Source organism: Oryza sativa, chromosome 2, assembly GCF_034140825.1.
Source record: "Oryza sativa Japonica Group chromosome 2, ASM3414082v1".
NCBI classification, from domain to species: domain Eukaryota; kingdom Viridiplantae; phylum Streptophyta; class Magnoliopsida; order Poales; family Poaceae; genus Oryza; species Oryza sativa.
Window position 1 is genome coordinate 28,122,807 of NC_089036.1, and position 70,438 is coordinate 28,193,244.

Sequence of the window (70,438 nt, forward strand, 5' to 3'; positions counted from 1 at the left end):
GCTCTGTTGCAGTACCACTCCATGTCTCCATCCGTACGTCTTGGACAATCTGAAGCTACGGTCCAAAATCAACTCCTTTTACTGTGTCCTCTCTAACCATTTTCCACAGTTTAATCTAGCATGCCACTCCTGTTGTAGTATTATTTCGAATTGAACATTTTTACACATGTTTCCCTTTTAAATACTAGGTACTCCTTATGAGAGAATCACGCTAGTATGAAAGTACAAATGAAACATTTTGGTTGCACTACCACATTTTTACAGTGACCTGTATGCAGTCAAATTAATTATTAGTTGAAAGTTAAGAGTGAATGAATCTAAAACACCAGGGTGTGAAAGGATATGTAGCCGGTCGTAGTGAGTATCTCAAAGTTCTAAGTTTAAATCTCCATTTGAGAAAATTTCAGATTAGGTTGCTTGATGAGTTGAATCCCAAATTTAAAAGGTTCCATATATCCGGTTGGATGTAAAGACCGAGTAAAAAATACCTTCCAAAAAAATTCTAAAATACCAGGGTACTACCAGAGACAACCTTTTTGTTGTCAATTCCGGATGTCTAATTGAGTTGTAGTAACAAATCATTTCTTCCTATATAGTTGATATCCACTCAAGTCATTAACTCCTATAAAGCAGCTCTCACGTTAAGCCACATCATCACAAATTCCTGAGCCGTTAGATTTGATCTCAATGTTCCAATCCAAACGTTTCAGCATGCACGCGTCAGAGAAACACATACTTGATCAGTACCTGACGGTTCCAATGCATATAGCCTGCTTAATCTTCCAATTGATTATGGAAAGAGGGGATTAATGCATCATGAACGATTCATTTACAAACCATCAAGGAGGCAAGAGGGGATTAATCATTTACTCTATACCATAAGTCCATAACTCCGTCTATACTATATGTATTGCCATCAGATGTTATATTGTCATTCATTTATAGCATGCATCTGTTATAAGTCCTCTACACAGATTGCTTATCCATCTAGGGGTACTCCATCCCTGAAGCTTCATCAAGAATATATTCAGCATCCATGTAGGCGATTAGCAATATCAATGATCGACGAAGCCGATTGGCAATATGTGAGCACCCGGTCTCCATCCCAACCTCATGATTCTTATTGATTGATGTTGTGCTTAACTGTTCATTTTCTTATCTCAGGTTAAATTCCACGGTGAAATTGCTAGGCAATACATGTTGTTAGTACATACTCCCTCCGTTTCACAATGTAAGTCACATTAACATCAATATGAATATGAGAAATGCTAGAATGACTTACATTGTGAAACGGAGGAAGTACTACTTTTTGCCTTTCAGGTCTCATATGATTTTCATGACTAATCATTAGCGTTCAGGGAACTTAATTAAAGTGGGTATATGCTCTCTATTTGTAGAATTTTATATTTCCCCTATGTTAAACATTTATCCTTTCGGATAGTCATGTTAGCTACTAATCTAAGTGTAATCTTTTTGTTAAAATCCTTAATATTAAGAATTGTAATGTGTTTTGAAAAACCAAAGACAAAAAGAGTTACAGTGTTTCTTTATATATTCCTCTACGTTTTGTGCTGATAGATATTTTTCAAATAAGTCCGCAGCAACGCGCGAGGTATCAACTAGTTAATCATATGAAGGTGGTCTGATGGGCACGCATGCTAACTTCGCATTGGTGAGATGAGATCTTTCAACGGAGTGATTATTGCAGGTTGTTGGCAATTGTCTGGAGAAGTCATAATAACGCTGCATTTGGGCCTACTTCTCTAGTCTGATCCAACATGCAGGAAGATTGTAGAGGAAACTCTCTTTTGAAGGTCTCAAAGCCTTGCTTCTGGCTAATATGTCGGCCCCCTCCCGCACTCCCACTTTGTCCTCGTGTACTCAATCTTCTTAATATATTGGTTTTATCTTTTTCGTTTACGTTTATATTTATCAGTTAAATTTTAAATTTTCAATTTGAAACTGATTTTAAAGTTTTTTATTAAATTTTATTTTTCAGCATTTGCTTTTAGATCGCTAAAAACACGTATATAAAAGTTTTATTCATAATTACTTTTCATTTACAAATATGTTATTTGTTTATTCAACGAATAAGCGAAACGATGGGACAAGTGCTAATTTCTCCTTTCTCTCATCCCCGCCCGGGCAGCATGCGTGCATTACGAACTTGTATTAAGGGTATAGAACTATACTTAGTACTCCACGTGCTTTGATTGGGCTGCTTAATTTGATTGCAAACCCAAAACACAAGTATTATCGTAGTTGGAAAAAAGAACAACTACTATCAATATCTGCTCCATGCGTCTAATTAAGCTGACAATTAGTACTACAAACCACTTAAGATTTCTGAAAGCTACGCCGTAACAACTATAGTAAGCAATAACAGCGTGCCATCCCCTGTGCCTGCAAAACTGACAAGAGGGGTGCTTTTCACAGAAGAGAGGTTTGGACCATGGAACCGCCTGGATTGCCTGAAGTATAGGAGTAAGGAGTAGCAGGCTGATCAGATGTCGAATCCTCCTGCTGAAGCCAAGACGGCTGGCGCACGAGCACGACTGCGCGCATACGCGGTACGCCGATCTGGTCATAGTCGGCGGCCGCAACGGCAAAACGAACGGCGCGCGCGGCGCAATGCCGTATACATGACGGAGAATCTGCGGACTAGTAGTAGCAGGCGCGCGTGCGTGGATCGACCACCCCACCCGCCACCCCCGCCTACGGCGTCGCGTTCGGCGTTTGTTTTATCGTGACGACATGTACCCTTCGTACGCGCGCGCAATCGGCATGCGGCCGATCGAATCGGCCGAAAGGGTCATATACGCAGTGAGCCGCTCGCGCGCCGCCGCCATCGCCGAAGAAAAGAAAAGGATACGTAAAAGTGCCGCACGCCGGGAGAAGGGCACTGTTTCAATGTGCGCGATGGGACGTGTGAGCCTGTGTCTATGTGCACCAGCGCCCAACAGGGGAAAAGTAGCCTCCGTACGACCAAACGCAATGCCCAACTGCCCAACTGCTTAATTATCGCCTCTAGAACGGCTTCCTCAAGATGTCGAGAGACCGTCCCAAAACGAACCAAATCCTGAAATTTAAGGACCCATTTTAAGTCATATAATTGATAAAAAAAACCTTATAAGATTTAAATTTCTATATTTTTTTACATGTTCATTTGAACCAAGAGGTATGAGTGTATGACTTCTTTGCGAACTTTTCTCTTTTCTTTTTCTATCAAAGGACCCATATTATATTTTTTGTGTTTTTTATTTCAATAGGATTTGAGAAGCATATTATTTCAATTCTTGTATTTTTCTTATTTATTTGTTTTTCCTATCCTGCAAATTAAAGGGACCCTAAATTTTGTTTCAAAATAAATCAATTTCTATATTTTGAATTTTAAAGTTGATTTTGAGATATTCTCAACGTGGTTTTTTTCAACATTATCTTTTAAGACGCTAAGAATATATGTATTTTATACAAATTATTTTTCGATCATTATACTAATAAGCCATTATAACTTATAATTAGTTTGTGGCAACCGATGACTCTTAACTATCTTAACTATTTTTGAGCGGTTCCATTTCTTTTACCTTGAAAATTAAGGTGCGCCGTGGACCGTGGTGTACTGCTGTGTAATGTATGTATGCAAATGCAACAAAACTTTTTTTATACAACTCCAGTTTGAGTATAGTACTAACTGTGTCGGAAACTACGATCAAATTAATAATATGACAATGTGACAAATTAATTTCTGAGTTTAGAATGAGGCGTCCATTCGGGCGCGATCGGCAGTTGAACATTTGTTGTCCGGAAAGATAGAAAGGGATTTGTGATATGTGCGCGCTATTTTGTCGACTAATGGTCCACATGACACGATCAGCTGAACAAATGGGTGATCTTGGGGTTATATACACATTGCGGTCGCGATGCATGAACAGTACTGCTGCTTTGACCAATCATTGGAGAGACAGAAAACAGTGGAAAATTTTAGCAAGTGCGTGGGCTCCTTGTCGCAGATTACTCGGTTTATATTAGTTTGTGAAGGGAAAGAGCGACGAAATAGCACAAATGTTGGACTCTAGCAAATTCATACTCCATGCACACCATGTCAGAATGCCTGGCCCAATTCTTTTTCTTAGTTCTAAAAAAAATCCTTTTCTCAAATCTAAACTTTAATTTCCTCGTTTTCCGTCAACACATTTTTCAAATTATTAAATAGTGTATTTTTACAAAAAGTTACTATGTAGAAGTTGTTTAAAAATTAAATAAATTTATTTTTAATTTTATAATAATAAATACTTAATTAATTTTGTGTTAATGAGTTTTCTCGTCTTGAGTACGCTGAAATTATCTCTCATATCTCTCTCAAATGAGAGAGATATTTTTCTTCATCTTGCGTATGCTGAAATTCACTTTTCTTCATCAATAAAGCTTTTTTTTTTCTAGAGAACAAACGGGGCCTTATACGAGTAGCAAGTCCCTGGATTTAGTGATAGAATAATCATATGAGAGTCGTTGTTCACATAAGGATTCCAACCCTAACGAGCGAAGTCAATTTACTCATGACTACGCTGCCTTAAAAGTGTTTCTCAAACAATTCACTTTTCTTCATCAATAAAGCATTTTTTTTGCTAGAAAGACAAATCTAGGATGATTTGAGTATATCTCTCTGGTTTTTAATGTTTGATGTTACTATTTTTTAAAACACGGTAGACGCCCACAATACGGACACACTCACCCATATTTAAGAAAATATGTAAATATGCAAAATATAAGTTATGCTAAAGTATATTTACTGATAAAATAAATTATAACAAAATGAATGATAGTTATATATATATTTCAAAACAAGATTAGTATTGATGAAACATATGAAAAAAAAGTTAATGACGAATAACTTTAAAAAATCGGAGAGAATGTTTGGACACAGCTCTCGTTTTTCTTTCACAGGTGGGACCCATTTTCGATTTTCCAGCACTGGCAAATTTTGCAAATTATTTTGTGTTATGCAAAGAACGCGGCTATTAGTCCGACTAACGCATTCGACTGGCGTATGACTCAACAAAGAATTACACGGTGTGACTTGGCTATATGGGCTACCGCTCTCACTGCCCCATACGTAATATAACCCACATCAAAGCCCATATATAATTTCAAGCCCAAACTTATAAGGACACACATGTCCTTTTAGCTGCACGGCGACATTTTATCTCATGTCTATAATTTTTCAGATGAAAACTTTTAGAGTTTTTCAACTACTGCAACGGCAACAATGGTAACAGTTAACGCGAGTCATGCACAGTTAGTCAACAAATGTAAATCCACCTGTACTTTCACAGCCAAAATTTGTTTGATTAGACATATCAAATAAAGCAAGGCACCACGATTTTATGTTCCATTTTCAGAGTCACAACTAGCTAGTTTCATTGAACAAAATAGAAAACCAAAACATAACACACTGGGCACAAATAAATCAGCAGCTTTCACACACCTTATGTGATGTGATCAGTGAATACTATCGGCTAGATGAAACAACACGGACGTGCGGCCAAATTACATCTGATTGAACTCAAGCAATTGGTTAGAGATAGAAGACAAAGGAATTAGAGAGTTTAGGATAGAAGGAGATGGAACGTCCGGTTGTGGCAATATTATCGGCTGGACGTGACTACACAGCTAGTGGTAACTGGTTTGTCTAAATCAGCTACCACTCCATCTATGAGAGACACTATTCACCTATACTTAAAATACAATTTTCTCTTAAAACCACTCATCCGATATACGATCCGATTACATCGTTGTATTCATAACAATTAAATCTTTATAACAAGATCTCACATGATTATATTTTGATGAAAAATAATAAATTACTTTTATAATATATCTAAATTACTTTTAGATTTCACTAAATTACTTCTTAGACATATAAAAGTAAATTCAATAAAGCCTAAAACTAATTTACATACTCCCTCCGTCCCAAAATAAGTATAGTTTTAGCACTGTTCATGTCCAACGTTTGACCGTTCGTCTTATTTGAAAAAAAGATTATGATTAGTATTTTTATTATTACTAGATGATAAAATATGAATAGTACTTTACGTGTGACTAATTTTTTAAATATTTTTCATAAATTTTTCAAATAAGGCGGATGGTCGAAACGCTAAATACGGATATTTATGGTTGCACTTATTTTGGGACGGAGGTAGTATATTATAGAAGTAACTTATAAAAAAAGAAAGTAACTTTAATTAATGTCTTTTTTCATTTAACAAATTATCATATATATATATATATATATATATATATATATATATATAAGTTACTTTTAGATTTGATTAAAATACTTCCTATATATTCATAATGCTCTAAGGTGATTACTTTTATTATTGTTTTTAGTTAATTCCATAATTTGTACTGATTAATTTAATTTCTAGATAGAGTGATGTTTTTATCTCTACAACGGATTTACTTCAAATGACATGCCAAAGTTATCTTCGTTTTGTTATAAATTACTTCTATAATATATGTAAATTACTTTTAGACTTTACCGAATTTACTTTTATATTTAAGAAGTCACTTAGTGAAATCTAAAAGTAATTTAGACATATCATAAAAGTAATTTGTGATTTTTTATCAAAATATAATCATGTGAGATCTTGTTGTAAAGATTTAATTGTTACGAACACAACAGTATAATCAGATTGTAAATCAGATAAGTAATTTAAGAGAAAATTGTGTTTGAAGCATAGATGATAGGAATATTTTCCCTACTTACTTAATGGATTAGTAATATAGTAAAATCTTCAAGTTAGCATAAATCTAGATAATGCTGATGACGTCACTCGTTATGACTAAATTGAGAGAGTGCTCTCGATTTAGATTTTGCGTTGGACAGATGAAATGGCGCGCATGCTTTTGTAAGGCCCAACTGAATTAGCGATCGTGCGGAGATTCGGACGGCGGACGTCACAGTCGTACAAGAGTCGGACATTGTGTGTATAGCATTTTCGTTATGCAAATACTAGGCGGTAAGTGAAAATGATGCTGCAGTTGTCGCTAAAAAGAAAACTACTGACTGTAACGTCCTCTCCATAATAAAAGTTGACTGCGACAGCGAAGTTTCGTTAGATTAATTACATAACCATACCAAGGAAATTCCGCGTACTTAGCTATCATAGCTGAGAGGCAACAATCAAAAGTTGGCTGTCCTTAGCTGTCCCCACTCTGTAAATCAAGCAATCTAATAAGTGGTACAGATCAAATCCCAGGTCGACAATAGATTTAAATTTTATAGGTTAAATTGTAATGGTTTAAAATTTTTAATTTTATTTGAAGTGAAAATAAAATAACTTATCCAAATATTATCAATATAATAATAAATTTGAATCATGGATTTGTGGAGGTGGGAGTGGGATTACCCACCTGACCAGCTTAAAAAAATATTGTTGTGCGAAAGAGGACGAGGTTTTTCTTTTTCAACGTTTCAGGCCGTTTATGGGGTGCAATTCTGTGCGCTTATGCATAAGCCTCATGATATTGAGTTCGCGAAGAGATTAAAGATGCATAATGCACGTATGGCATATTGCCGTATTCGGGCCTTTCTCTGGAGAAATAAGTTTAATTTAGGTCCCTCATGACATTGAGTTCGGACGATATCTTCCAATCATAATAACAAATATAATGCATCTCCTTCAATTTATAAAACTGGATTACCCGAGATCCTAAAGCAGTATTATGTCTAGTTTTAACTGACGTGGCAAACTGAATTAGCATGGGACGACGAGGGTCCTACATGTCATCGGCCAATTCTTTCTTTCTCCTTTCTCCCCCTCTTTTCCTTATCTTCTTCAGGACACGGTTGAAGGGAGAAGGGTGGAACGCGAAGGGAGAGGAGCCGCCCACAGCCGCGACGGCGAGGGAGCCTCGGGGGCACGGTACTCCGCCGAGCGCGCCGCAGCGGCCGCCGAGGATGAGCCCAGCCGTTCTAGGCCGCACTCTGCGAGCCACGCCACGCCAGCTTTGTTGAGCAGTATGTTCGTGATATTGATGTTGTCGTGCACTAGCCTCGGCGTCCCGCTTCCCTGGCGGCTCGTGTGGTGGATGTTATGTATGCATGCTAGCTAGGCCACGCACGGTGGCTGAGCTACCACCCAGTCCAGTCGCATGCTCCCGAGGCCACGGTTGCCTGTAACATGTGTGTGTTGCTGAACTATAGGTTGAGGCGATATAGCTCGTACAATTCCCCCATTGACGGTGGTACTGCGCCGTACATCGAGTTGTCAATGAGAAACAACAGCTTGAGGTTGGCGAGTGGCGAGAAGGTTGAGAATGGCGCTGGAGAGGACCTCCCCCTTGAGACTAAGCACGCGGAGGCCGTCAAGAACTCAAGCCTCGCGAGCGGCGAGAGGTCGAGAATGGCGCTGGAGAGGCCTTCCCCCTTGAGACTAACCACGCGGAGGCCATCAAGAACTCAAGCCTCGCGAGCACTGAGAGTGCAACATCACCGGATAGGCTGAAACCCTTGAGCACCAGCCGTGTTACCAACTATTCTTGCTAACTTTATAGATTTGTTCATGAAGAGATTAATGCACGTATGGCATATTGCCGTATTCGGGCCTTTCTCTGGAGAAATAAGTTTAATTTAGATCCCTCTTGACATTGAGTTCGGACGATATCCTCCAATCACAATACCAAATATAATGCATCCCTCAATTTATCTTTACATCAAAGTTATAGCCGATAAATTATCTTTACATCGGACTAAAAAGCCGATGTACGCTTTAACCATCAAGTCTACATTTAATATTACGTATCAATATCAAACAATGCCAATTTCAAGACTCTAAAGCTAATACTAGCTCTAAACCAAAGACGATTTCGGATCTTACCAAATTTTAGCATTAACACCTGCCATCTTGTGCAGATGACCCGTCTCAGTTAGATAACGTGTAGTACCGGTCGGCGCCCAACCGCAAGTCTGACAGCATCGCATTGTCGGTATAACATACAAAGCGTCACGACATCAGTGTCGACAAGAAGAGCAACAACAGAGTGGCGTCGCCACCGTCGCTATTGCGAGGCATATGCTCCGTAGTACTCTTTTTATTTTGTTCAAGCTTGACCTCACATTTGGCTTGTGTGCGCGCCACTAGTGACAGCGACGTGACGAGGTTCTTGTCTGATGCTCCCCACCTCCCAACAACTTCCCTGGTTCGACGCCGCTACCCAACTCCTTCTTGCCAGCCACACGCTGCCCTTTTCCCCATCAGTCGTCACCCTAAAGAAAATAGCAAATAGAGGTGGAGAGAGGAGGAAGAAATAATTGGTCGCTGACATGTGGGATCCACGTAGTCCCACGCTGATTCAGCTTGCCACGTCAACTAAAACCGGGCATAATACTATCTTGGATATAGGGTATCTGGTTTTGTAAGTTAAGAGATTGTTATATATGACAAGAGACCTAACGCGGCCTTATTCCTTTCCTAGTATGTCCTTCTTAGCCTTCCGGCCCAGCAATAATTGCGCATGCAATGCACCACCACTTTTAGGCCTACTAGTTGTTCGTCATGGTCTCGCACTCTCTGATGTGGTGGCGGCAGAGATGGCAACGGGTGCGTACCTATCGGGTTCGCTTACCCCATACCCACACCCATGGAAATCAAATGTCCCCACTCCAATACCCACACCCGCTCACGGGTGAAAAATTCCCCCATACCCACACCCGCACGGGTGACGGGTACCCATTGGGTACCCATACTCATTGGAGCTGATCAAATTATGCACAATTGCACACTAATCCATCCAGTTAGACAACCCAACCAGACAGCAGTACAAATGTACAACACATCATAGCAGTGATTTTTACAAATTAGGATCAAAAGGTCAACAAATTAACAAATCAAATGGTAATTCATAAGTCTGATGCCAGGCATGCAGTCCACTCCAACATACATCCAGCCATCCTACAATGCATCCAAAGACCATCGCCATGCTGCTGTGGAGTTGGGAAGAGGGAGGTGTCTGGAATTTTTGGGTATGAAGGCTGAAGAAGGCGAGATGGCGACGCGGCTGCAGCCTCAGTGGCTCTGCCACGAGCCCACCACAGAATCCCCAAGTCCTAACTCTAGCTAGCCACCTGCGCCCTGTGGTCCTGCCTCGGCGAGTCGGAGAGCGGCCCCTAGCCTCCTACTGCATGCGGCGGCATGGGTGACGTGCGGCGGCGCGACAGCGCAGGTGGAGTGCGCGCAGCGAGCACGGGGCTGGCGTGCGGCGGCGCAGGTGGCACGAGTGAGCTCGGTGGTGGCGCGTGGCGACGCTGGCGTAGGTGGGAGTCGCGGGGGCGGCGGCTAGCCACCCAAACAGGGGAGAGAGGAGTAAGGGAGAGGAAATATGTGAGATCCTTTTATACCTAGGGTTAGATACTTAGAGTTGTTCGTGGGGTTTGGGCTGCACACCTATTGTGGGCTGCGGCCTATGGGTATTTTTAACCCACGGGTTAAGTTCGGGTGAGTAGAGAACGTTTTAGGACCCGCCTCACCCGATGGGTGAGGTTTTTGGCCGATAAGAGACCCATGGGTTTAATATTTGAAACACATTTGACTTCTAATAGAGTAAAGACCCATCGGGTATCGGGTTATGGGGCCCCGTTGCCATCTCTAGGTGGCGCCTTTGCAGGCGGTATGTACTTCCTGGGACGAGAATATATCTTGCCAACCGCAAGCCTGAAGCCTCTCCTTAGCGATGGCAGTGATGCCCACGGAGTCGGGTATCCGTGGATACCCAACCCGATGGGCACGGGCGTGGGCACATTCTTTTGTCCGTGAGCATGCTCAACCTGTCATCCGCGAACTTAGTGGGCACAACCGGGCTTCATATTTCACCCGTGGGTAACCCATGCCCGGCCCGAAAACTTATAGCCCATGTATGTCCAATTATCCATTAAACCTTCAATAGTTTAATATCCATCCTCATTTATACAAGTGGTATATATATTTTACCCTAACCCTAATCTCTCCTCACTCCTCACTCCCTCCCGTCTCTCTCTCGGCGCAGTGCACGGTAGGGGGCTGCGCGTCGTCGGCGCGGCTCACTGGAGGGGGCTGCGCATCGCCGGCGCGACAAATGGGAGGGAGCGCAGGCGGCGGCGCACATGCGCACGGGAGGGAGCAAGCGGCGGTGCACGCAGGCAAGCCCGTCCACTCTGTGTCTCCGTCCTTGTAGCATGTTCATCTTATGCCAGATCTGAAATTGATGTTAGTATTTGTGTATGCATGTTTCTTATGCCAGATCCAGATCTGAAATTGATGTTTTTAGTATTTGTGTGTGCATGTTATTTATGCATTTATAGAAGTGTTGAACATAAATTATACTTTTGTTTTCAGATTATGTGGTATCTAGTGGATACCCATCAGGCATGCCCGTACCCATCGGGCATGGGGTTTTGCTCGAAAGACTTGGCGGCGTGGGTCGGGCGTGGGCGTGTGGGTCTCGGGTCGGGCATGGAATCGCTCTACCCGTGCCCGACCCGACCCACTGCCATCCCTACCTCTCCTGTTTGGTGGTGATCGTGTGCGAATATGTACCAGTACTTCAGATAAAGAGACATTGAAAACCTTATTGCAAAAATACATGATGCATTTACAGATCTACTCACTTTGTCCCAAATTTTAAGGCTTATAATTTTTTTACACGGTCTTCAATAATGTACTTTGAATAGTATTTTATTTTATTCTATGATCCCAACAAATATGAAATTAGCATCATATGAAAGTATTTTAAAATATGAATATAGTGATATAACATGCATAATACTATTTAGGCAGCGTTCGAGAGGGTGAGAGAGTGAGTTTGTTTGTTTCGTTTTCCGCGCGCACATTTTCCAAACTACTAAACGGTGCGTTTTTTGCAAAAATTTTCTATAGGAAAGTTGCTTTAAAAAATCATATTAATCCATTTTTGAAATTTAAAATAGTTAATACTCAATTAATCATGAGCTAATAGCTCACCTCGTTTTGCGTATCTTCCCAATCTTCTCAATCCCCTTCTCCTCAAACACACCCTTAGTATAGATATAGTTAGTATGATTATTAGTCAAAACTATCGAGTTTGACTTTCTTTAAAAAGTGGGCGCCCTATAATTTAGGATGGAGGGAGTATTCACAAACTGAATCACGAATCGAACATGACGACGGTACAGCAGGCTGTGTTCTTTTCCTCTCTTTTCCAACTCATTTCCATCGTTTTCTACCCGCATGCTTTTCAAACTGCTGAACGGTAAATTTTTTATAAAAGTTTTTTATATAAAATGCTTTAAAAAATCGTATTAATCCATTTTTAAAGTTTTTTAGGCTAATACTTAATTAATCTCACTATAATTGTGTGCTTTGTTTTCCATGTCGGGAGGCAAGGTTAACACAGAAGTAATGTACTTGGTAATCTTTGACTCGCGTCTGGTATCACTACAGCGCCTAAGCCTAATGTATGGCCACACTTTCGAAGGCCTAGATCACCGTGGAAGAAATGAAGAATTCGGTGGGAGTATCTAAAGTTTAGAAGAAAGGAATAACACACCAGGAGTATATTTTTGGGCTCGGTCGATTTGTGACAAAGAAACTAGGCAAAAGGAACTCCTTTGAAAAGAAAGAGAAAAAAATTGTAATCCGGTGTTCTTTTGGGGAAGCTGAGAAAGTGTAGTATCGAAAGTCTAGAGCTCTAGACCTATCGAAAAAATAAGGAAAAAGTGCACCGGAGGTCCCTGAACTTGCCACCGAGATACGAAAACGTCCCCAAGCCACAAAACCATATATATATATGGGATCCCTTAACTATACAAAACCGGTCACCCAAAGTTCTTCGGTGGTTTTGAACCCAGTTTTAGTCTACATGGCGGCTGAGTCAGCGTAGAACCCATCTGGCAGCATGCCACGTCATCTCTCTCTCTCTTCCTCTCCCTTTCTCCTCTCTCTCTCTCTTCACTTTTCTCCAGCGGGCGTGGGCGGCGGGGGCGGCCGCAGCGGCAGCGCTCTGAGAGGACCGGGGACGGTGGAAGGGGAGGAGGGGTTGACCCGAAGGTGCTGCGGTCGCTGCCGGTCACGGTGTATAGCCGCAACACAGTGGCGGCGGCTGCGAAGGAGGAGGAGGACGACGGCGTCGAGTGCGCGGTGTGCCTCGCGGAGCTCGAGGAGGGTGACGAGGTCAGGTTCCTCTCCCGGTGCGGCCATGGTGCCGCCTCTTCTTCCTCCCGTCCCGCCGGCGCCGCCGTGATGCACGACGACGACGAGAGTCGAACACGAGCGCGCTCGTGGGCACCTAGGCCACGGGCCCACGCAGCGCGAGCACGACATAGTTGCAGTGCGCCGCGCACTCGAACCCGCGCTCGCCCTCCGCCGCGGCGAACTGCGTGTGCACCTCCAGCGGCATCCGCGCCACTTCCGTCCACGCGCCGCAGCTGCTTGCTCCACCTCCGTGGCCGCCGCCGCCGCCGCGTAGTGTCCACAGGCGTCCACAGCGGAGATGTTCTTGACGGCGAAAGGGGACACGAGGTCATCCCCGGCCACGACAGCGATGATGGAGGTCGGGCCGGTGGTGAGGCCGACGGTGGTGGAGAGGCGCGGGGTCGGGGTGATGGGGAGTGCGGCGAGGAGGCGCGTGATTGGGTGTGCGAGCAGTAGCGTCTTGTGCCCCGATGCATCGGACAGGAACGCGAGCAGGCCGGCGGACGCGGCCACGGGCGGGAGCGGGAGCGGGAGTGGGAAGCGGAACCAGCTAGAGGGTTGAACCTGGCCAGCGTCGGCTACCTCCACGGCCTGCTGCTGGGGCGGTCAGCGAGGCCGGCACGGAGCTCGCGGCAGGTCAGGAGGTGGCCGTGGAGGTTGCGGCAGGCGCTGCGGGTCGTCCCGGCGGCTAGCAAGGGAGGGAGAAGCGGAGCACACCGTCGATGTGGCGGGGGAGGAGGTGGAGGACGCTAGCCACCATGCCGCGGCAGGATCTGGCGGCGGAGGAGGAGCCGAGGAGGACGCCGATGACCACCATGGTGACGCCGACGACCATCGGGAGAAGCGAGGAAGGCCGACGCCGACGACCACCATGCTTGCCGCTAGTGGGCGCCACCTCCACCGCCTCTGCCTCCGTCACCACCGCCTACCGGTTGCCGCTCCCCATCCGCCGGCCGCCGCTCGCTCGCCCGCCTGTCGCCACCGTCGCCCCGCGCCTCCGCTCCACGTAGGCGGCGGCCGCACGCTCGCACGCTTTTCCGGCCGCCGCTTAGCCCCGCTCACCGCCGCCCGTTCCTTCCCCGCGGCAAAGAGAAGTGAAAAAAAAAAAAGAAGAGCAAAAAGAATGGGAAAGAGAGAGTTGACGTGGCACGCTGACAGGTGGGGCCCACGTGAGTCCCACGCTGACTTAGCCGCCACGTAGACCAAAACTGGGGTTGGGGTCAAAACCACCAAAAGACCTCGGGTGACCGGTTTTGTATAGTTAAGGGACCCCATATATCTGGTTTTGCGGTTTGAGGATGTTTTCGTATCTCGTGACAAGTTCAGGGACCTCCGGTGCGCACTTTTTCCAAAGAATAAGATCGGACCCAAAAATCATGGCCCAATATCTTATGTAGTTGAGCTGGGCCTGGAGTTACCAGAGTAGGCTAAGGACCGACGCTTTTACAAAGCCTAGCCCAAGAAATACTCCTTCAGTCCAATAGTCCCTCACTCCATCGGCTCGGTTGTATAGTACTACCTACGTCCGATGATTTATGTCGCTTTAACTTTTTCTTTCAACGTTTAACTATTTATTTTATTTTAAAAATAGTGCAAATATAAAAAGGATAAGTCTTAAGCAAATCACAAATAAAATAAATAATAATTCCTAATTTTTTGAATAAGACGAATGATCAAACATTACAAACAACAACTCAAAGCAACAAGTAATAAGCAACTACTTATATCATATAGTTCTGCTCTGCACTCCATGATGGAATTATCACAATCATCACCCAATCAACCATACACGACAGGAGTACTCCCTCCGTAAAAAAAAAAAAAAAAAGACAACCTAGGTGATGATGATTTTACACCACCTAGGACAAAGAATTTGTGTGAGGTCAAATCCCCACCTAGGTTGCCTTTTTTATTGGGACGGAGGGAGTACTCTTACAGTACTCCCTCCGTCCTAAAATAAGTGTAGCCACGAGTTTCCGCGTCCAACTTTAATCGTCCGTCTTATTTAATTTTTTTTGGAAAACTAAAAAAATACAAGTCACACATAAAATACTACTCATGTTTTATATTTCAGTAACAATAAAAATACTAATCATAAAAAAATCAAATAAGACGGATGATCAAAGTTGGACACGGAAACTCATGGCTGCATTTATTTTAAGACGGAGGTAGTAAAAAAGAGATATTGCGTACTTCCTCAATCACATAAAAAACTAATGTATTAGATGTGACGCATTCTAATACTACTATGTAAAAAAAAAGAAAAGACAAACTCTAGTTATGTGTCCAGATTCATAGTTATGATTGGATATTTTTGGGTTGAAGGAGGTAGTATTACGATGTGTTATATCCGGTTATAAATTAGTCTTTTGTGGAATTGAGAGAGTATTTTAAGCTGGGCTGCTCTAGAAACTTTCGTGCTCTGGGACCAAAAATACACATGTAGAGGTGTCTCCATCAAGATTAAAATAAAGAGCTCGAGTTTAGCTGTAGCAAATCCATAGTACCGTATAGTATCATTCAATACGCTGGCCACCTAACTGCCAAACCAACGGTCGCCATTTATCCAGTTGCAAAGAACCTAAAACCAGATCCAGCTATGGAGAAGTGGAGCCAGACAGCAGAAAATATATATATATGCAAGTCCCTGTCCATCACAATTGGCACCCCAAGACCAAGTCCAACATAACTGCCCTATAACCGTGGAGTGCGATCCTTTGTGGCAGCGCCTATTATGTTCATTGTTGCTACCCTACCAAGCCAAAAAGATCATGATATCCTAATTAGATCGGATGCCGATCCTATATAAGCATATTTTTAAAATTAAGGTGGATTTAAAATAATATGAATAAGTCTACTCAAATTTACAATATGTCAATTGAATTTGTTGAATCAATATTATAGGCTTAATTGTTTCTACAATTTATTACATGAAATAAAATTTCAAGCGTTGCTATGGCCTATATATAGGAAAATTATATGTTAATAAGTAAAAAGGAGATACAAAATAAATATGTATTTGCTTTGTAAACATTCTTCTTACATAGATCCTTCAATGATGCAAGATTTATTTCAGACGTGTAACTTTATAAGAGAAGGGAGATTTATTTAACGATGAAATATGAACGATTTGCACCATTGGTAGATAATACAAAGGCTAGACAAAATTAAGGTGATATAGCTTTGTGATAGGTTATCCCAAATATTGTACTTGTGTGATTTAGATGAATAAGAGCAACACCGGTTTCGACCAACAGGATGTAGGGCTATTAACTGTCAGATAAGAGGATAAGGGGTCTGAACCTGTATAAAAATCCATGTCTCCATCTCTTTTACCTCAATCTCACATATACCATGTTACCAATGATACCCATATCATCCAAATACCGTAGTCGCGATCTTAAACATCGATAGAATTGTCAAAGCACCATCCACATTTGTAAAAAAAAAGGATATTGTGCTGTCATGTGGTGGTTTTTTTTTTATCTATGAATGCTAAGTATATAAGTAGTTAATGGGAAATAACTAAGATATCGATAATGGATGGGGTAAACAAGCATGGAAATAATCTAATATTTCCTTGTTTTAGAAGTGATATGGCTCAATGCATGTTGAGCTTTTGAGCTTTTGGTTTAAACTATATAGAAATATTAAGTGATGTTCAGCGCGTTGTTGCAAAATCTCCACTATTATAAAAATTGAAGATGTTTTTGTCGGTATTTTGGTACGTCATCCGTGTATGAGTCGGTTTTTAAGTTCGTTTGCTTTTGAAAATACATATCCGTATTTGAGTCGGTTTTCAAGATCGTTCACTTTTAATAATACATAACGAATCATATAAGAAATCTGTTTAAAAAAAACTTTCATGCTAACTTGAGACGATCGGACTCCTAACTGCAGCTCATGATTTTCTAATAATATATATATCCAAGCGAACTCCCAAAGTAAATTCCATCTTAACTAAACCATATAACAATAATAAGATTAAAATAAACTTCATCCGTTACAACGCACGGACATTTTTCTAGTACATAAATAAATAAATGTTAAATATTATAAAAATAAAGGTAGCTATATAAAAAATATTATGAAAATTGATATGTGGATGATGATTTGACGTGCTTGCATATTGAGTTTTAGAATGTAATAAAAAAATATAGATAATGTGATATGTTTGCATGGGTTTTAAGATATAACAATTTAGCGGGTATGGATGTGGCATTCGTTCATGTTGAACTTTAGCATGTACTCATATATAGAAAGTATATATATGATTGCAGATTTTATATAAAACTATGCATTTTGTAAAATATGATAGGGTCCAATTCTATAATTTGATTCTACGGGTTGACACTGTTAAGAAAAACAATCATCAAGTATTCCCATCCTGTTAACATTGATCAAGTTTGAGTTGCAGATGGTAGGATTCAAAGATGGTACGCATTGCTCTGCCTTAAAAAAAAAAAAGGAAAACAAATGGTATGGCTTATATATGGACGGTCTTATTTATTGGCTTATGCTTATAAGTTAATATTTGAATTTTAAAGCTTAAATTTGATTGTTTTTTATCGCTGTTTATTTTACAACATTTACTTATATATTATATATATAAGTTTTACTCATAAATAATCTTTTATTTGCTAACAAGCTATTGGGACTGCGTTTCACAGACAATCCAACCCGTCTCGCAAGATGCAAGCCGGGCGAGTGCGCATCAAACTGCCCACTTGGAGAGATACTACGCGACATCGCCTTCTCCGGCCGTCACAGTCACACTCAACACAGACACATCCGAGTCCCCTTTTCAACATAGCGTCGCCGTCCCACGAGACAACGAGAGGAGCGCGAGATGGGAGCCCCACCGGCCACAAGAGAGGAGATGAGAGAGGCCCAGAGCGGCCCACTTCCGTCCCATGCCTGCGCGTCCCGCGGGTCCCTATCGCCACCCCGCGAGCTCCAGCTGGTTCCGACCCAATTAACGTAGCGCCCGCCGGCCCCGTCTCGAGCCCAGGCCAGAGGCTCCCGACCCGGCAGGTCGCGCGCGCTGCTGCTACCTGGCTGGCGCCTCTCGTGCCACACCGCGTAGATACAGTTAACGCGGCCCACGTCCCTCTCCACGCGCTAAACTATATAGCCCCCGCCCGCCACCACCTTTCCCTCCAGAATTCAAACCGGATCAACCTCGCTCGCTTACTCGTGTTTAGGCATGGACGTTTCTGCTGCGCTCAGCAGCGACTACTCGTCGGGGACGCCGTCGCCGGTGGCGGCCGACGCCGACGACGGCTCCTCCGCCTACATGACGGTGTCGTCGGCGCCGCCCAAGCGGCGAGCGGGGCGGACCAAGTTCAAGGAGACGCGGCACCCCGTGTTCAAGGGCGTGCGCCGGAGGAACCCCGGGAGGTGGGTGTGCGAGGTGCGCGAGCCGCACGGCAAGCAGCGGATATGGCTCGGGACGTTCGAGACAGCAGAGATGGCGGCGCGCGCGCACGACGTCGCCGCGCTCGCGCTCCGCGGCCGCGCCGCCTGCCTCAACTTCGCCGACTCGCCGAGGCGCCTCCGCGTCCCGCCCATCGGCGCAAGCCACGACGACATACGGAGGGCGGCGGCTGAGGCGGCCGAGGCATTCCGGCCGCCACCAGATGAGAGCAATGCGGCCACCGAGGTGGCAGCCGCCGCATCGGGCGCCACTAATTCGAACGCCGAACAGTTCGCCTCCCACCCGTACTACGAGGTCATGGACGATGGGCTGGACTTGGGGATGCAGGGCTATCTCGACATGGCGCAAGGGATGCTCATTGACCCGCCTCCAATGGCCGGTGATCCTGCCGTAGGTAGCGGCGAAGACGACAACGATGGCGAGGTCCAGCTATGGAGCTACTGATCCTGCGCGTTTGAACTCAACTTGGTTTGGCGCGAAGAGATCGCATGTACAGCTTAAGGGAGTCGAGTACAAGTACCTCAGGTGTACTCCACTCGTTGCCCCTTTCCCTTCCCTTTCGTTTTTCTTGAGCTTATCTGCAGGGTAATGTTATGTATTGCTGCTCTTCTGATGAAATGTGATCGGAAGAAGCGGAAGGCCAGATCGAGCTTATGGGTTCTGAAGACGGTGAAGGCTTGTCGAGTGTTGTGAGCATATATTCAGAAAGTCAGGCACTGTGAAAGTATGAATCAGATCAGCCTTGTTACGAATGAGAGTGATCGACCTTGTTCAGTGTTTATAATTGAACCACTTGTGTGTAATAAGCAGCAAAGCCATGTTGCTTGCTTGATCTGACTCTTGGGAATGGTATATTTCTCAAAGAATGCAGGATTGACTACTCAGAATTTGACATTTTGCAGTGAAATGATAGGATTGTTAAATTAACATTGGAGGAGAGGCATGTGTATATATGTTAAGAAACATTAGTAATGATGAGCCTATGATACTTCGATCTGTAGTGGTTTATGACGAATTGGAATTCTACTCGGTTCACAAATTCGTGAGATCTTGCTCAAATTTTGAGCATCTCAAGCCGGTTCAAAATGAGATCCGGAGGTGCATTCTGAATAGTGTTCTCAAATTTTATTCGAACTTAGTGAAAAAAAACGTCTTACTGTGGCTCAAATTTCACCCGTCAATAGAGATTTGTTATAAACCCTGTCAATATTGAGGTGATACTTAACCAAAAAACAAAAAATAATTATTATCACCTCATAATTTGGATTACCCAAATAAATATAGTGCATGCACCCAATAAAATAAAAATCTTATGGAGGAAGGATTTAAATAATAGGAGCTGTTCAGATTGATGCCATTTTTAACCATACCATTGTTTTTTTTACAAAGTTGTCAAAAAAAATGTCCACATTTAGTTTGTTGATATTATCAAAATTTTGACAGGTTTTCATATGTATTTATCAAAGTTAGGCATAAAACTAAATGTATGCATATTTTTAGTAATTTTATAAAAAAAAAGTATGATTTGAAATAGCATTAATCTGAACAACCCTTTACAACCGGAGTGCACATTCTATCAGTGACAGTGAACGCCTCAATGTTTTTTTTTTCTTTTCTTTTTTTGCCAAACTGGTCACTTCTCTAAAAAAATGGACTTCTGAAATTTCTACATCACAAAACAGTTTTGCAATCCATGCCTAGGCATATAATACGACCCATAGTCTTTGTCTATCATTAAAGGCAATCTTATTTATACAGTACGAAGTACCTTCGAGCTAAAGCTGGCTTAAGAAAATCCTATGGAACATTCTTTTGACAGCGTCAATGAAGCTCTTTGTAAATTTTAGGCCTCAAGCTGGCAAGCCGCGGGAAAAGGCGGTCCCAGAGTGAGGTCTCAGGTCAGGTCACCTCGCGCGCGTTGCGTTGCTGGACAAGGCCACAACCCACAAGGCCACAAGCCACACAACTCTCACCAGACACCAGTCGCCACTCGCTACCAACGGCTTTCGCGGTTTTGCCAGCTCGCGCACTGGCTCTCTCGCGCGCGCATGCCTTTCCGCCTTTTTACCGGGTCCGTACTCCGTCGCCGTCGGCTGCCAAAGAATCAGAAGCATCCAGTCCTGTCGTCGTCAGCTCATCACGAGAGGATCTAGCTAGCTAGCAAGACTCGGTCCACGGGGAGGAGAAACATGATGCGTCGATGGTTCCAGCCGCCACGGAATTTAGTAGTAGTACTAGTAGGATTTGGTATGACAGTAATATATGGCAACATGTCATCGTGTTATAGCAGTGGTAATACTGTTAGTACGTGGCTTTACCTGATAGTAACGCGTATGTGTCCGTTACACTTTGTTGGCGTTTGATTCTCTTAAAGACGAAGATAAACATTTAAGTATTTCACATAAAACGGGGTGATAATAATGTGTAATTAATTGAGTTTTTATTCTTACAAACTTAAAAAAATAGATTAATCTGATATTTTAGAGCAACTTTTATAAAGAATGTTTTCGCACAAAATACACTATTTAACAGTTTGAAAAACGTGTCACGAGTATCCAAAATTGTATCATCTGTTTGTAGAAGAAACGGAGTCAGACAGCCCCATAACCAAAACTATTTTTTCCCCACAAAACTGTTTATATAATTTCAGTATTTCCAAAAAATAGTTTAAAGGCTTTGGATGATAGGGACGAGGGCGTTCTCTGTTGTCATGTGCATGTATAGGTCTATTTTGAGTCCGGGCAAACTTCAACATAACTATGATACAAAATTTTCATCAGTAATTTACTCATTAATATTAAATTTTAATGGAGACTAGCAAAAGTGCCCGTGCGTTGCAATAGGAAGAGTATAGATCAGAAAAGTATGCAATTAATTAAAATATAAATTTGCTGAAATATTTGGTATTTTTAAGTAAGTATGTGTATAATTAAATAAATTTACAAGTAAAGCAAGTGTGAGAAATAAAATATAAGGGTTAAATTTAATTTTTTAAAATTCTCCATGATTAGTTACGCTCTTTGGAATTTTATTGGAATTTTCAGAGCTTAATTGCTAATTTTAATAATACAAAAATCATTTAATAATTATTTAATTAGAAAAAGAAAGAAAATCCTTCCTTTTAAGTTTGGTTAGAAATAAACACATTCAATCACTATAATTGTAAATGCTTCTGAAAAAATGAAGTACTAAAAATGAACTTCTTTTCTTTTACTTCGGCCCGAGGGACCAAAAATAGACTTATTTCCAGCCCTTGTCGGTCGGCCCACGGCCTTTTGGGTCGCGCGGGAGCACTTCCCCTCCCCAGGCCGCAACCTGGGCTTGGGCCTGAAAAGTGGCCTCGCTCTCGATCCCTCTTGGGCCTATTTCAGCCCGGACGACGCCAGCCGTCTGATCTCTAGGGTTTTGATCAGACGGCCGAGCGTCGAGATCGGGGAAACAAAACCCCATCTCTTTCCTCTGCCGCCGAAACCCTAGCCCATTTCCTTCCCTCCCTTCTCTCTCTTCGCCGCCCTCCCCTCCGCGCCCCCGATGCTCTCTCCCTCTCTCGACCTTACCCGAGCGGCGGTGGCGGCGCCCTTCCCCCCGAACGGCGGCCTTCCTCCCGCGAGCGACGCCCTTCCCCCCGAGCGGCGGCCTTCCTCCCCCGGCCGGCGGCGGCGGCACCCACCCTGACCACCGGCGGTGGATCTAGCGGGAGGGGAGGCAGCGGTGGCGCTCTCTCCCACCACTGACGGTGGATCTAGAAGGAGGGGAGCCGCCGGCGGCCAACCGTCCTTGCGGCGGCGACGGTGGGGTGCGGCGGAGACGGCGGACCGCTCCCGACAATGGCATCGGCGGCATTCGCGCTCCCTCGGCGACGGCCGTCCCTACGGCAGCGTCGACTGCGACGACGGCATGTGCGGCGTACGCGGGTAGATCCGTCAGCGGTGGCGGCAACCGCGGGCGGATCCGGCGGCGGTGGTGGCCTCTTCTCCCTCTGGCGCAGTGGTCGCGGGTGGATCTGACGGTGGTGGCGTCTACTGAGGGTGGATCCAGGAACGGCGGCTTCCTTCGCCGTCTGTCTTCTCCGTCCGGCGCGGTTGTGGCGGCCGAGGGCGGATCCGGCAGCATGGGAGTGAACTTCTGTTATGTATGTTGTGATTGTTGTTGTTCTTGGATGATTTCGTTATTGTTGTTGTTCTTGGATGTGGTGTATGTTGTTGTTGTTCTTCTTGGATGATTGTGGTTGATTTTGGAGGCAAATAGTGATTGATTTTTTGGGGGGCGACGGACAAAATCGGACTGAAAAAGGCAGGGTGGTTGATTTTTTTTTTGGGGGCGATGGACGAAATCGGACTGAAAAAAAATCACACGGATGGACCAATCGGACTGTGATGACCGGAAAAATACCAATATTTATATTAGTTATAGATAGATATAGATTTCTCCAGCGAGCCCGAGCACTAGCCGGGCAGTGGATCCGCTATTGGGTCTACTATCCAATTGCTCACCATAGTTGATATTTTATAACTCGAGGGCACTCACACTAATATGTCCTTAAATATTAAGCAGATAATTTTAAAAAAAACCAAAATCAATGAATCTGATATAATAGGCATATATCATCTTGCAAAATTTCAATTCCAAAGTCGATTAAAAAATAAGAAGAAAAAAAATTAAATTCAGTTATGAATGACAATACAAAACTATTTGTAGCTAAATTCGCGCCGCGAGGGGGGGAGGGGGGCAAGACGTGTACATTTAATTAAATTTGTTGTTGTATATTTGTGGTGAGACATACAAGACATAACATTTTAATCAATGAACCCCCTTCGACTTTTCATTCTGAAATTATTTGTCCAATGAGAATAAGCTCCTTTTTTTTAACTTTTTTAGACCAGCTTTTAACGTGTTCGACTATCTCACTATGTCTTACCAGATATTGCACTTGCACATGATGCACACTGCCTTATCATAGGCATGCGTCGGGTCCTCCAACATTTCAAAGGTGCTCAACAATAATTTTTCTCAATATATGTTGCAATTTTTGTTTCTTCGATGTTCTACATATTGGTTGTTGGTGGCGCAATCAATTTTGTTGAATGTTGCATCTTTTTAAACATTTTTCTCCAAGTTATGAAACATTATTTTTCAAGCAACAAAACATTGCCCTATTTTTTTTCTTCAAATCGGATGGATGCCCAATTTATTATTTCGTCCTAGATTAGGTGGCATACATTGAATTTTCTACAATGGAGAAGACATTTTGGTTACTTGTTGACACTTGGGCTTGGGTTCGATAGTGAGTTGGAGTGGATTTTTTCACGGCACACAGAAACGAGATAAGTCATTAGAACATGATTAATTAAACGTTAATTATTACAAACTTAAAAAATGGTTTATTTGATTTTTAAATAAACTTTTATATAAAAAGTTTTTGAAAAAATACACTATTTAGTAATTTAGAAAACGTGCTAACGGAAAACAATAGAGTTGTCACCCCTAAACTCACTGCCGAACAGGGCCTTAGCAGTTAGCACTATGGTGCATTCTATTAGGGTGAAAAATTGGATAAAAATTTGTCCAGCTGTAGATAATGAGAACTGCCTCAAAAGTGTAGCAGATTTAAAATCTACTAATGTCGGATGGCCCAACACCTACTCTGATTTTCAAGAAAAAAAATTAATCCTCTCTAGGATTTACCACTTTTATAATATCTGTATGAATGAGTCGTTCAAAAAAATAAAATCTGTATGAATAAGAGGCATTCCCTTGGCCAATACTACAATAGTACAGTCTGTTCTTTTCCGTGCAAGTTTCGTCCTGCAACATTCATGCGTTTCACCACGCATTAAGATCTATACAACCAACTGAAACAGGCAAGATCAGCTTGGTTCAGTGATGGAGATGGTGGCGTTCAAGTAAGCGATGCACTCGGTCGGCAGGCTGAGGAAGGTGTTCATGAAGACGTCATCAATGGGGTCGACGACGGCCACCCCTACCAGCTTGCATCTCCCTTCGCCGTCCATCCTTTCTCCAGTTCCTCGTCTTATGGCTCCACTGGACTCCTCGGAGGTCAGCGTTGTGTCGACGAACAGCGGCGGTGCTCGGTAGATGCTTCCAACCGAGAAGCAGAACCTCGACCTGAACTTCAGATCAACCTGAAACGAGCACGATCATTCATGATCGTGATTATTCTTACAGCAATGTCTCTGCTCTGTTTTTCTCCAGAGATTGTTCAGATGTTCTGCCTGACTGCTTGCCTGAAGAAATCTAGAGCACACATGCGCATAACTGTGACGAGACAACCACATGGATATTACCTGACCACTTGTTGGATCGATGTTTCCGCGGAGAGCCTCGGGCAAGATGTCGATCTTGAGGAACGGCGGCAGCGGCAGCCCGAGGAACTTGGTCGTCGCGCCGGACATCGCCGGGATGTACAGGCTTGACACGTCGAACTCGACCAGAACCGTGCCACTATCCTCGCCGCTGCTGGCGACGACGCCGACGCCGCGGCCGCCCTGGGCGTTGTACGCGAAGTCCGGGTACCTGGAGATGCCCAGCCGGCACCCGTCCCGCGTCCGGAACTCGACGCTAAACGTGCCTGCCTGAGCCTCCTGCGGCGCCGCGATGGCAGGGCTGGATCGTTGTTCGCCTTGCCCGGTGCACGCCACCGAGACGGCAGCGTTCTTCTTGCACGGGCGATGCAGGTGTCTCGGTGGCGCTCCGAAAGCACACGGTTTCTTGGGAATTGAGGGTTTTTGCTGGGCCCGAAGGTTCGACGAGGTGGTGCTGATACTGCCGGGCGGAGTCATTTGGAGGCACGCCGGCAGCACGGCCACGGCGGCGATGGAGAGGATCAGCAGCCGGCGCCGGCTGCCGGTTTGAAGGAGGCTGTGATTTGTGTGGCTGTGCCGGTGTGCGATGGGCCACGACCCACGATAGACTTATCCATTTCATTTTTTGGTTTCCATTTTTTTTCTCTTTTTCTGGATATGCCCTGAATTCATCATTTGGTTGATGAAATTTTTTCATGAATCGGAGTGTCAGAAGCTTGAGTGTTAGATCTGTCTTTGCTGCATGCTCAAACATTTTGTGCCGACTAAGAGCCGGGGAATAACAAATTTAAGTTGACCTATAACACGTATTTCTTTTTGTTTGATGCGAAACCCGTATGGTCAAAGTAGAGAAGTATATCTATTGACTCGAACTGGAGTACACTCGTCATGCTTAGCACAGAGCTGAAATTCCAAGACTTGGTTTGTTTTGGATTTGGCTAAGGTCAAACATGAGCGATTCAACAGTCCAAGCCAATGATGCTTAGCTGGTCTTTTCGGCCGTCCAACGCTGCAAGTCTTCAAAGCCATACACACTTGCATACACAAGTTGAAGACTTGGAACTCTTGAATTGGCTGCTCTATACTACTGGGCGAAATTAGCTGGGCCGGTTTTGAGCATCCCACATAGTTTAGGCCTGGTTTTATGCTTGGGACTATTTAAGGTGGAAATGCAGCTGGTAGAAATGCAGTTTGTGTGAGTTTGAAGAAGCTAGAAAAACCAGTGACTGGCTTCTAATCTATTTTCTACTATTCTATAGTTATTACAAGTTTCTCATAATCTGGATGGGACACTTTTTTTTTTTTTTTGAGAATTGGACGGGACACTCTTCCAAACATACCCTTAAGGTTGTTGCTGCCTGCTGACGTGAACCGAACAAGGTAAGTTTTTTCTTGAGGCCCATCAAGTGAAATGTCTCCTTCTCAAATAGACCATTCTGAAAGTTCAGCCCAAAGGACTGCAATACGCTGTGAATAAGTTCATTTTGGTCCCTTAACTTGATAGCAAGTTCGATTTAAATCCCTGAACCGCAGTACCAGATACATTGGGTCCCTCAATGTCAAAACCAGTGCAAATAAAATCCCAAGATGGTTTGGATGACGGTCTCGGTTGACATGGCACCTAGGTGGCTAGTTTGACTTAGTCCTTGTCTTACATGACGGTAATGTGACACTGGAAGAAAAATATAAAAATTTAAAATCAAAACAAAATGTGGGGCCCACATGCCAATCAGACAAAAGATAAAAACTAGTGGGACCTTGTCAATGAGTCCCACCCTCTATCTCCGCGGACAATGGCGCGTCGTTGCCTCCTTCTCCTTCTTCCCTCCTCTCTTCTCGAGTTCTCTTGCCGGCTAGCTACTGCCGTCAACGACCATAGCAACGAGAGACATTATTGTCGGCATCCCAACGACGAGATCCATTTGAGGTAGTGCTCCCGAGGGCCAGCCACCGCTCCAACCGCCACCGCCACTGCCACCGCCACCAATGCATGAGGGAGAGAGGAAGATGGCTGCGACGACAAGGAGGAAGGCTGCGACGACGAGGGATTCGTGCTCCGAGGCCCAGCTGTGGCGGATCCGCTCTCCTTACCATCACTGTCACCTTCCCTAGACACAACCGCCATCGTTGAGCCGCCGCCACCGTCACCTTCCTGAGCTGCACCCGCCGTCGCTAAGATGGATTTGTAGTGGGAGAAGGCGGGGAGGGGGGGGAGAGAAGGGCAGCGGGGCACGGTTGTGGATGGATGGATTTGTGCCGATAGGAGGTGGAGATGTGGGCGGTGGAGGCGGCTTTCGGATGGTCAGGGTCGTGAAGGGTGGAGGATGACGAGCAGGAGGGATGCGTGAAGAGGGGCTTCTTGGCCGACTCCGGCGATTTCTTCCGCTGCATCAACACCCGTTTCGCTGGCACTGCATCCACTGCACTTCACACCTTCTCCTCCGATGTCTCTTCTCCATCCCACCAGTGTTGACTCTTGCGGCTGACATGCGAGGCTCACATGGGTCCCCCCTGTCTCAGCCGGTTGACAAGTGGGTCCCACATGGACCCCATCTTTTTTAAAATTATTTTTTTATGTAATTGATATGTGGGCCCCACATGTTTTACTTTTTCCTGGATCAAAGTGCGACGTAAGCGCCACGTCAATCCCACATAAGACGAAGACCTAGTAAAAAAGGCCACGTAGGCACCACGTCAGCTAAAGCCCAGGGATAATACTCCTGAGGGACCTCATTTACACTGGTTTGTAAGTTAGGGACCTGTTGTATCTGATTTTTTGGTTGAAGGACGAAATTCGGATTCGTTGTCAAGTTAAGGGGCCTCAAATGAACTTATTCCCGTCAGAAGCCACATATATAGGCCGCGTCCTCACGCGGTACGGGCCATGTAGAACTAGAACCCATCTCAGCTCACCCGCAGTCGCGCGACCCTGGGAAAAAAGGGCCACCCATCAGTGCCTTCTCCTCTCCTCTCTCTTCTCTTCTCTCTCTCCGATCCGGATCTTCCTACCCACTCCGGCGAGCCCTCGCCGCGTCGCCTCCACGCGACTCGCTCCCGTATATCGGCGCTTCCCTTAGCCGCTGCCGCCGCCCGCCTATACCACCAGCTATATCCGATTGCCTCCTCCCCCTTTCGCGCCTCTGTCCCGCGCCCCACCAAACCCTAGGCGCGCCGCCCATGGACATAGAGACCGACGGTCGCTTCGGCAACAAGCGCGTGCACCACCGCCTCGGCCCGGCCAACGGCGCCGCCTCCTCGTCCACCTCCGGGAAGGTCTGCATCCACTGGCGCGCCGGCCGATGCAATCGCTTCCCCTGCCCTTACCTCCACAGCGAGCTCCCCGAGGCGACAGCCAAGCGCCCGAGCCAAAGCGGCGGCGGCGGGAACGTCTGGAGGAATCCCCACTCAGGAGGTGGAGGGGGCCGCGGCGCCGGCGGCGCCGGGGGCCCGAACAAATGGGGGAGGGGCCCCGGAGGTGCGGATGGTGGCCCGAGGCACAAGGTGCCCGATCGGCCCTGCAGGTACTTCCTCGCCGGCGACTGCAGCTACGGGGAGAAGTGCCGATACCCTCACTCCTACTCCATGAGCGATAGCATCACGATGCTTACTCCGCTCCAGGGCCACGAGAAGGTGCTCGCTTCCCAGATCAATGCGCTCGTCTGGTAAAAAAAGAAAAAAAACCTAGCATTCTAACTCCAATTGTTGTGTATTCCATCAGGTTGTGACAGGGATTGCACTGCCGGCTGGGTCAGACAAGCTGTATTCTGGGAGTAAGGACGGAACTGTGCGCATGTGGGATTGCCAAACTGGGCAGGTAGCTGAGGCATCATTGAAATGTACCCTTCAGAGGCTCTTCTGTTCTGTGTGACATTACTTTATACTATCTGCTATATGGTCCTGTGTTAGTGTGCTGGTGTCATCAATATGGGACGTGAGATCGGGTGCATGATCAGTGAGGGGCCATGGTTATTTGTTGGGATTCCAGATGCTGTGAAGGTAGGGCGATTAGACCTGAGATTTGTGACTTTGCTTCAGCACTATTGGTGTAATGGTGTTCATGTGTGTGTCTATCTGCCTGATCTATTGGTACTTGGTATAGGTTTGGAATATGCAAACACAAGCGGAAATGAACCTTACTGGGCCAACGGGGCAAGTCTATGCACTCGCTGTTGGAAATGAGCTACTCTTTGCCGCAACACAAGTAAACTTCACATTCATTTTGCTTACGTTTGGTCCTAACATTTTTATTGTCGAATCATTCACTCGTGATGCCCTTGGTGCAGGATGGACGGATTTTGGCCTGGAGATTCAGCGCTGCAACAAATGGTTTTGAACCAGCTGCCTCTCTTGTTGGGCACCAGCTTGCTGTCGTTTCATTAGTAGTAGGAGCCATGAGGCTTTACTCTGCTTCAATGGACAAAACAATTAGAGTAAGGAGAACTTTTGACTCTTGGTTCACACCTATTCATGTTTACTCTTAAACAGATACACTTGCTGTTGGAAGCTCTGTTGCATATATAAACTTCCCCACTTAATTGCATCCATCTGTTATGTTTCCAATTGTTGAAGTTCACAGTGTATAATTTTGCATTATCAATAGATCTTTTATACTGTGCATATACACTTCTAGCTTTCTCTAATAAATTTAAATAGTACATATTGCTAATTGATTTATCTTCGGGCAACAAGCATACATAAGTAAGTTGTTTCTTATATATTTTCTCAGAATAAATGCAATCAAAGCTGAGGTACAAATCTGCACCTGGTTTAGGCTACTACAGGCGCTGCAAGCTTGCATCATAATTTACTTAGGACATGCACTTGCATTATTCTACTGTTGGTTGACGTGCACATTTTGTTGTGATATGTCAACTGGCACGAAGAACATTTGCAACTAGTATTTTGGAAATTACTCATCAGCAGCACTATAAATCACCAGTACCAAGAATTGCTCCTGTTATAAACTTATAATACATACAAATGGTCCCTCGTGGCATGGTCCCAATATTATTGAAAATCTCTATGTTATATTTGAATACTGGAATGTTATTTTCATGGTGCGATGATTGTAAGTTTTCCTAGTAATTTTGGTCCCTTCAATCTTAACATAGCTTGAGTTACCTATTCTGTTTTGATGTACATGTATTGTCGTATGGATTCATTTTTAAGGGATATTATCTACTTATTTCCACTTTCCGGGAGGTATTTTTGAGGTATAGGTTTTCTTAGTGTTAATCATGGGGTATATACTCAATCCTGGTTACAAGTATGGTGAAAATACTCGTTTTGTTTATCATCATATATTTTTCTGCATATATGTTTTCTTTCCATTCGATTGCACATACGTCGTTCCATAAGATGAGAATGATGTTCTATTCACTTTACAAATAGTAATGACAGAAGGCATAATATTTCAGGTGTGGGATTTGGCAACACTGCAGTGCATACAGACTCTTTCTGATCATACAGGTGTTGTTATGTCTGTATTGTGTTGGGATCAATTCCTATTATCATGTTCCTTGGATCAAACAATAAAAGTTAGTCTCTGTCCTTGACTTTATGTTGTTTAATAATTTTGCAGATATGTCTTCACATTCCATATCTTACCCTTTTCATTGCATTTCACACTCGTTCATTTTGTTCCTGTTCTTCTAACATCATATCTGTAATCACGTTTTATCCTTTCAGTGCATTCATACTTCTACGCTGTGTTTCTCTTCAGGTTTGGGCAGCTACAGAAAGTGGAAGCTTGGAAGTAACATATACACACAAAGAGGAGCATGTATGTGACTCGATACTCAATACTCTTAATAAGCGATTGCACAGGGGTTATGTTCTGTTACACCCTGATGTACTAAATCCTTATTATATTTAATTTGTTCATTTTCACAAAAACATGTTACCCTTTCTGGCGAACTTCTAGACAGTACCATTTTATGGTTTTATGTAATGGGTGTCATCTCCCGCCCTGTTTATTATGGAATATAAATAATACTGATCAGTGATCCTGTTTATACTCCTTTGAACTTACCGTTAGGATTTCCTTTACACTTCCCCATGCTAAATGTTTTACATACAGATTAGCAATTTGTCTACTATTAAGACAGCTATTACTCCCTCCATCTCAAAATATAACTATTAGAGCTGGACCATTGAGCGAATTGGATCAGTTCACTGGTTTTGCCAGCACTTCAACAACAATTAAACTGGCAATTTAATCATTTCAACATTTAGATGTTTATTTGCATGCTTTATCTAGCTTCTATACAAGTTAGTGCCCTTATTACACAAGAGCCGCAAGCTACCAAAGTTAATGAAGGCACTAGGCACTAGTTGGGCCACTGAGGTGCAATGAGCACCTAGCCTGCATGTCATGGTATGACTGGTGGCAGAGCCAGAAGCGTAAAAAAATATTTATTGGAGGGGGCTGATAATACTAGTTATGATATTTCATAAAAGCAAAAATAATTAGTGTGAATTATTAGAAATTGAGGGAGGCCGAATCCCTGCTTGCCCTTTCCTGTCTCTGCCCCCTGCGTATGACATCAGAACTTGATTTGTGAGTTTTCTAATGGCTTTGCCTGCCACCCTTTCCTGCTACAGAGCCAATATTTCTGTAGTGATTCACATAGCCAATATTCATGTAGTGATTTGCAGGATACTTCATGTAACTGCCTAAAATATAAATGTGTTTACAAGCATCATCTATTAGTAAAAATACATGTTCCTTATTATTTGTAACACAAGTAAGTCTGGCGATGTATGCCAGATTGAATGCTTTAAATGGAAGTTAATAAATCCAATGAAATCTGTACACAGGTAAAATGACATGTTATACGAGTCATGTACTATAACTACACTAATACCACATTGGTGTGCTGGCATTTTGAATTTTGAATAATCACTTCTGTTCCGTCAGTACTAGTTCCATAAGAGTGTGTCCTTTCATGGTCACACACTTTTGCCTTTGAGAAACCAATCCTTTCCATTATTAATATAGTATGGCATCTGCCTTGCACAAAATTTGGAAACACGCATGCCCTTTACTTCTGTCAAATTTCTTCATTTCAATTTCCAATGCTCTGATGGCTTTGTTTTATCTGTAGGGAGCACTTGCCCTAAGTGGCATGCCTGATGCACAATCAAAACCTGTGCTACTATGTTCACTAAATGACAACACTGTCCGACTATATGACCTGCCATCGTAAGAAAGTTGTCTTGCTAAGATTATTTTGTTTTACTTCTGATGTTTATCTGAAGTGGCTCCTTTTGGGTTTGTAGGTTCAGTGATAGGGGCAGGATATTCTCAAAACAGGAAATAAGGGCAATACAAGTTGGTCCTAGTGGTTTATTTTTTACTGGGGATGGAACTGGTGAGCTGAAGGTGTGGCAATGGGTTATTGATGGATCCCAGACCAAATGAATATAGTGTACTCTAGATTAGTTTCCCCCCTTTATTTGGTGAGGGATAAAGAACACATGCATAATGATTTGAGATGTGGTTGGCGGCCAGTTCTGTCCTTGCATGTCCTAAATTTATTCTCCGAGGGTATGAGATTCAATTGGATCGCCTTGCAGTTAGATTACAAGCTAAGTCTCACCATGGACGAGAGTTTCTGTCCTGGAATGAGTTTCACGTGAGGGCAATAATTTCTTGTAATATGTAAAGCACTGGAAGTCTGGAACCAACAAGTACATCTGATCACTGTTACGATGTGCTGGTAGTTCAGAGGATGTATCAATATAAAGGTTTTGCTCGGCTGCATTTGTATTAAGGAACTCAAATTTTCACAGCAATACAATTGTTTGTTGTTCTCTCTCGGAGCACGGCATTGTTTTCCTCGAGGGCTTTTGGGGAACATATAGAATTTTTCACTATGTGGTATTTTGATGACTAGGATGTACCTGATCTATAGTTCTTTTGAAGGAATTTAGCACGGCAGATGGCAGCAAGAATAGCAACAGAGTTTTGGATGATGGACAGTTTTCACAGCAAGAATGCAAAATTTGAACTAAATTGTATGCCTTTTGAAAGCAATCTGCACAGGCTTTAACTGTAAGGTCCATAGTTGAGCTTCATCTTCCTGATAGGCGAACACTGTTTGTTGAGCCATTGAGATTTACTAGATGAATATGCGCGGCTTGCCGCGCCCGTCAATGTGTACATAGTATTAATTAAAAGTAACTTAATGAGATACAGTAGCATAAAATCAAGTACGTGACACGGTTAGTATCACAAACAGGGGGAGTATACATTTTTTTAAAACAATAGTAAGAATAATTGGTTGTTTGTTACAAAGACAACAGTTAGTTAAATTCGTGAATGATAATGCATTCAGTACTGCGATGAGTGAAATAAAGTAGATTCATGTGATAAAAGTAAAAAAAAAAAACTATCTACAATAACCTTCCCAATGTACATACTTTACATATTAGATTGCAAGGCATATTACAAAAAGTGCTTACAGAAAGGGGAAGAATGCCCACTTCAATCTGCTTACAGAAAGGGGAAGGATGCACACTCCAATCTGTTTCAACAAACTAATGGTACAACAATATGGCGAGTAGCTGATTCTCTGGAAAAAAACTGCCATAGCCTCCAAGATGTTGCTCTAAGGGGAAAATCCCCAAAAAATGCTATTTACATTGTATTCCTGCGCCTCTCCATCTGCTATGTGTTAAATTAACACAGGTTAAACTGTTGTCCGTCCAATTGATCTCCCAGTGCCATCAGCACACATGACACTGGTCTATTTTGCATGTGTGCAGCAAGGATGAGTACGCTTCTTACAAAACATTAAACGATCAATACATGGTAAAAATCCAAAAAACAAAATAAGAAAAAAAACTGCATTGTCAGATGCAGAAGCCTGCCACAAGTTAGTCAAAAGAACAGTATTACTGAAATTGTGTGCACAGTTGTTGAACATGTGAAAGATAGGCAGTACCTCAGCGCGTCTCAATAAAGTTGCTAGCACAACAATCCATTCCTTAAATTTGACAGAACACATGTGAGCAACAAGGAACTCAACATCAAGCCGACTTTGAAGAGTATCCATTTGAAGCTGTCATCAGAATATCAATTATAAATGAGAACAGAGATCCAAGGCAGATAATAATATCAGCGAGATTGTGCTAGTATATTGATTGATCAGGTATTGAGTGATTTACTCAAGTAAGCACCATTCTATTTGTTAAACAAACATCCATAATTACTAAGCTTGCCCAGATTCGTAATCTTATATTATGAGCAGTCAATTCAGAACATTATCAAGCTTTGTAAAAGTACAAACTGCAGGAGAAAACTGTAGAAAACTCGAGAAAAATAATCCAAGACCGCAAAGTAGGTGGGAGCTTCTTTGTGCGCTTGTAGTAGCGGACGAGGCGGTGGATCCTGCTCTCAACAAGAATAAGCCTGAAACTTGAGTCCTTGTCCTTCCTGTTCCTCTCCAAATGCTTCCTAATAGCAACAGCCTTCTTGATCAGGAAGTACAGGTCTTCCAGGATCTTCGGTGCAAGACCTACCCATCAATCAAACAACATAAACCAGCACACGAACGCATGAAGCAATCAATAGAAGTGGGAGTGTCATAGGGTGGGGAGATCTCACCGTGGGCCTTGAGGATGTGAAGAATCTTGCTACTGGCGATGCTCTTGACGAGGGGGATTCCGTGCTGGTGACGGAGCACAACGCCAATCTGCGACGACATCTGACCCATCTTCGCGGCCTTCATGATCATCTCCTCCACCTACAATACGAACCAACCCAACGGTGTCAGAATCCGAAAATCCCCCAAATCGAATCGGAAGCGAGAGAGAGGGAGGAGAAGGCACCCACATTGGAGGCGGCGTTCTTGAGCAAGCTCGGGGGAATCCTCTTGCACGGCAGCGCCGACGACGAGATACCCTTCCTGCACACCACACCACAGCGCAGCCGCCGCCATTAGACCAGAGAGGAGAAACCAGCAATACGTTAGATTTTTTGTAGCAAATCATTTAATACAATAAAGCTAATGTTTAGGACAGGGCATCAAAATAAAATTATAACACATAGTTATCAGTTTATCAGTAGTTAAACTCAGTCATTTATCAAAATTGTAATAAAGTATTTCATAAGTTAACCTATTGTTCAGTAAATCATATAGGGTAATAATCAGGACATAAAGACAGTAGAAATAAATCACTGAAGGAAATCGATCAGTCACTATCTATTTGTATTCAAGATTATATTTCAAGGGTTACAATTCCATTATCAATGGCGCAGGTTTTTGCCATGATTATCAAAGTATAAAACCATATAATTGTTGTATTATTCAATAAATCTTATTTTTAAATCCGATTTTATTACTGTGTCACTAATTTCAGAAATTAGATAATATCAACATTCAAACATATATATATGGTTCTGATCATTCTAGTGTGCTACTGATTCCAGTATTTCAGTTACTTTTATATGCTAGCATATACAAGGACTTAATCATGTTAGTGCAACTTTTTTTTATTATCCTTTCTAATTTCAGTACTGCACTTGCATCAGAATTATGAGCATTCATTTATCCATTCATAGCATATAGGCATCAACTAAATAAAATCACTACAACCAACAGAGACCATGAGCACAGGACATCACCAAGTTGAGTATTAGCGCTAGTCCATAATTATCCCCAATGCATCACAGTTCACAGCACAACATCATACAAGAGAGAACACCACACAAAACATCATCATAAGAATGATATAGGGAAGGAAGAGTTTACTCATCAATGGGGATAGGATGTAGCCGCAGGAGTTCTGTGGTGGTTGGCACCAGTCATCTCCACGGGCAGCAGCGGCAATTGGAGAGGCGGGGCAACGGCTAGGATGAGAGAGAGGGAGGATCAGGGGAAGAGAGAAAGGAAGAGAAGAAGAGAGGGAGAAGCAGGGGAATAGAGGAAGGAAGGGGATAGGAAGAAGCGGAACCAGGGACAGGCAGCACCGGCCATCTCGGCTGCGGCTGCGGCGGCATGGCAGGGAGTCGAGCATCCAGGAACAATTGGCCAAGGGAATCAGAGAGTAGGAAGTAGAAGAGAAGATTAGGGGTCGCACCCGTAGTGGAGGCCTGGAAACCTTCCTAGAGACCATACCTCGCCGTAGTTTGGCCGGCGGCGGCACCTCGTGTTGAGGAAATCGTGCGTTACCACGGGCTCTTGGCAGTAGCGGCTGCCGGAGGGCGACCGGAGTTGGAATCCAGTAGCCGGCGTGAGGAAGCGCGGTGGCGTTGGCGCCACACCGGCCACGATGCCGCCGGAGAAGGAGGCGGCGTTGACGCGGCCGCCGTGCCGTGCTCCATGCCGGGGAGGCGACGGTGACATCACCACCACTGCACCCCACTCCTTGCCTTCCCTCGCCATCCTTACTTCGCGTGGCCGGCCTCTCCCCGCTAGCTCTGACGGGCGGCAGTGGCGCGGTGCCCGTGTGCGGCCGGATGCGCAGCCGCCACAAGCCCCATTGCCGGCGGGTGGGGTGGGGGGAGAACAAGTGGGGAGGGAGGTGTTGCGGGGAAGGCGGATGATGGTGCCGCACCCGTCGGCCTCCGCCGCTTCGTCGTCCGAAGCTATCGCGGCCATCCTACTCCGTCGTGCCGTCTCCTCCGGCCGCCAGATCCGGCGGCAGCGGAGCTGGATCCAGCCGCGGGAGGGCCGGATCTGACTACGGCGGCACCGGAGACGAGGCCACGAGCCGCGCCGTCGCACGGCCTGCAAGGAGAGGCAACGGATAGCGAGGGGAGGACGGACGACGTCGGCGGCGGCGGGTGGAGGGCGGACGACGACGGAGGTGACTGGGGGAGGGCGGATGGAGGCGGGGGGAGTCCCGCGCCGGCGCCGGCGCCGAGCACGGGGCGCGGGGCGTGGGTGGGGCGGCGGCCGCGCGGTGGGGGAGTGGGGAACAGCCCGTGGTTAGGGTCTGGGGTATATGTGGTCGTTTTTCGGATAAACCCCTTCGTTTTTTATTTTTACAGAGCTACCCCTAAAACGGAATTTTCTCTTCTTCACATTGTATATTTGTGAAAAACGAGGGTTTTTTCGCAACAAACACAACGGGGTGTGACCAGTCCAAGGATGTATACGATATTTCGTGGAAATACAAGGACTTTTTTGCAAAATATCCTTTTAATCAAACCAGCTCCAACCCGCCGTAAAGACCGGCGCGTGCGCACGTCCCCACAGCGCCCAAAAAAAAACTTTGGACTGGAGCGGTCACGAAGGCGCGCGCGAGGAGCCGGGATGAGGAGGAGCGACGTGTAAATCATCGGATAGCCAAAAAAATTTCAAAAATCGGAGAAAAATAGTACGGTTAGAGGAGTTATTGATTGATGATTCCAGTGATACACCTATCCACAGGGAAATATAGGGAAGGAAGATGACAATAAGAAGGAATGATAGAGGAAAGGGGAAAGGATTCTGATCAGAATCACTTTTAGAACCCACTAATATGGTTTTGTACCTATCCACAGGGATGGCAATAAGAAGGATCAGAATCACTTAAGAGTCCACCAATAAATCCAAAATTTCAAACCCTAATTACAAAATAACAATAAACTGAACTCACAGCAGTTGCTGGGCGTGGGCTGTTGTAGGCATCTGTTAGACTGTTACTACAAAGGATGCGATATTAAATTTAAGTATTCTATATAAGTTACATCCACTAAACATCTAGTAAATCACAGCATGTAAATATAGTGATTATTAGAGCAGGTATAATAGCAGACTACTCCACTAGCCAGTTACAAATATATCTATCTATTATATTATTAAAACAGTTTTGAAAGGAGACACCACTTTCGCTGTGGGGGCTAGAAATTCCCACATTAATTAGAGAAAAAGAGAAAAATCTACACCATTGAATTATGATAGATCAATAATTTAACCATTGAGATTGATCGGACAGATATAAGAGTCCGGGTCCGATTCAGACTCAAGTCCCAACCGGACAAGGCTGACAACTAACACGATTTCAGTTTTTTATCAGAGAAGCCCGCTAAACAAAAAATCAATCCTCTTGATTGGCAATCTTCCCGCTACATACAGCAATGGCACATATAATTAATAATACATCCAAATATTATATAAGAAGATCTAGAAATTACCAAATTAAATAAGTAGTAAAAAGAAAAAGAAAAAATCTGCACCAATTTGTTTTGAACGAACAATCTGCACCAATTCATGGTGGACATATGTTGTAACGGTTGACAATAATTGCCCAGAAATAAGTACCGGGCAAATCCTACTCACAAGCTGTAAAAATACTAAAAAATTATAAAAGTACCCGAGAACAAAAACAAGAATCTATCTATGCGACGCTCTTTTTTTAAATAGTATTTGGTCATTTTTAAAAAAATCCACATTAATTGTATTAAGTATGAATATAATTTATAAATAACTGAAATTTAAGATAAAAAATAAAATAAATACGAAATTATAAAAAGAAAAATAAAAGTTCAAATATGAATAAATTTATAATAGCTGAAATCTGAAATAAAAATTATCACATTAATTGGAGGAAAAAATAGAGTTAAAGTAGGAATACAATTTTTTAAAATAACTAAAATTCAAAATAAAAATAAGCAAATATTTAACTAACAGTCTATCTAGGGCATAACATGAGATTAATTAAATTCGAAATGAAAAATAAAATAAAATTCAAATTAGAAAAACAATAAAAATTCAAGTATCTAAAGAAAGCCCATGTTCCCTCGATGAAGTTCAATTGCTTTGACGAGTGAGTCTGATATAAAGAATTGACAAGCGGATTATACGTATGTAAACAGCCTTCCCGCCTGGCTTGAATGAGGAGTGGAAGGACCCGACCTCTAGCACTTTACTTTTACTGCCTGCGCGGCTAAGGAAAGACAACTACACTTCCAAGTCCTAAGAGAATACTAGTATACGATTGTTATATAAATAGGTAAATGTTCCTTTCCATTATGAATCGCGATTGTATGGCCAACCAAATACCATTAAAAATAACTAGAATTAGAAAGAAAACTACCATATAGAATAAAATAAAAAAAATGAATTCTATCGTATTACTATTAAGCAGGGTTTTAAATCTCCCGCTATAGCTATTTGAGATATTTGCTCTTATATACAATTTAGCCGCTATAGCTCTATTTAGCCCGCTATAGCTGTCGCTATAGTTATTTGAGAAGCTAATCGCTAAATGTCTTAGCCTGCTATTTAAAACATTGCTATTAAGAGGACAAGACGAGGGTGGCAAAGGAACTGGGCAATGACGGCTAGCGAGACTTCTACAAACTATAAAAAGAAAACCAAAGAATGATTAGGTTATATTTTTAAAATCCAAATAATCAAGGGTTCTAATAGGAATAGAATTTATAAATAATTAAAATTCGAAATAGAAAATAAAGCATATTGAAAGAATAGTCCAGATAGGGTAGAACACAAGATTAATTAAATAAATCTAATGATAATCACGTTTGATTTTAAATCTCAATGACACTAAATAGGGGGGGCAGCGAGCGAGCCGTAGAATACAGTGCCAAAGTCGATGATTGTTTGGCGGGACTTCTAGAAAGAAAAAAAATAAACCCAAATGATGATTATTGATTTTTAAAAACAAATAACTATAAATAGAGGAGACATTGGACGGGCTATAGAGGAGTATAATGGAAGCGTTTGACGGGACTTCTGAAAATTATAAAAATGAAACTCATTGAGACAACAAACTATAAAAACTACGATGTCCAATTTTTAAAGGTTCGAGACTTCTAAAAAGTAAGGAAGAATAATGATAATCATGTTTGATTTTATATCTCAATAACAATAAAGAGGGGAGGCAGCAGGTGAGCCGTACGGGACTTCTGAAAAATAAAAAAAAAGAACCCAAACGATGATTATATTCGATTTATAAAATCCCAACGACAATAAAGAGAGGAGGTAGCGAACGAACCGTAGACGAGTATAGTGGCAGCGTTTGATGAGACTTCCAAAAATTATAAAAGCAAAACCCAACGAGACAATAAACTCAAAAAACTATAAGGCCCAATTTTAAAGGTTCCAAGGAGAATGAATAAAAACAGTGGTAAATTAAGCAAGCAAATAAAAAAGGGGTAACATCAGTAAGGAGTAGCAACTGGTGTGACTTTTATAATCTATAAAAGTAGAAACAATGGGTTGATAAGGTTTGACCTTTTAAAGTCTTAAGACAACTAGATAGTTATTTAATAAATATAAAGTAAAATCATATTAAAAAATAAATATTTTGTATGGGTGCTAGCCGCGCAATTGCGCAGGCCACCCTGCTAGTTTTAATGAGATAAAAGATGAGAGAGAAGAGCAGCGGACTACAGATCTATAGCTAGCTGCAGCACGGACTTCAAGACGCAATGTGTGTATGATAAGTTGGACCATATACTAATAGTATAGTAAGCAATTATTGTATAAATTGGCTATTAGATTGGTTATAGATGTATTGAAGCTAGCAGTGTGCTATACTATTAAACTTGCTCTTAAAGCCGTCTGCTGCACAACCAGCGCGGCACCGATTTTTTTAAATATGAGCAAAACAAAAAAATATATTTTTTTATGTAAACACTGAGGTATTGGATTTTTATTCATAAGCAGGACAACGTAATTCTGCATCATCCCATTAAAACAATCGGACGCCACCGATCTAGAGCGTCCGGCCTTCTCACGGACGCGATATTCTCATTGCGTCCATAGCCCACGGGCCAAAGGGCTCTAAAAACAGTATCCCTGTTCTTCTGCATCCTATCACCGTAAAATCCCCAATCTGAAAACCCACGAGTAAACCAGCGGCCACAAACCTTAGCGGCGTGGCGGCGGTGGCGGCGGCGGTACCCATCCCGTTATTTTTCTTGATCGAGTCTTAAGGTATCGAGCTTGCCGTCGTCGTCAGTTCTAAGTACGCACCCACGCGACTGGCTCTCAGCCATCAGGTTAGTCGTCTTACACGGCCATGTATTAGTTAATTGCATGATGAGCTCTTTTGGTTTTTTCATTGGAGACTAAATCGTTGTGCGGCATTCTCTTTCTTTAGTGATACATTATAGTGCTGCTGCATTAAGCATTAGTTGTTAATTTTTGTGCTTATCTTTATAAGACAATGACAGATTAGTTATTAGCAAATAGCAACAGGCATCCTACCTTCCTAACAAGCTTTGTAAGCTAGTTTCCGTCAACATAACAATGCGACTATAAGGAAACAAAAGGGTGCAAATAATCTAGAAATTAGTTTTACTTTTGATCAATCATCTTACGATGCTTGTTTATAAGTTCCTGAAAAAGAAATCAGTTGTACGTTGTTTGACATGCTTCCTTAATTTTTTGTATGCTACAAACTAGTAAGATGAGGACTAATCAAGATGGGTTAGGTCGGTCAATTACAATAAGTGATGAGGAGATAGGCTTACTGGATGGAGATCAAACTTTAGTTCAGCAAACTGAACTAAATGTTTCAGAACGTTTCAGTGCCTTACTATGGATGCCTCATTGCCAGCACAAAATCTCAAAAGTTTGGAAAAATGTAAGCTATTGCTAGCTTCTGTCATATACCTTTCCAAAAAAAATGATTGGACTAATTTGTATCCTACGTATGCAGGCTAATGATGGTGTTAGTGTCAGGTATCACCACGTGGGCATTCCATACCATTATTTATGTGAACCACTGTCACGCCCAGAAATTTAACCCAAATTTCCAGACTATTTTGCGTATTAAATCCCTGTCCAGGACCAGCCAGGGTACACAAAACGACAAGTAATATACAGTTCCAAACGTAAATAAAGCGTAAAATACTTACGGAAGAGGCACTTAGTCCTCACACCGAAATAGAACGACAGCAGCGGAAAAAGGCGATCCTAGCGGGGCTTCAGCTCCACTCCACAGGCAAAACTCAACTGGGGTCTGAGCCTTGGTCCTCTAACTCCATCTTCAGCTCAGAAGCACTACACTTCTGAAAAGGGGGAATAATAGCAAGACTGAGTACAACCACCATACTCAGCAAGCCACACCAACGATGCAGATGTGCAAGGGGATACAAGGATGGTTTGTGGCTATTTGCATAAAGGCGGTTGTAAAACATTTTATTGAGCAAAACAGTAAAACTGTTGAGTAATTAAAGTAACATTAAATCTCCACTGATCAACGCTACACCACGTTGAACAGGCCCAACCAACCCACCTGAACTACAGTGTATTGGGTCGATTTATTAAGATGGGACTAATCACGGTGAATCTGGTCGACCGCCCATAACCGTGGGCTCGGCTATTCGAATAGTTTTACTCTGATCAGAGGTGTACAACTGTACCCACAAGACACAGCCCCACGACACGTTTCCGTGCGCCGACATGCCACCACGACATACCGGAAAGAGGCCGTGACAGGACCCTTCGCATAACCCCCTCTAACCGATCGCACCACACCTTAGGGTTCGCCCCCGTCCCCAGCAGGCAACGGGCAGCCCCCCTTTCGTGCCGCGGTGAATCCGGAAGCCGATCAACCGGACACCCCGGCCGACCTAACTCCATCACGCCCACCCTCGCCTGGGTACGTCGGCTAGAGAAAAGCTACACTACAAGCCCAGCCGTTGCCCACGCTGGCTTGTGGTAAGTACGATAAGTTCTTCCAGGGCATCCCGCGAACCGGTCCTTAATTGCCATGGGGTGCGACTAGCAAAATCATGCACCCACAGCCCACCATGTAGTCGCATTTTAGTTGGATAATTATGACCATGAAGCATGGCCAGGTGTCTCGAGCACGCAGCTCATTCTGCTACTAAAAAGGTCTAATATTGTAATTATCCCATCAACTGAGCTAGTGTTATTTAAGCAGGGCTAAGCATATAGTTCTAGCTAGGTCACATAAGTAACATGAGCTAGTCAATTTATTACCCACGGTTGACAAAGGGCAGATATCAAGTAAACATGGCACAAGCGAGCAGATAGGTAATACCTGAATCCCATGTAATTAACAAAACATGCATATTTATTTGTAAACGGTAAAACATTTATAAATTAGGATCAACATGCTCAAGGGGAATGTGTGACTTGCCTTGCTTCTTCAAACAATCTTACAAACTCTTATCCTTGCGACCGCGAACTTCCGAAACGACGGATTCTACACGCTGGCACGCAAAACGAGGAAAAAATCTAATAAAGACCAAGCAAACAGTACATAAAAAGTAAACAAACATGTAGAGCTCAATTTTAGATGAATTTTGCAAGTTGAACGGCTCAATTCGGAGTTCGAATGAATTAGATATGAATTTTAGAAGTTTTGAGCCATTTAAATGAATTTCTATAATTATTCACGAATTATTGCGCAATTATTATTTATTTTCTCAAAGGAAAAGGCTGTGCTGACTTCAGCAAAGGGCCGGCGCCGACAGGCGGGCCCCACTCGTCAGTGGCACAAGGGGCAAGCACACGGTGGACTCGATCCACCGCGGCCGAGGCGGCACCGTGGACCCGGACCACGGAAGTGGTCCACGGGACCGACGGCCTGGATCGGCCCAAAGCCGATCCAACGGCCACGGCCGGCGCGGCTGGGGCAAGGCACGGCTCAAAGCCGGCAGGCCAAACGACGGCGCGCGGCGGCGCGGCCACCCGCGGCGATGGCCGGCGACAGCTCACGCGGGCGAAAGCGGCGCACGCGAGAGAGCAGCAGCGCGGCGCGGCAAGGGGGAGGTGGCAACCGGCTGCCCGGCACCATCGGCAACGGCGCGGGCACGTAGCGCGGAGCGCGGCGGCAGCGACCCGGTCGGATGGCCACCGGCGGCGGCAGCGCGTCGCGAGGACGCCCGGGAGGCGGCCGACGAAGGGGAGGAAAAGGGAGAGGGAGGGGAGTGCTCACCGAGATGCACGACGGCGAAGGGGCGGCCGACGGCAAGGAACGGTGGCGGCGGGGCTCCTCAGGAAGACGACGCGACGGAGCTCCGGCGACGGGCGTCGCTCGGGATGGGGCGGACGGGCTCGGCCTCGATCGGCCACCGAGGAAGGAGGAGCTCCGATGGATTTCCGGCGAAGAGGGGTGGCAGCCGAGGTCCTCCTCGTCCTTGCGGAGCTGAGGGAGGCAACGGCGCGGGTCGGCGTCGACCGAAGCGGCGGCGCGACGCGGCTGGAGTCGGCGGCGGCGGAGAGAGGTGGTTCGCGTGGCTACGGCGCTACGGAGGTGGAGAGGGGAAATGGAGCGGTGGCCGAGCTTGCCCGGGCGGCGGCAAAGCTGGCGGTGGCGGCGGCGCAGCGCGGAGACGGAGGCGGCGGCTGAGGCACGCGGCTGGAGAACGCCGGCGAGCGGCGGCGATGGGGACCGGCGTGGGGAGAGCGGGGAAAAGCGCAGGGAGCTCGGGGTGGAGTGGGAAACGAAAGAGGGGAGCACGAGGGTGCTTTATATAGGGCTCGGGGATGGAGATCGTGCCCGGGAGAGGCGGGATCGGCCGGCGACGTGGGGAGGCGAAGTGGAGCTCGGGATGGCAACGGTTTTCGCGGGGCGTGGGGGAAACGGCGCGGACGTGGGCGGTGACCGCGCCCACGCATGCGCGGGAGAGGGAACCGCGCGAGGAAGGCGGCGACGTGGGGAGCACGGGGCGGCCATGGCGGCGGTTGTGCCCGGCGTGAGGAAGGGGATGGGCCTGACAAGTGGGTCCCGTGGTCCCACTTGTCGGCCTAAGGGAGAGAGAAAGGGCGAGGGGGGAGGTTATGTAGATTTTTCAAGGGAGAGAGCGAGCGGGCCGAGCGGATGGGAGGCAGGAGGCCGGCCCAGATAGAGAGAAGAGGGGAGGGGGATTCGGCCGGGCCCAAGGGGGGGAGGGGAGGGATTTTATTTGTTTTTCATTTAATTTAATTGGTTTAAATGAACTTTGTATTATTATAATTACTTCTTGAGCTCCGAAAATTCGCGGGAAATTTCAGAGAGTATTTTAGGGCACAAAGAATACTACAAAATATTCCCGGCCAATGATTTTTAAAGGGAAAATTTTAATTCTCCCAATAATTCACTTGGATAAATTGCTTAACTTTTTATTTAATTTCTAGGAAATGCATTATTAAATGATTTTTAATTCTGAACGAAAATCGGGGCGTTACAACCACTACTGAAGAGACTTGGATTCTATCAAGTTTCCCAGATGGTTGGGATGAGTGTTGATAGATTTCTAATTGGAGCATTAGTAGAGAGATGGCAGCCTGAGACTAACACATTTCACTTACCAGTTGGAGAGATGACAATTAGCCTACAAGATGTGAGTTGTCTATGGGGCTTACCAATTCAATGTGAGCCTATTATAGGCAAGTCAGAGGGGCCATGGGTTGATGAAATTGAGACATTACTAGGAGTTACTCCAGGAAAACAAGTGATGAAGCAAAAAAAGCGAAAGGCGGACGGTGACTTGGAAAGCGGGGGAAAGATGACATCTTCTAACTACTCCATCAGCTTAAAGAAATTATGAGATCAGTTCAAGGAGATGCCAGAAAATGCAACAAAAGAACAAATTGAACATTACACCAGGGCATTCATTTTGGATATTCTTGGGTCAATGATTTTCCCGGATACATTAGGAGATGGAGTGACTGCAATGTACCTGCAATTCCTTCAGGATCTTGATAAACCAAAGGAGTACAACTGGGGGGCAGCAACTCTTGCTGTGCTTTATAGACAATTAAGCTTCGGTGCAGAATGAGAGAGATTGGAGATGGCTGGTCCATTAGTGCTTCTGCAGCATTGGTGTGGGTCGCGGTTGAGACCAGGACGACCAGTGGATCAAGATAGGAACCCTATTAGTTGGGGAGAGCCAGACCCTGAGAGTTGTCCTACATTTGGAGCAAAATGGTGTGGCCAGGAACTTTATCCTCTGCCACATAACTCGGGTGTTGCGTTTTATCGGAACTTGCTGGATCAAGTTCAAGACAATGAGGTCTCTTGGGAATCATATAATGGACTATTGATGTCCATGCCAAGAAGAGTTAGAGCTGAACGTGCTTTCTGGTATAGTCGAGTACCTCTCATCCATTTTTGGATCATTGAATTTCATTATCCAGATAGAGTGATGAGACAACTAGGGAGAAAGCAAACCATTCCACCTCCTCCCCCACATGATGAGAGCAAGCTTCGTCAACTCCATAAAATAAATCATACAGGGAAACCACGTGATTGGAGGAAGCTCCACGCAGAATATGTTAACCAATACAATAGAGTTTGGCAAAGCATGGTTGATGAGGAGCAACATTTTGACCAGGCAAGTTTTGCCACAATATCGTCATTGGTTTCAACAGTATGGGATGTACACTGTTTTTTGGATGCTTGGTCCGCTCAAGGTTTGCGGGATCCCATCCCTTATCCACTGGATAACTTCGATTGGACCGGTTACATGCCCAGTGGTCCACCTCTCTCCCGATTGGTATACTAACATTTCTTTACTTGTTCTTTTTTACTTGCAATAATTCACTTAATAACACTTCTTTTTTCTTAAAATGCTAATTTAGGCTCTACGTTCTATCAAACAAGTTGCGTGGGGAATTAAATGTGCTATGAGCAGAGGATGGAGAAAGATGGGCAAGATTCTTATCTGTACATGTTACAATAACGTCCAGGATATCAATATGGAGGCTAAGTTAAGCAGCATGCTAAGCGAGTCAGGTCTACCTTTATGTGTAGATGACATTCGATCTGATGATAGTGCATCACCATTTTCTACCCCTAAACCAATTAAACCTGAGGAGATAAACATGGATGTGATGGATGACTGGTTGTACTCAAACAGGGGATTTACAAGATACCTTAGTTTAGGTACATATTCTGATGTGCTGGAATCTCAGGATAAACATTGAGCATAGATCAGGGCAAAGAGCTTTTTGTTACTCCTGCTGTTAGACAATGTTATTATTTGGTTGATCAAAGCTTGTGATTTTCTTTGTTTATCTGTAAGTTCTATAAATTAGAATCTATTTTTTTTACATACATATGGTTTAACCTGTATCTTGTATTTCCTGTTCAACGTATCAAAAAAAAAAACCTCCTGCCATTTCCATTCAAATCACATTGAGCGAAATAAGACAAGCAGTGTTGTCCTTGTCAAGATACAAAAATAACAAGTAATTGTCAATAGGGAACTTTAAAAATATCATGCTTGTTAAATGAGAATGAAGTCCTTACTCACAGAAAACTAAATCCAAATTTTATAATATAAGCTAGAAGTAGATTTGCTAGATAAATTTCTAGGGCGATGCAGCGGAGTCCATCCTATGGATTGTATCACCCTTGATGTTGGTGAGATGGCACCCCTGCAGTGTTAATTCTATATTAGTAGGAAGCATAGATATATCGTACAATAATTAAATTATGACAGACCGGCTTGATTTTTATCTTGGGTTGAATGACGTGCTTGATGTCCTAAGCGTCGACCTTGCATTTCATCCATATACATTGGAATTCGGTTATATCTTCGTCGACCCAACTGTATCAACCTAGCATCAGGCTCAATAATTGGCCACTCCGATTGATTTCCATATGGGTGGAACTGACCAGCCCAAGTGTTTGCGAGTGTTGTAGAAGAGTAGTAAGGATGGATAAACTAATTCTCATTAAGGTTTCTATCTTTGCAAACAGCAAGCACATGAGCACAAGGAATACTAGTAAGGTTGGGCTTTTGGCACTCACATGTCGGAATAGCATTGTTGCACATAACTAGCTTATACTTGAAATCCCCTTGAACATACACAACACGATCTCCTTGATGCAATGCAACTCGTTCACGGTCAACCTTCACCTCATATTCTCCTCTTTCATCACCATATGATATAACATGCATGGATCCGGCCTTGGCCCCTCGTTTCACTAATAACTTCTCAACCCGTCGAGACCACATTTTCCCTGAGTTTGCAAGATCAAGAGAAGATCTTCTTCTATCAACAAACCATTCTAAGCACTTGTTAAATGTTTCCTCCACTATTGCCATGACTGGTAATCTCCTTGAGTACTTGAACACATTATTTAGAGACTCGGAGCCATTACTTGTCATTATCCCTCATCGATGTCCACCATCCATGCACTGGAAAACCTTTTCAGATTTTTCCGGCTCATTCTTATCTTCTTGCCGATATTTTCCCACCTTACCAAGATAAGCAATTGCATCTGGACAAGTTTTTGAAATAGCTTCCATACCTTCATTGAATCTACGTGGTTTCTTCTTCTTGACAACCCACTTAAAAGTTTTTACCACATCATCATCTTTACATTGCTTGTAAAGATTCTCAGCAATATGTTGTGAACAAAATCGATGCACACACTCACCATCACTTTCATTCCATCCAATATGTGGCTGCTTGAACACCCATTTGATAGCTTTGTGGCGATCAGAAATAACACACACAAATTTACCAAAACCAATAACCTCTTTCCGCAACCATCTCATGAACCATTCCCAATTATCACTGTCTTCCTTCTCCACTATTGCAAATGCAAGAGGTAATAATTTGTTTTCAGCATCATATCCACATGCTATCAACAACCTACCTCGGTATCTTCCATACAAAAAGGAAGCATCTATACTAATGACAGGTCGAAGATAAGGTACTGCTTCAATACAAGGTCCAAAAGCCCAAGCCACGCACTTGAATGCTCGATGCCCTTCACGAGTCATCGGTTGTGACAAAATTTGATATCTTGTTCCAGGATTAGTTGCTTTAATAGCCTCCAATAATGGAGTGAGCAGTGCATATGATCCTTCCCAACTTCCGAAAAGTTGAGCAATTACTAACTTCCGGCCACGCCATAACTTGTTGTAGTGTGGCTTTACATTTTTATACCGTTGCCGAACTAATTGCCATATGTTCATTATGCTCAACTCCAAGTTCTCTTTCAAGTCATCACGTATAACATCTGCAATAACTGCAGATGTCAATTGTGCATGATCAAGTCGATCAGCGGGAGCTCGACATGTGTGAGGATAGGGGCAAGTCTGTATCTTCCAACTTGAACCAATTTTTGTTGGTTTCCCATATAGCTTCCACAAGCAAGTATTGTCTATGCACTTCATACTTAGTCTTGACTTGTTACTTGTGGTAACCTTTACTTCTTGATTGGTACTAATGTGAAATTCATTAATAGCAAACTGCAAATGCTCCTTGGAATCAAAAGTTCGGCCTTTAGCTAATGGACTGTTAAAATGTTTCCTCGAACCAAAGAATCTCTCATCGGCCGTTGTATTCTGTAGCACAGATATATCATGGAAGGCACTTACAGGGTGCTTGTCAGACCTGCCCACGAGTGGCAACAATTTGATCAATTTGACCACAGGCTGACCATAGGTGTTATCATTCACATCCTCTTCGGCTTCGCCATCGCTCTCATCCTCCTCAATCATATCACCCTCACGTTCTGTCTCTTCATCCACATAGCCATCATCTTGAGAATTTTCTTGCGCTTCATTTATGATATTATCAGAAGACAAGCCCACAATTGGTGCATAATTACTCACATCATGAATTTTAGGAGATATACCATGCTTAGGCGACTGATGTGATGCTGACACAATATTCTCAGCAACTGTAGCCATAGTTGGTTCTAGGTTTTCTCTTGTTATTTCACTAACAATGTGGTTTTGGCTGAATCCACTATTTGTTGGAGTGAACTCAATGTATAATTCCACCATACGCCAACTGTTCCGTGCTGATGTCATGTCAAAAATCATTTGCCATGATCTGGTCTCATATAATGGGATCAACTGGAAAAAATATGGCCCTGGTGCTCCTACATCATATCGGCCTTGTATAACAAGTGAATATTCAGTTTCAGAATATTTTAGCCCTCCATAAATCTCATTCTTTACATCTTCGAAAGTTGTAGCTTCGGAAGCAGGAAAAGTAATCTTGGGTGGAATGCTATACTCTGCACCAGTCGCTCCATATACAATTTCACGTCCAGTGTATACAAGAACAATTATCATGGTCTGATGACCTAATAGTAATAAAGAAAAGAAAAATATATATCAATTTCCATATTCGATTTATTCATGATCAGAATATTTAGTATATACATGGCACAAAGCACTACTAACGTGGAGCACATAGCTAATGATGATATAATCGTTTCATGCAGTAATTTACTCATACTTTCGATTAGCAGTGCCGCAACCTTTCCAGGATAGAAGAATAAAATGATACAACAGATCTGCTAGTTTTTTTTAGGGGGAAAAACTGATATATTACTCAGCTACGGCCTCATTCACAAAATGTGAGATGAGATTACAAGAACCATCTGGCTAGAACTCGGAGAGATATGCTACTTGACTAGTACTAATGTCTAATCAATTCCAAACAACGAAAAGTAAACATACCTTGCAAATAATCTTACGCGTGATCTCTGCTTAAACTCTGATCTCATCTGATATAAGACTAGGGCATGACTTCTGCAGTAAGGGAAGGTTAGGGATAGAAAGAAAGACACTAACCAATGCGTATATCCGTATTTCTTTTCTACGTTGCGGGCGTGCAGTTGCTCGGCGGAGGCCGCTGTTAAGTTTTGGCGTCCAGGTTCTGTCCAGGGACGCAGTAAAAACCTTGCGTCCAAATTAGTCGCAGCCAAATGATAGCGTCCCTATCAAACAGATGGACGCTACTTGACCAGAACGTCCTGCTTATTAATAGAATTAGATGGTTGTGGTGCTTACATAAAAAAATATATTTCTTATTTTGCTCAGAATTAAAAAAATCGGAGCGCGGCAGCTCGGCAACCCAAGCCCACCTCAGCTGTGCCACGCGCAGACATCTCGCCACACAGCAGCCAGAATCGCTGGCAGCCAACGATTCCCTCCACTGTGGTCTCCGTGCCATACTCGCGATTTGCAGGTGATGGCACACCATTATTAGCTTATGATTGGAGGATCATAGAGTGGCAGCAGCTGATTCTAGAGAGGGCCAGGATCTGCTTCAGCCCTGCTCGCAAATCTTGTGTGGGGTGTGGGGAAAAAGTTTGGAAAGGAACCGCAACGGTAGGAGAAAAAGGCGGTCCGGCGATCATTGTATGTAATGACGATAAAATTGATGATGATGAATGCTCACTCCCTTCTAAATCAATGCAACTTTACATTTTGTCCTTACATCGTGTGTCTCACAAGCCACATCGGCTCCCAACTGGGAGAGATGTCGTGGCGAAAAATCAAGCGTGACTCGTGATAGGAATACTCCAGTTCTGAAAAAAAATCGTGATAGGAATCGCCACCAACGAGCAAGTTGACCACTTCCTAACTCTGTCTAGGCAGCTAGTGTTGCTAGAACAGTGATATCGACACAAGGCCAATCCTATCGGGCAGAGTGTGAGATGCTCGGGCTTTGATTATCCTAAGAGCAAAATAGTATAGCCAATTGTGAGTTTATAATCAACTTAATAGTCAATTCATACAATAGCCACCTATAAACATATATACTACATTACTAATATCTAGTCCTACCTATCATACACATGTGCATTTTGGAGTCCGTATTGCAGCTTGCTACAAATCTGTAGTCCGTATTCTTCTCTCTCATCTTTTATTCTTTTATTTTTTTAAAATATGTTTATAGCTTGCTTATAGTATGTTAATGTATCTGCTCTAATTACTGGAGTAGTGCTCCAATATTGCACGGGAGTATCTCACCCCAAGCACACACACGTAGTAACTGTGACCGTGTCCGTGATACGGACCGTACTTCTGGGATTCCGGGCCTAGTGGAAGAAAGGAGTACTCCATAGTATGGGCCCGTTTAGTTCTAAAAACATCATATCGAATCTCCATATACATATATGGAGTATTAAATATAAATAAAAAGAAAAATTAATTGCACAGTTATAGGGGAAATAGCAAGACGAATCTTTTGAGCCTAATTAGCCCGTGATTATCTATAAGTGCTACAGTAACCCACATATGCTAATGACGGTTTAATTAGGCTCAAAAGATTCGTCTCGCGGTTTCCCGACGAGTTCTAAAATTAGTTTTTTTATTCGTGTCCGAAAACCCCTTTCGACATCCAGTCAAACGTCCGATGTGACACATAAAAATTTTCTTTTCCTCAACTAAACACACCCAGGCGTGAGCTACGGCCGAATGCTCCTCGCGTTTTAACCTTTGCGATGATTCTTCCAGCACTTTCCAAATCCACGACGGCGATGTTCAGAAAGGCGAGAGAATATCCGTTGGTACATGCCGTATTGCACTGCATGGAGCAGCAGCAGCAGCCAGATTTTTGGAGTTTTTACTGTTGCGACCATGTGCACCGATACCACGAGAACACTTGTACGTGGCAATTCGCTCATGAGCTTGGGAGCGCTTCCCGTGAAAGGTAATACTGAGGGGCCAAATGTCTGAACTAGAAACTCACTATTACAGAAATATTTTTTTATGCGGCTAGAACATTTTTTTTTGGAGGTAGCGACCGTCTAGTGTTTGTAAAAGTAATAATTTGTTCGTAGGCAGACAGTATAACCACATGTAAAAGAAGAGATTTTTGCAAGCAGGCATGTTAGGCCGTCGGCCTGAAAAAATTAAAAAAAAATCCAAAGCCGACCAGATACATGCCCGAGGGAGAGGAGTTGGCGAGATCTGCACGGGAGGGGAGAGCGATCCGCCGCCACCGAACTCCCCACCACTAGATCCTCCGCCGCCGAGCTTCCTACCGCCGGATCCCCTAGTCACCGCCCGCTCCCGCTCAGCGTCGGAGGAAGTGGAGAAGAGGAGGTGGAGCGGAGAGGATGAGGAGAGGAGAGTTGGTGGAGGAGCAGAGAGGTGGAAAGGAGAGGAAGTGGAGGAGAGGAGATGAAGCGGAGAGGATGAGGATGATGAGAGAGAGGGAACTTAGATATTTTTCTGGATCAATATTAATTATTGAAGGTAAATGGCATTATGGTCTGCCTAGAAATGGGTGGGAGGCTCATCTGTAAAAATCGATTATGTAGTAGTGGCTATGGTCAAGTATGGAAATGAACTCAAATTGGTTCGTCTTATGCACATATCGGCTAAATTACCGATATATACTCCTAAGTGATTAAGAAAAAAGTAACTAATATCCAAATTACAAATCATAGTACTGGATGGAGGACGGGGGGCACCATGAATCCGTTTAGGCACAATGAAGCTTCGCCCCTGGTAACCTGTAACCCTTGGTCCGAAAACAGCTTCTTTAACATAAAGTCAGAGAGACGTGAGTCCCTAACAGGTGGACCTACACTTATAGGCTCACAAGTCAGCGACACACTTCCCTCTAACTTACGTTAAAGGAGCCTCGTCCCCCTTGCCTACTTCAATTGAGAGAACTAACTATTAACTTTTATTTTATTTATTTAAATGTAAAGTTAAATTAATCTGGGTGAACTATTATAGACCAAGGATTTAGGGGTTCAGCTACATATTTTTAGGAGGGTGTTTAGTAACTTGGCCTAGAGTTTTTTTTTCTAGCTACATATCGTTTATTTTTATCATATATGTATCTCCTTAGTCTAAACTCAAGCACTCGCATAGCCTAAACTCGATCCAATGCAAAGTAAAGCAAACCAGTAATACTTCATCCATTTCATTTTAGCTCTACCACTATAAAGATTATGAGATCGAACCACACCTATCTATATTTGTAGTAGCCTACACATATTCTCATCATACACCATATTTTATAATACTTTTTTCAAAAAGATAGTGGAAAATTTCATTTAACAATGAAAACATTCAACCTCTACATCAAGCTAAAAAACTAGATAACACGACCATATTATATTGCCTTGTGACAGGTTACACCACTACAACTATCTAGGAAGAATCTCAAAGTCTATGAAGCACTCCTCGTAACAACACTTCTAAGAAGAATTCGTCATTTGTCTACCGATATCATGTTGATCGATTTAAAGTCTGTGATAGATTTGCATTCAGAGTTAGCTATGAGATAAAACCTCATTTGAACTGGGGTGGGGAGAGGGTTGTTATTATAGTCTTTTTTAGAAAAAATCTTATTTTTAAAAAGGCTCTATAAATGCTTATATTTGTGAACAGATGAAATAATTATGGTGAAAATATTTCAGATCACTCATATCTACCACAGTAGCCTTTATCTAAAAAATATCTAGAGCGGTAGTGATGTTATTCACTTAACGTATGCAACACAAATGACAGTATATTGATCTGGACAATGGTAACGGATCTGCCATGGGAGCGGTAGGGGCTCGAGACCCTCACTGGTGGAGAAACCTTTTTACTCCCGATTGGTAACCCTCCTTAGTCCCGGATTTCCAACCGGAAGTAGGAATCTGGGACTAAAGATATCCATCTTTAATCCGGTTGAAATAACCGGGACTAAAGATCCATCTTTAGTCCCGGTTGATAACAACAATTAGTCCCGGTTGTTGTTATCAACCGGGACTAAATAGAGGGTAGCGGGCAGTCCAGATAGTCCCTTTTTTTTTCTCCTTAATCAAGTGGCATGCACATCCTGAAATCAAACCCCAAATCAAAGTAACATCACAAATCTTAAAGTTACTCATACACACAAATCAAATACATCACAAATCCTAAAAAAAATACAAAACAAATCTAATATATCACAGATTATACATTTCAGATCTATACAAATGTACAATGAATAATAAAATTATACATCTCAATGAATCACATATTATATACATAAAAAGAAAACAAAGCCGGCTGCCTCCGCTCGCCACGGCCGACGCCTACGGCCCCGTTGGCCGCCGGCCGCCTGCCCGCCGCCGCTGGGCGCGGCCCTTCCAGCCGCCGCCACGCGCGGCCACCTCGGCCCCAGGCCGCCTGCTCGGCGCCGCCCGGCACGGCCACCGTCTGTCTGCTCGCCGCCGTCGGGCACGCCCCCCCCCCCCCCCGGCCACAGGCCGCCTGCTCGGCGCCGCCTGGCACGACCACCGCCCGCCTGCCCGCCGCCACCGGGCCCGCCCCCCCGGCCACAGGCCACCTGCTCGGCGCTGGCCACCTGTCGGCCGCCGGATGGGAGGGGAGGAGGGGGAGTAGAGGGGAGGAGGAGGCTTGGATCGGATCTGAGGGAGTTAGAGAGGGGCGATTGATAACAGTAAAATTTGGTAATCGGCAAAGACGTCATCGGCTTAGAATCATTATCGGCTGCAGCATCTCGAAATCAGCCAATGGGAGTTATCAAGTCGCCAATAGTCGGGTTCCTACTATATTCGGTTAAGGAAATCAATCTACTAAAGGAAGCTTATCCCTAAGTGACCGAGTTTAAAGAGAATGTGGCATGGCAGTTTATCTATTAATTAGGAATAGTTTGTTAGTTTCCTTTTATCTTTAGGTTAGTTTCTTTCTTATCCGACAAGGACTTGTATCAACCCATGGGTATAAATATGTACACCCGGGGTCTATGTAATCTATCTCCACGATCAATACAATTCGGTGCATCGCCACCTTTTACCTTTTCTACTTTATTTTACGTTCCGGCAGAACTTGGCACCCGACGCGGGGCTGCATCGTCTTCGATCTCCGGCGAAGGGATAAGTCTAATGTTCCGCCGGCCCAGGCAATTGTATCGTTTACGTCGGCGTCGTTCAAGGCTACATCAGTACATTCGACCTCTTGGATTGCTCTGGTTTGGATGATATACTTGCCTACCTATTTATCATATGTCTCTGTTAATCTAATCTTAGCATATCAATTTAGCTCTATTGGCTGCTTCTCGTTTTAGGGTTTCTGTCGGTATCGGTTAAATCGCGTTGCTAGATTAGATTAGCTTAGACATCTACCACCCTGAAAACTCAGTCAATGGCTTGATTGTCTAGATATTATGTTTCTTTTCATACTTAGTGCTGCATCAGTTAAGTTTGATCTACTAAGTCGTGCTTAGAACCATAATCTCTAGCCTGCTTCTTGATTGCCAATAAGGGTTTCATCGGGGTTTTAGCCGGTGAGTTATCTGGACGTTGCATCGGCTCATAAGGATTGCATATACATATAAGTTGGATTTAGCCGATGACAACAAAGGCTTCACTGTTTAATCTAATCTTGTGGATTTCATGACATCAGACCTCCAGCCGATGTGTGCTTTGACCTTCGGATCGATGCTTATTTATCATATCATTATTTGCTGATTGGTTTATACTGGAATATATTGTTATTTCATTACATGGTCATCAGCCGATTGCCTTTATATCATTATCTACATTGGACATATAGCCGATTGCTTAACCCTATCGCTATCGGCTGGTATTAGCATCGGCTATTATCGGCTATCGGCTGGAACTACACCATCGGCTTGTCAGCCGATTTGCTGTTTTGATCTACTATTTGCATATCTTGTCAGTTGCAGGATTAAACTGACTGGCACGCCCGTATCTCATTAATCTTTGGACCTGCACAGGAGCTAAGCAGATCTCCCAGGTCGGTGTGTTCGATTTTTTCATCAACAGCGATATCCGAGGGGGGTTGGAGAGGGACGATCTTATCTCTAAATATTTCGTCTGAGACTTAATCTATCAGAGATGGGAGAGAAATATTTACTCCCAGTTGGAGTTACCAACTGGGACTAAAAAAACATTTTAGTCCTGGTTTGTAGTACCAACCGGGACTAAAAACAATCTTTAGTCTTGGTTTTTATTAGAATGAGACTATTGTGAAAATCAGCCGACCCAGCAAAGATCATTTCTCCAGTAGTACCCAGTGCTGAGACTATGAGAGTCCCCATCAAGTCTCCAAATTTTTCTGCATATATTCATAAAAAGATGGGCGGCATTTTTGTGTAGTTTGTTCAACCACCCCTACTATTTCTAAATTTTCTACTATTTCTTTTTTATTCTTCCCGTGGGCAAGAACTTTTTTAGTTTAAAAATGATGCGTGAGCTCAATATATTTCTTCATAACCATATGTTGGAATACAACGTAGTACTACTTCATAGCAATTTGATAATCTTTAGTGATCTGGCACAGAATATGAGATTATTGCTGGCTGGATAACAAGGAACAAGGTCGATTCGCCACATTCAGAAAATATGAGAGGACAGCACAAAAAGTATTCTGTTCTTAAAGACAGAAGGTGCAGACAAGTAAGCGATGTCCACTTATATCATGCCTAGAATTTGATTGAACACACTATTTTAGTGGTAGTGGGTGAATTACTTTGTGGACCCTGCCATCATCGTCTATATATCAATAACAGCCGAAGAAAAGTAGTGTGAAGCATTAGCCTTTTGGATTAAGGTGAGCATTCGTTTTGGATTATTATAGCCTTTTGCTTTAGTATTTGGGTACCAAGTTTTGTATAAAAAAATGATAATTCTTGAGATTTTTTTACGGATGATAAAATTACCCTTTACTTAACCACTGATATTTTTCCATGGAGAAACAAACTACGAAAACAGAGTAAACGAATGAGAGTATCCCTTTAAATTTTAGAAATTTATTTTACTGTTAATTGTGGGTGTTTCATTGTTTTCTAATTCTCGGCAAGCCACCCTAGCTTTGAACCGCTAAAAGTAAAAGTATAAAAGTCTTATTTTAAAATTAAATTACTTTTAGTTGTTTTGTTTATTTTTCTTGGCTCGTAGCTAAGCCATAGCTTTATTGGATCACTGTCCACTATATTTATTCCATATCGAAAAACTATTTTAAAAGATTTTAGTAGTGGTGTCCGTTCTAATATTCTACCACTACCACACATGATTCGTTCGATCGTGTACCAACGTTGAGATGGAGACTTAGCACTGTCATGGTCGTGTCACCCAAATTTATATTGTTTAAGGGTTGGAGTGAGCCAATCTGCGAAGCTTCAAAGGATGAATGTGTACAATATAACTATTTATAACTGTCATAGGATTACTTATAGTCACTTTGCTAGCTATTGAAAAAAAGCTAAAGAAGAATTCCTATGTCCTTTGTTTAGTAAGGGAAAATTGGAACCAAGACATTATAATTTTGTAAAATTTGAGATATGCCATCCTGACCAACATGTCATTGACTCATGTAGGTCCTACATGTCATTGATATATCGATGGCATATTTTAAACTTTGCAAAATTATAATGGCATGGTTCCAAATCTTGTTTTTTTAGTCTGCCGTAACTTCTGTACCTAACACACTGTCTCCAGAGAATGGTGTTGATATTCACGTGGAGTTTTTGAGCCATCAACATGGCGCCTATCATATGCAGAAGTCCTTGCCTCTTTCCAAAATAAAATGCATAAGTACTCCATAAACCAACCAGCGTGTGCGGACCATTTGTTCTTTGCTCTGAAGCTTTCTGTAAATCTGTAATATATTGGCAGCACAAAATGAAATAACGTGTTTATTTTGAACGCGAGACAATAAATTTGCACTTGAGCCGCTGTCTCGCTGAGACCATGCACGATTATAACATGTTAGACTTAATATACTCCACTAATCAATCAACCAACAATGCACAAAGTGTTTCTGAGATATTTTAGAATGCTTGGTGGTATCAACCAATACCATATTGTAGCACGTTAACCACACCTTTGGAGATTCTTCAGACAAATATCATCTATTACACCTTTAGCTTCATGACCAGCAAGGCAGCAAGTGACCTCGATTAGAAATGGAAGAGGTCGCGGTCTCGATGTGATCGTTTGGATTCTCCATTACCGAAAGCCGACGAGACTTTTGAGTAGGTATCTTGAATATTCTCTGGTTTATTCCGTAAGAACTGACCGAGTGACAGTGTGACACCTAAACATTACTCCCTTCGTCCCATAATATTTTAACCTAGGATCGGACAAAACATTTCATAGGACAAATTTGTCCAGATTTATTGTCCTATAAAATGTCTCGTACGGTCCTAGATTGCTATATTATGGGACGAAGGGAGTACCTTGCATTTCTATCCGAAAGGTACATCACCTGTGAACTACTGTTTGAAGTTGTGGTGGAAACGAGCAAATGATGGAAATTTGAAGCAAGTTGGAACAGACGTCCTAACACAATTCGTGCATGAGAATACTCCCAAGCACTAAAAAGTTTGCAGCTTTGATCACAGGATTGACGGAGTTGATACTGCTGCAGAATTGACCAATTTATACTGAGAAATTCTATGTTTTACGTACTACTGACAAATATTTTGTTCTACAAAATGGCGTCAATGAAGACGAGTGCCATTGCCATCATTTTTAGTGCCCTTATGGCTCCTTTTATTTTCTTCGTTCTGTCAAAAAATATCGATTTGAATGTGATGCCCACAGGCAAATTTCGTCTAGTAATTTTACTGGAATGTGCTAATCTCGTGCATAGAATTTGGTTGTGATTAATCTTTCTTATATAAAAATATATATACTCAATCAAAAAAATAAAAAAAGAACGCTATAAATCATCTTATAATTAGATTTCTGACTTTTAATTTAATTTGGATGTGGATGGGAATAACGCCAATTTAAAGTCATCAAACAAAAGCAACCTGATTATGATATGAGGCTGTATCTATTTATTGCCTTAAAAAACAACCTGGAGGGGTAGAGCATGAACATGAGTTTTTGGACTATTTGTTCATCAGTTGCCTAAAATTTTCTAATACATCAATCACTTTTTAAAGGCATATAGTACGCCAAGATATGTGCACACTATATAACAAATAACCATTTCCCCTTCTCCCTCCTCCTGATTCAGTCCATTACCTATAGCGCTTGAACTGATGGCGAGACAAGGGCCTCACCTTATTTCATATTGCGCTTGTTGCCTCTATCCTACTCATTGGCGACGAGGCAATGCCTACTCTGTGCAACTCCTCCCTCCCTCTCTTCCTCCTCATCATACTCTCTTGTCTTGCTACCATTACCTCTCTTTGTCAAGTCCAGTGGAATTCCCTGCTCCACCACTCCTCCCCTGTCTCTGATGGTTCGTGCCACCAATATCTATTACTGTTGCCACCGTCGCCTAACCTCATGACCTATTCTTTACCCCCATTGCCGTCATTCACTCATGCGACTTTGGTAGCACATCATTGCCTCGTTGTTTGCTCGTCTACGGTGCCCACCACTGGTCTTCTGGGTCTTCCCTCTAAACCCGCCCTCAGTGACCCCTACCCAGTTCATCTCACCACCACCCATCCCTCTCATCACTATTAGGCAGGTATTTCCTGTCATCGTTACGGATAAGACATACCTTCTATCCTACGACTTATGAAATATACGCATACGACATACTTTCGTATGTGTGATAGATTTCTGTATACGATAAGGAAATCAACAAGAGATTATAGAAATAATCCCCACAGGCAAGTACATAACAGAGTTCTACTCGGAGAAGGTTAGGATCATACTATATCGTGCAGGGTCCGAGGTATCCGAGTTCTACTTGGAGACTAAGGGGATTCACTGTATAAATACATACCCCCTGAGGAATCTAGGGTATCGAATCATAGCACCAGCCAATCCGCCACTACAAAAGCAATCCGAATTACTTGAAGCCTACTTGCCGGTAGATCTCGTCGAGACTCTCTCAACAAGGATCTCGCCGGTAACCTCGGAATCAGTTGTTCTCTATTGTATTCTGTGGATTTCCATATCTCATATAAATTGGATTAGGGCTATTACCTTGCGAGGGGCCTGAACCAGTATAATCCTTGCCATATCTCATATAATCTGGATTAGGGCTATTACCTTGCAAGGAGCCTGAACCAGTATAATCCTTGCCTCTTTGTCTGCTTGATGTCGAATCATGTAGATCCTCGTACCAACGTATTCCAATACTCATACTATCCGGTAGCTATTACCTTGCGAGGGGCCTGAACCAGTATAATCCGTATAATCCTTGCCTCTTTGTATGCTTGATGTCGAATCATGTAGATCCTCGTACCAACGTACTTCAATACTCATACTATCCGGTAGCTATTAACCTATTAAGTTAGTACCTTGCAAGGGGCCTGAACCAGTATAATCATTACCTCTTTGTCTGCTTGATGTCGAATCATGTAGATCCTCGTACCAACGTACTTTAATACTCACACTACCCGGTATACGGGTATCCCCTGTCGATATTTCCCATCAAGGACTAGTCGATGAGGTCAATTAAATCGCCGCGTTGGTGGGGACCTGAGGAGATGGGGCGCAGGTGGGATAGAGAGAAGAAAATATATGATAAAAGGTTGTGTGGTGGGATTCGAATCCTCAACCTCCTCATTTCATACGAGCAACCCCATCACTGAGCTATGTTGGGTTGTGTGATAATAGTGCATATCTCAGACCATATGAATTGTGTTGAGCTGGCGGTTCAACCGGTTGAACCAATCAAACCATGAACCGAGGCTATGACCAGCTCAATGTTCGGTCCGGTCCTAATAACTATGTCAATGAGTCTGGGTTGCCATCTCTCCCCGACTATCATGCTTCCCGGTAGGTTGAAGACACTTTTTAACCTATTGAATCAAGGATTGAGCGGTTTTAATTACCCGACTCGAATTATCTGTATCAAAGTTAGTATTTTATCTCTCTCTCTCTCTCTCCGTGTGTTGGTTGGGTGAGAGGACAAAAGTTTTGCAACTTGAACAAATTTTAGTTGAATTTAAATATTTTTCATGTATTTGCACAATATATTTGGCCGTGTCCTATATTCCTATTGGGATCCACCGATAGATCCAAAATCTCATAAATTTGGTTCCAAGATTGTGAACCCTGAGGCAGCCAAGTTGATCCAAGCCAAGCCAAGTCACACACCGCATGCGCGCGGTAGCAACGTGCGTAAGCACGTACACACGACTACACAAGAGGCCAGCCAGCCAAGAACCAAAGGGGCCTAGGTGGTGGAGGGGGATGGCGAGGCGTTTTTGGCCACGCAAACGCCAAAACGGAACCGTCCCGGTCGAGATCCCCCCCTCCACGTCGGCCTCCGCGCGCGATACGACCGACGGCCAGGCCTCCACACACGCATACCTATGGCTGTCCCGGCCACAGCCCCGGCGAGGAGGCCCCCTCCTCCATGTCTTCTCTCTCCCGCAGTCGCCGCTATAAATATTGCCCCCCGGCCCTCTCCTCCTCATCTCCCCTGAGCGGAGCCCAGCACACACACAGACAGTGTCGACATTAGCCGTTGCAGCACTCGGGCGCGTCCTCTGAATTGCGACGGGATCCCCTCGTAAGCGATCTCCGCACCCGCTGCATGCATGCAGGCGCGTGTGGTTCTCTCTTTCCGTTTGGGTTGTGTGTGGTTTTCTGATTCGATCGTGTTCTTGGGTGTGCATACAATGATTCGTTGGTGCCGCAGCTGGAACCGGAGGAGAGAAACGGATTCCCGCGATAATTCTGGCCTCAGCGCTTGGTACGATTCGGTGGATTTGTTGATGGTCATCTAACAGGAGGAGAGATCGTTTCGCCGGGAGGAGGACGAAATCAGGGAATCACCGAAGAACGCGCGGTAAGATGAGAGATAACTAATATTTTCTAATTTCTGCTATGCCGAATTGCCAAAAATACGATTTGCATAAGGATTAGGGGCTCGTTTTTGCTTCAATTGCTTGTGATTGTGATAATCTATATGCCTTAGGCCCGAAGTTCAATCTTTGCTCTCTTCTTTCTTACCATTTTCTTGCTTTCTGATTGGCAATGCCAACCTAAGTTGCCTTTCTAGCCCTTTCCTGTCTCTCCATACTGGCGATGGTGAATTAACGGGAAGAAGTGACAAACATGAGTCACTTGCAATGCGCATCCCAATAATGGTGATATGCCATCGTCACTGACTTCAGGTGGTGCACCTAAAGGCTAACGCTAGCATGCAGCCGTGTTCTGTTTTTCTTGTCTTTCTTCTTGCGAGGACATGGGAGTCATGTCTTGAGTGGTTGATGAGTATACTTACATTGGGTATTTACAAAAGAAACACTCGCTCGTGATTTGATCAATAGACCTACTTCAGAATTTCAGCTGATGGTTCACTCTCCGAGCGTAATGGCTAGTTTACTACTTTATCCTTTTCATAATGTAAGTCTTTCTAGCATTACTCATATTTTTATATATGTCTAGATTCGTTAACATTTATATAAATATGAGCAATAATAGAAAGTCTTACATTATGAAACGGAGGGAGTACTCCCTCCGTCCCATTTAAACGCAACCATAAGTTTTTATATCTAATTTTAATCATTCGTCTTATTTATTTTTTTTATGATTAGTACTTTTATTGTTATTAGATGATAAAATATGAATAATACTTTATGATAAAATATGAATAATACTTTATGCGTGACTTATGTTTTTTATTTTTTTTAAAAAAAAATAAATAAGACGGACGATAAAAGTTGGATACGGAAACTCACGACTGCACTTAAAATAAAACGGAGGGAGTAGTATCTTCAGAGTCCAAAACAATAGGAGGAAAAGCATGCACCTTTAGTTTCCTAGTACTGTCGAGAAGGGCTAATTGGATTCGTGCCATTAAAATGGTTTCCTAGTACTGTCTTCTTTCAAAAAAAGTTTCAAAGTACAGTGCTAGCTGCAGCCTGCAGCTGCACTTGAGTATTTCTTTGCTAGGGAAGCGTGGGAACAAGGGACGTAACAAACCATAGTGTCGAAAGATGCTTACTTGGCTCTTGGAACACCATTGAGCCATCTAATCTATGTTGTTCTGCATCCTGGAGTTGGGCATCGCTAAAAGGAGGCCAGAGATTTATCTGAAAGTGTGACTAGATGATTCTGTGTCACCTTGCTAAGTGTCCTGTCGTTCTGGATCTGTCGCGAATATTTTAAGCTTTTGCAGACATGTTAACATTATCTTTGTGGTTCTTGTGTTAAAGTTCTGTCCTTTTCCATGTACTCTCTGTCACTGACATGTTGGACCATGAGATTTTATGCCTTTATTCATGTTGAGGCTTGATCTGTACTTTGGCACTAACCATATGTATAGTACATTAAGCTTCTAGGTCATTTGCTGAAAGATTTAGATCATCACTATGTCGCTTTCTTCATGTTTTGCTTCAACAGAAAAGTTGTATTTCCTGAACTCTGAACAAACAGTACTGGTTGTCGTTCTGAATTGAACTGTAAATGCTATACCACTAGACTTGATCGATTCGTTTCTAGCGGCATGCTAATTGTTCCATTGCAGTTTCAGGTTCCCTCAGTAAAACGCCAAGATGGTTAATTTCGGGAAGAGACTGATGGCGGACCAATTGGAGGAGTGGAAAGAGTATGTTGATTTTGAACTCTGAAAGTTCCTTAACATTTTGCCATGTGGATGCACTGATCTGAATAGGGTATAAGTGGGTCGACCCGCGAACCCACTTATTTGGCCTATAAGTGGGCTTGCGGGTTGGCCCACTTACACCGATTGATATGCATAAATTAGATGTATATGTCTTTTTGAAAGAAAAAAAAGAGCATAATGTGGATGTTGCTTGATTGCCCACCCTTTCCTTTTCCTTGAAGTTATGAATGAAATTTGTGAATTGTAATATACGGAAACAGGTAGTGAAAGGAGACTGAATCCTGTACAGAAGCCATACTTCTGATCTTCTAAATATTGTTACTAATTATTTATTTTTGCTATTGTAGGTACTACATCAATTACAAAATGATGAAGAAAAAGGTAAAACAGTATGTTCAGCAGACGCAGAATGGTGGAAGAAATCGTGAACAGGTTCTTAAAGAGTTCTCAAGGATGCTTGATGATCAGGTAAAACAGACTGAATTTCCTTCAAAATATGAAAGAAAGAAAAGACCTGAGTTGTTGATAAAAAATGTCGTTCTTGTTTTACCACTTAACATCAAGTTTCTTTTGTGTAGATTGAGAAGATTGTGCTCTTTCTTCTGCAACAACAAGGCCATCTTGCTAGCAGAATCGAGAAATTGGGAGAAGAGCGTGCATTGCTCATGGAACAAGCAGATGCATCCCAAATTTCTGAGCTACGAGAGGCATATAGGGAGGTTGGAATTGATCTTATGAAGCTCCTTAGATTTGTTGATATGAATGCTACCGGCATCCGAAAAATACTCAAGAAATTCGATAAGCGTTTTGGCTACAAATTCACGGACTATTACGTCTCCACTCGTGCAAACCATCCCTGTTCCCAGCTTCAGCAGATCTTCAAGCAAGTGGTAAATTCTCTTTCTTGCATCTTCGAAAACATAATTTGCGCTGTGAGGTTATATTGTTCCTTATAACTTTGCACTTGACACCTCATGTACTTATGATGCAGTTTATGGGTGCAGGGTATTGTGGCTGTAGTTGGTGCTTTGTCGCGCAACCTTGCATTTCTCCAAGATCATCAAGGAAACTTTCCATCCATCTATGATCATCCATCAATTACCTTAAAGGTACTCCATTTCTTGTTAAATGTTCACATGACAAGATCAGACATTTATGCTGTAAAATGGAGTGAACTAACTTTCCTTCTGATGCCTCAGGACCCTATCATAGAACAAATAAATCATTCGGTGCAGAAACTCACACACGCAACAAACTTACTGCAATTCATAGGGCAACATGCACTTATCATTCCAGAAGATATGCATAGTGGCTCAGAAGATCTTGTCGATGACCAGAGCTACCATTTCATGTCGCTGCTTCTGAACCTAGCTAACACATTTCTTTACATGGTGAACACATACATCATCGTGCCGACTGCAGATGACTACTCAGTCAGCCTCGGAGCAGCAGCTACCGTTTGCGGCGTGATCATCGGATCGATGGCTGTTGCTCAAGTGTTCTCTTCAGTTTACTTCAGTGCCTGGTCAAATAAGTCATATTTCAGGCCCCTCGTGTTCAGCAGCATTATGCTGTTTTTGGGTAACCTGCTGTATGCTTTGGCATATGATGTGAATTCCTTAACTGTTCTTATAGTTGGCCGGCTGCTCTGCGGGTATGGAATGTCTTGTTCTTTTTGATCTAGTACTTATGCTTTTTTTTTGTTAGCTTCCTGAAACTTTGTAATGTTTGTTGTGCTCGTTTAATCATTGCAATATAAAGCTGTTCTAGTGATCACACTGATATATGTTGTGTAGGTTGGGTTCTGCCAGAGCAGTGAACCGCAGGTACATCAGCGACTGTGTGCCTCTCAAAACCAGGCTGCAGGCATCTGCAGGATTTGTTAGTGCTAGTGCTCTTGGAATGGCCTGTGGTCCTGCTCTTGCCGGTTTGCTGCAGACAAATTTTAAGATCTACGGTTTTACATTTGATCAGAACACGTTGCCCGGGTGGATCATGTGCTTGGCTTGGATTACGTACTTATTTTGGTTGTGGATTTCATTTAAAGAGCCAGACCACATTGTTAGAGAGAATTCAGTCAACACACCGTCATCTGATTCAGGTAAAATTTCTCCGTTGCATAGTTTAAAACATAGTTTGAGAAGTTATGCCAAGGACATGATGGTAAATGCTCTGAAAATAGTAATTAAGTAATTTGCTTTGCATAGCAGGCCATCGAAGAAATAGTAATTTGGAAGATGGTCTAGCACAGCCTTTTCTCATAGATGCAAAGGAGAGTCTGGATGAAAATGGAGAGGATAATGACGAAAATGAAGAAGACCCTGAAGACTCACATAAACCAGCAACATCACTTGCTGCAGCATACAGATTGCTGACACCATCTGTGAAAGTTCAGCTATTGATCTACTTTATGCTCAAGTTTGCAATGGAAATTCTACTGTCCGAGTCGAGCGTGGTCACTACGTTCTACTTCAACTGGTCTACAAGCACCGTGGCCATGTTTCTAGCAGTTCTTGGGTTGACAGTTCTTCCTGTAAATGTCATCGTTGGGAGCTATGTCACCAACTTGTTCCAAGACAGGTAAGCATACATACTAGCACTAGCACATTAAGTTTTGTTTCCTTTTCCACTATAATCCTCAGTGTTTAATTTCCACTCGTTTCTCTTTTGTTTTCTTTAGGCAAATTTTAGTGGCATCGGAAATCATGGTCCTGATCGGCATAGCCATGAGCTTCCGTTTCACCTCTCACTACTCCGTCCCGCAATACGTCTCCTCGGCTCTCATCACGTTCGTCTTCGCTGAGGTGCTCGAAGGTAAGTGACAGTAAACAAGAGACTGAAACAGAAGTGAGGCGTGTCTGAATTTTCTGAAACCACCATTTCACTTCTGACCCTGTGAACAAAACGATGCAGGAGTGAACCTGTCCCTCCTTTCCCGGGTGATGTCGTCGAGGCTCTCGCGCGGAACCTACAACGGCGGGCTCCTCTCGACGGAAGCCGGCACTTTGGCTCGCGTCGCGGCGGACATGACGATCACGGCGGCGGGTTACCTTGGCCAGAACAGCCTCCTGAATGTAACCCTGCTTCCGTCCTTCGTGATCTGCGTAGCTTCCATCGTCGCGACATTTTGCACCTATAACTCCCTGTACTGAGAATCTGTTCTCTCCGTCTGTATGTACAAGAAGCAGTTGACACAGTTCCTGGCCACTTGGGTGGCCTGTAAAATGTTAGGCCGATGCAGCTAATGCTGGTCTCTAATTGTCATCTGTGGAAGATTAGGTTATGTTTGTAGTAGCAGTTACTAAGTTAACAGATGATGTAAGAGCATGTTCAATAAACTCTACTGATCAAATGCTCCAAAAGCCTCTTGGACAATCCTGCTTGCACCGGACCAGCGAGTTCCAGGGCAACGGCAAGAGCATAAAAAAAATGTAGGCTCAGCGGCCAAGCAAAGGTTAATTGGTGCGGATCAGAGTGAAGTGAGGTGATCACCGGTGGTTTTTGCCGTTTTGGTTTCTTAATTCTGAGTCCTTTCTTTCGTCACACTCATGGCATGCTCAACATAGGACGACTCAGTCAAGTGTGCATAGACTATAGTAGAGAAATACTTCTGCGGAGCGAATTATTAGAGCATGCATCTGGTGCTGAAAATTGTCTACATGGTCGCCAGTGATCAGAATTCAGACATTATACTGTTCTATGATAATACTCCAACAAACACCTGTGTTCATATATATCTGACTAAAACGGTATATGTTGCACGTAGTGTGCGCTTGTGGTTTGTGGTGTATGTGTGTGTAATCGAGAAAGAACAGTTTTTAATCTGACATGTGCCTGTAGTTTGTTGTTTTATGATGCTACGACATATCATCTTCAGAAATGCATTCTGACAACAGATACGCTCTGGATAATTACGCCATAAACCGAGGATGGCGTATTTCAATCTTACGTTTCCCACATCTCCTCTCATTCGCCTACAAAATAAGCAGACAAGCACGGAGCAGAGGTGATTAACATATCCGAATCTGTCGAACACTTGAGCTGACACAAAGGCTGCGGAGCATGAAGGCCGGAGGCCGGTTCCACTTGCACCAAACCGTACCAAACCAGACTAACGGCCCATGCAACAACGGTTTCTTTAGCAAACCATTCATCTCTCGCCAGTATATAAGCACACCTGATCCTGTACGCCAAACACATCAAACACGACGCACATTCCTGATCTCGTCAGCACAGACGCAGACGATGGCATTCCTCGTTGCCACGACCCTGTTTCTGTTTGGGCAGCTACTGCTGTGCTTCTCTCAACAAGGTGATCAGTCTTGTTTTTTGATTTCTTGGTCCGTCTGATTTTTACTGATTCTTGTAATCATGGTGTGTGTGTGTGTGACAGTGCGAGGTGTGAACTACACGTTCATGAGGGAGGCGGTGGAGGCGCCGGTGATGGCGTACTACGACTACATCATCATAGGCGGGGGCACGGCGGGGTGCCCGCTGGCGGCGACGCTGTCGGAGCGGTACCGCGTGCTCCTGCTCGAGCGCGGGGGCTCGCCGTACGACGACGCGCGCGTCCTCAACATGGCGCACTTCGCGGACGTGCTCGCGGACACGTCCGGGGCGTCCCCGTCGCAGCGGTTCGTGTCGGAGGACGGCGTGATCAACGCGCGGCCGCGGGTGCTGGGCGGCGGCAGCTGCATCAACGCCGGCTTCTTCACGCGCGCGGGGCCCGGCTACGTGAGGGCCCTCGGGTGGGACCCCAAGGAGGTGGTGAGCGCGTACCAGTGGGTGGAGGACGTGGTGGCGTTCCAGCCGGAGCTGGGCCCGTGGCAGGCGGCGCTGCGGAGGGGGTTGCTCGAGATCGGCGTCGTGCCGGACAACGGCTTCACGTACGACCACATCCTCGGTACCAAGGTCGGTGGCTCCATCTTTGACGCGCAGGGACGGCGGCACACGGCGGCGGACTTGCTGCGTTACTCGCGCCCCGACGGCATCGACGTGTTTCTCCGTGCTAGAGTGGCCAGGATCGTGTTCTCTCGCAAAGGTGAGGCCATGTCACGCATAATTTAGAAAAACCACATTTTTCTTGTTCAAAAGCTCGTGTTACCAACATACCGGTAAGTTTGTTAATTATCGACGGCAAGTTAATTGTTGTGGCACTGGCACGCACTTGGTGCCGCTGCGCTGTACTGCCATAGTAGTTCGCGCGCACTGAAAACGCGCGAGATTTGCAGGGACCAAGCCCGTGGCGCGTGGCGTGCTGTACCACGACGCGCGGGGTGGATCGCACATGGCGTACCTCAACCATGGCGCTAGAAACGAGATCATCCTGTCAGCGGGGGCGCTGGGCAGCCCGCAGCTGCTGATGCTCAGCGGCGTCGGCCCCGCCGACCACCTCGAGGAGTTTGGCATCAGCCTCGTCCTCGACCACCCAGGCGTCGGGCAGGGCATGTCCGACAACCCCATGAACGCCATCTACGTGCCGTCGCCGTCGCCGGTGGAGCTGTCGCTCATCCAGGTGGTCGGCATCACCAGGTTCGGCAGCTACATCGAGGGCGCAAGCGGGTCCGACTGGAACAGCCGCACCTCGGGCGCCGCCGCCGCGCAGGTGCGGAGCTTCGGCATGTTCTCGCCGCAGACGGGCCAGCTCGCGACGGTGCCACCGAAGCAGCGCACGCCCGAGGCCATCGCGCGCGCCGTGGAGGCCATGAGCCAGGTCCCCGACGCGGCGCTCCGCGGCGGCTTCATCCTGGAGAAGGTGCTCGGCCCGCAGTCCACCGGCCGCCTCGCGCTCCGCAACCTGGACCCCGACGACAACCCCACCGTCAGCTTCAACTACTTCAGCCACCCCGACGACCTCCGCCGCTGCGCCGCGGGCATCGCGACCATCGAGCGGGTCATCCGGTCCAGGGCCTTCTCGCGGTTCGCGTACCCGAACTTCGCCTTCCCGGCGACGATCAACGTCACGGCCGAGTTCCCGGCGAACCTGATGCGCATGCGCGGCGGCAGCGACCCCAGGGCGCTGGAGCAGTTCTGCCGGGACACCGTCATGACCATCTGGCACTACCACGGCGGCTGCCAGGTCGGCAGGGTCGTCGACCGCGACTACCGTGTGCTCGGCATCGAGGCGCTGCGCGTCATCGATGGTTCCACGTTCAACGCCTCGCCGGGGACTAACCCGCAGGCCACCGTCATGATGCTTGGCAGGTATACTCCTATCTCTCTGTGTTCAACTGTTCATTGGTTGATTTCGTGCCAGGAATGTTCTTTGCATAGTTCAGTGGTCAACCTGATGTATCCTTCGTGTCTGCAAAAATCTGACAGGTACATG

At 44.0% G+C, this 70,438-nt stretch overlaps 6 protein-coding genes and 1 pseudogene across 17 annotated transcripts in view; 5 read left to right on the forward strand and 2 right to left on the reverse strand.

Moving 5' to 3' along the window:
• Positions 1–18,369: 18,369 nt before the first annotated feature.
• Positions 18,370–19,641, forward strand: LOC4330306 (dehydration-responsive element-binding protein 1G-like). Its single transcript, NM_001416821.1, has one exon. The coding sequence runs from the start codon at positions 18,415–18,417 to the stop codon at positions 19,087–19,089; it is 675 nt and encodes a 224-aa protein (NP_001403750.1). The 5' UTR covers positions 18,370–18,414; the 3' UTR covers positions 19,090–19,641.
• A 4,739-nt stretch (positions 19,642–24,380) lies between these two features.
• LOC4330307 (uncharacterized) lies at positions 24,381–25,551 on the reverse strand. Its single transcript, NM_001424576.1, has 2 exons — positions 24,951–25,551; positions 24,381–24,788 (listed from the first exon to the last, which is right to left on the reverse strand). The coding sequence occupies exons 1-2, from the start codon at positions 25,443–25,445 to the stop codon at positions 24,513–24,515; spliced, it is 771 nt and encodes a 256-aa protein (NP_001411505.1). The 5' UTR covers positions 25,446–25,551; the 3' UTR covers positions 24,381–24,512.
• A 2,301-nt stretch (positions 25,552–27,852) lies between these two features.
• Positions 27,853–32,783, forward strand: LOC9271844 (zinc finger CCCH domain-containing protein 17-like). Its single transcript, NM_001428235.1, has 9 exons — positions 27,853–28,598; positions 28,687–28,782; positions 28,875–28,964; positions 29,068–29,169; positions 29,252–29,398; positions 30,386–30,505; positions 30,691–30,750; positions 32,075–32,172; positions 32,250–32,783. The coding sequence occupies exons 1-9, from the start codon at positions 28,146–28,148 to the stop codon at positions 32,389–32,391; spliced, it is 1,308 nt and encodes a 435-aa protein (NP_001415164.1). The 5' UTR covers positions 27,853–28,145; the 3' UTR covers positions 32,392–32,783.
• A 588-nt stretch (positions 32,784–33,371) lies between these two features.
• LOC4330309 (uncharacterized) lies at positions 33,372–36,877 on the reverse strand. Of its 3 annotated transcripts, none has more exons than XM_015771460.3 (6): positions 36,054–36,854; positions 34,807–34,879; positions 34,579–34,717; positions 34,306–34,489; positions 33,917–34,033; positions 33,372–33,636 (listed from the first exon to the last, which is right to left on the reverse strand). In XM_015771460.3, exons 1-5 carry the CDS (start codon positions 36,572–36,574, stop codon positions 33,940–33,942), a joined length of 1,011 nt encoding a protein of 336 aa, XP_015626946.1. In that variant the 5' UTR covers positions 36,575–36,854; the 3' UTR covers positions 33,372–33,636; positions 33,917–33,939. The 3 variants fall into 3 exon arrangements, with proteins under 3 accessions (XP_015626946.1, XP_015626945.1, XP_015626944.1); XM_015771459.3 differs by having other exon boundaries at positions 33,372–33,838; XM_015771458.3 differs by having other exon boundaries at positions 33,372–34,033; positions 36,054–36,877.
• Positions 36,878–41,336: 4,459 nt separating this feature from the next.
• Positions 41,337–46,030, forward strand: LOC107280017 (protein MAIN-LIKE 2-like; annotated as a pseudogene).
• Positions 46,031–61,722: 15,692 nt separating this feature from the next.
• LOC4330310 (SPX domain-containing membrane protein Os02g45520-like) lies at positions 61,723–67,631 on the forward strand. Of its 10 annotated transcripts, none has more exons than XM_015767524.3 (11): positions 61,723–62,049; positions 62,179–62,328; positions 64,012–64,092; positions 64,458–64,578; positions 64,689–65,000; positions 65,102–65,219; positions 65,310–65,764; positions 65,907–66,211; positions 66,318–66,690; positions 66,791–66,924; positions 67,024–67,631. In XM_015767524.3, exons 5-11 carry the CDS (start codon positions 64,873–64,875, stop codon positions 67,260–67,262), a joined length of 1,752 nt encoding a protein of 583 aa, XP_015623010.1. In that variant the 5' UTR covers positions 61,723–62,049; positions 62,179–62,328; positions 64,012–64,092; positions 64,458–64,578; positions 64,689–64,872; the 3' UTR covers positions 67,263–67,631. The 10 variants fall into 10 exon arrangements, with proteins under 10 accessions (XP_015623010.1, XP_066163135.1, XP_015623006.1 ...); XM_066307038.1 differs by having other exon boundaries at positions 66,321–66,690; XM_015767520.3 differs by having other exon boundaries at positions 65,115–65,219.
• Positions 67,632–68,314: 683 nt separating this feature from the next.
• The window catches only part of LOC4330311 (protein HOTHEAD), a 2,338-nt gene continuing 214 nt past the window's right edge, over positions 68,315–70,438 (forward strand). Inside the window, exons 1-4 of the mRNA XM_015769241.2 lie at positions 68,315–68,422; positions 68,504–69,151; positions 69,342–70,314; positions 70,432–70,438. The exon at positions 70,432–70,438 is cut by the window's right edge and continues 214 nt beyond it. Coding sequence (XP_015624727.1) covers positions 68,356–68,422; positions 68,504–69,151; positions 69,342–70,314; positions 70,432–70,438 — 1,695 coding nt within the window. The 5' untranslated portion in view covers positions 68,315–68,355. The remainder of the gene's footprint in view (positions 68,423–68,503; positions 69,152–69,341; positions 70,315–70,431) is intronic.

Coding starts and splice junctions, on each gene's coding strand:
- LOC9271844 (NM_001428235.1), top strand. CDS start 28,146: ATGGACATAGAGACCGACGGTCGCTTCGGCAACAAGCGCGTGCACCAC. Junction 29,399..30,385: donor CAATGGACAAAACAATTAGA/GTAAGGAGAACT, acceptor ATAATATTTCAG/GTGTGGGATTTGGCAACACT. Junction 32,173..32,249: donor CGACTATATGACCTGCCATC/GTAAGAAAGTTG, acceptor TTGGGTTTGTAG/GTTCAGTGATAGGGGCAGGA.
- LOC4330310 (XM_015767520.3), top strand. CDS start 64,040: ATGGTTAATTTCGGGAAGAGACTGATGGCGGACCAATTGGAGGAGTGG. Junction 64,093..64,457: donor CAATTGGAGGAGTGGAAAGA/GTATGTTGATTT, acceptor TTGCTATTGTAG/GTACTACATCAATTACAAAA. Junction 66,212..66,317: donor CACACCGTCATCTGATTCAG/GTAAAATTTCTC, acceptor TGCTTTGCATAG/CAGGCCATCGAAGAAATAGT.
- LOC4330306 (NM_001416821.1), top strand. CDS start 18,415: ATGGACGTTTCTGCTGCGCTCAGCAGCGACTACTCGTCGGGGACGCCG.
- LOC4330309 (XM_015771458.3), bottom strand. CDS start 36,574: ATGGCCGCGATAGCTTCGGACGACGAAGCGGCGGAGGCCGACGGGTGC. Junction 34,880..36,053: donor TTTCCAGGCCTCCACTACGG/GTGCGACCCCTA, acceptor TGTGGTGTGCAG/GAAGGGTATCTCGTCGTCGG. Junction 34,490..34,578: donor TCACATCCTCAAGGCCCACG/GTGAGATCTCCC, acceptor ATTGATGGGTAG/GTCTTGCACCGAAGATCCTG.
- LOC4330307 (NM_001424576.1), bottom strand. CDS start 25,445: ATGACTCCGCCCGGCAGTATCAGCACCACCTCGTCGAACCTTCGGGCC. Junction 24,789..24,950: donor TCGATCCAACAAGTGGTCAG/GTAATATCCATG, acceptor TGCTCGTTTCAG/GTTGATCTGAAGTTCAGGTC.